Source organism: Eretmochelys imbricata, chromosome 13, assembly GCF_965152235.1.
Source record: "Eretmochelys imbricata isolate rEreImb1 chromosome 13, rEreImb1.hap1, whole genome shotgun sequence".
Lineage (NCBI taxonomy): Eukaryota > Metazoa > Chordata > Testudines > Cheloniidae > Eretmochelys > Eretmochelys imbricata.
This window is the reverse complement of record NC_135584.1, coordinates 16774222-16846146: the sequence shown is the minus strand read 5'-3', so window position 1 is coordinate 16846146 and position 71925 is coordinate 16774222. Positions and strand designations below refer to the sequence as shown.

Here is a 71925-nt window from a genome sequence, read left to right as displayed (position 1 = left end):
CTGCACCCATAACCCCCAAGAAGCCCCTGGGCATCCATACTCCTCCCTACACGCTGATCCCCCCCCCCCCCGAGCAACCTGCACCCAGATTGCCCCACACAGAACTCTCAACCCATACCTGGATCCCCCCCCACACTAAGCCCCTCCATACTTGGATCCTGCTGGGCTGAGCCTGCCTGCCCACACCTGGTGCACCTGGCACAGACTGGCAGGGCCCTGGGGTGTTTCTGGGGCAAGCCTGGTCCTTGCTCTGTGTCAGGGTTGGGTGCAGCCTCACCGCTGAGTCCTGGTCCTGCAGGGGAGTTACAGAGTGATCTCCCACCTCTGTGCAGCCAGGGGCCGGTGCTCCCCAATGCCATGCTGGAGCCTTCACATTTATTTGTCATATAAAATGTGCAGAATTTTGCAGAATTTTAAACTATTATGCGCAGAATTTTTTTTGGCACAGAAATGGTAATGCTTTGGTGCAGAGCGCCCTTAGGAATATGGCGATGTTTAAGAAGTGGGGAGAAGAGGCAGCACTGAGCGAGAGCAGCCTCTGCGGGAGTGAGACCCTCCATCGCTCACCCAGAGGAGGAGATGATAGAGGTGCCCTGCTCACCGGAAGAGCCTCTTCGCTGGTACTGCAGCCGTCGTCGCCTTTTCTCCCCAGCGGGAAGTACAGCAGCAGCAGCTTGGGAGCAGCACAGCCAGGCAGGATGCTGCCGCCATGGCTCCAGTACTACAAGGCCCGTTCGATAGCTGGGTCAGGACAGCAGACACCTGTTCCTCATTGGTGCTGCTGACAGCAGAGCTGGTGCTGCTGTCAAGGAGGAGAGGCCAGCTGTTCACTGGCCTTTTTTTTTTTTTTTGGGGGGGGGGGGGGGGGGAGGGCTTGCTGTCACGGATGCTACTTTTCCAGAGGGGAGTTTCCAGTGAGAAGTGGAGGACTCATTCCACCCTCCCCCTGCTATCGCTGTTTCCAGGTCCCAAGAGACAGGTGCTGTTTCCATGTTAGTTATTCTTCCAGAAGGAAGTGCTGCTGCTGCGGGAAGCTGGGCTCAGGTCTAGAGGACAAACTGGAGGGAGCTGGGCAGAGAGCAGACAAAACCATGCATGAGCTGGAAAGTCAGAGCTCTGGGTATGGGCACTGTGGGGAAGACCTAGGGGAGGCCTGACAGCTGTCTAGAGATATGGTAAGGGCCAGTAGAAAGCAGAGCAGGATCAATGATTAGTCATGAATCTATGGGGCTAGAACAGCGATGGGCGTCACTGCTCCAGGGCAACCCTGGCAGAGCCCTAGGAAGGCGTTCACACTAGGACACGCTGCCAAGGGCACTGGTGGAATCATATGCCCTAGAGAGAGCCAAGGAGAGACTGGACACTCATCTCTCCCCTGTTCTTCCTCAGGACTTGCAGCAAGGCACCACGGGAAAGGGTGGGAGGATGGTCTCAGAAGAGCTAATACCCAGGCGTGTCCATTCCTGCTGCCCCAGGAAGTGGCATGCAGGGAGTGAGCTGGGCACAGCGAGGATGTTGGCTCTGAAACCCATGTCAAAGGGAGCCCACTGGGTTGTGATGCTCATCTCTGATGGCCATTTTCCTGTCCCCCTGCTGTCTTGCACATGGCTGCAGACAGGCCTCGACGTGAAGCTGCAGCATCTTCTGGTTGGCCGGATCATCTCTCTACCCCTTGTCTGCTCCACAGGGTTAAAAAGTCTCAGTCTCTCACTCCCCCCAGCTCCTGCTGGAAACATCCCCCTTGACCTTCACTGTCATTTATTTAAGGCTACAGCTCTTTAAAAATGTATTAATGTGGGGATTGTGGCCCAACACACAGGGGGGAGGGGGTCGTCAAGTTCCTTCCTGGCACAATGCCAGGGAAGTAAGTGGGCGAGACTCCATTGCCTGCAGCCCAACTGGCCCAGCTTTCCAAGGGCACCGCTTACCCTCCCCAGGTCTCCTGCATTAGCATTGTTACTAGAGTCCCAGGCAGGAGATACCACAGAGCCTGTAATCCACACCCATGCCTGGCTGCAGGAGGCTTTCCCTTCTCCCCGAAGCATCTCCTGCGGCTGTGTGTCAAGTCTCATCTCAGATCACCCTAAACACCTTTCAAGCCAGATCAGGAATCATTAGCTGCAACATTCCCCCTCCCCCCCGCGTCAGTGAGAGTGTGAGCTGGACCCAGGGTCGTCATCTGCAAGGCAGATCGGAGGACCAGGCTGGTGGCTGCAGCTTACTTGCAGTGCAAAGAGAAGGAAAGCCAGTCTGTCAGCCAAAAGGGATTTCTGTTCTCGTCAGCAGATATTTAATAAGCAGGTAGAAGCTGTAAAATAGGGAACCGGTGAACTGAGTCTCCCTCAGACTTTTCCACCCTGCAGATTTTTGGGAGGATGTGCAGAAGCCGGTGTTAATCAGCACCACAGCAGTGCTGAGCCCTAGGCAGGCAGCACATGGGCAGTTATGTTAGTTTACGGTAGCACTTAGAGATCCCAGTCAGGATAGAGACCCAATTGTGCTAGGTGCTGTACAAACATAGTGAGACAGTCCCACTCCCAAGAGCCTACAGTCTAAACAGACAAAGGGCAGGAGAAAGGAAACATTATTTCTTTTATATTGATGGGAAAGGAGGTCCAGAACAAATGAGTGACTAGCCCAAGGTCACACACGTTGTCCATGACTGAGCTGGGAATTTAGCTCGGATCTCTTAAGTCCCAGTTCAGTACCTTAAGCACAAGCCCTTATCTCTAGGGAGGAAGAAGGATTCTTCTTTATCCCCTTTTGCTAAAAATAGGTAAATATTGGACATTAGCAAGCTTGTACTTGAAGCCATTTAAGCTGTGTTATACTAGCTCAGTATAGCTCAAGGGCTTGTCTCTCTCGCCAACAAAAGTTGGTCCAATAAAAGATATTACCTCCTCTTTATAATAGCCTGTAATTCTATAGTACCTGTCACCCCAAAGACTAGTACCGCCCAACCCTACATGGGTGTATCACTGTCCCTCAGTTTCTGCTCTGGGAGGATACTCATCTGTCTTTGTAAAGTTCTTTGAGATCCTTGGAGGAGATGTGCTACCTATGTGCAATCTAAGGGCCCCAATCTTGCAAACGCATAGTTTCACTCTTGCTGGTGACCCCATTCAATGGGACAACTCATGTGACTAAGGTTACCCATGTGCCCAAACATTATTACCAAAGACTTTAGAATGGGAAGTGAAATTGACACCCTCGGAATTTTAAAAAAATGCCAGGCTAGTCTAAGACAAGACTAGCAGGACACATAATAAATGTGAAGGCTGGAAACAATAAGGAAGAGGAATTACATGCAGCAGAGGAAGGAGCAATAACTTGGGGCTAAGGGGGGGATGAAAATAAGCAAAGGAAAACCTTCCTGACAGCAACATCTGCCAGCTAAATGAATGGTCTCTTCCAGCAGAAGTGCCATCACATGGGACGTTTTAATTGAATAGGACAGAACCCTGCAAGATGTGCTCTAGGGAAACAGAGCTACACTGACAGGTGGATGGACTAGTCTCCAGCTTCTGTGACTCATCACCACACGTGTACACACAGTACCATAGCTTGATCAGCTGCTGACAGATCTAGCATATGCCAGTAAATGCATCACATTGAATCTTTTCAGCCAGACAAGGGAATGTAAATGTCACATTATAAATGAGTCACTGAACACTGATCCAGAGTCTAATCCTTCACCCAGAGATTTAGATTAGCAAGGGATGGGAATCCCCAAAACTGAGAAGGCTCCAAGGCTGGATCCGTAGCCTTTCAGGTTACAACACTAATGTAAAATTAGCATCTGGGATCAGAAACAGCAGTAAAGTCTGTGGATCCCCCTTAACAGGGTTCATTCACTGTTGGAGCGCTTCCTTGTGGCTGCACCTGGGGATTAGTGCTATTCAGGTCTGATGCCCTCCTTGCAATGGCTGCCCACAAGGTGTCTCTTCTCACTCTCCAGGACTCACAATGCTCCTTTATCATGACTCAGCTCTCCAACCAAGTCACTTCTCCTTCCTGAGTACCAGAGTCCCACTAGATCAGCTGTCCACATACCATTCCAGACAGTCTTCCGCTCCAAGGCCAGGTCCTGGGCCACAGGTCCAGCAGCTGGTAGGGGAACCCAGGCCTACCCACTACTCAATTCCAGACAGGGGCTCTACATCTAACTACTACAGTTTGCTTGCTCCCAGACCCTCTCTTTCTTCCCTTCTACCCACCCCCCATCTCCTTTAGGGTTCTCAGCCCAAACTTCCTCCTCCCAGACAATAACTACAAATTATTTCTTCTCTTTTGCATCTCACTAGGTTCTATAGCCCTAAACAAACCTCTCTTCTCTCAGGAAGTGACAACAGGCTATTTCCCCAGCAACCCCCTTCTGGTCACAGCTTCCTCTCTTTATACAGGCCCAGCCTTCTCCTTCCCAGCTGAACTTCATCTTCCATTAGGCTTTATTGAGTGCTGGCCTCCTGCAGGTGCAGCATATAAAGTTAATTTATCTAAATTAAACTACTTTGCCTTGTGTGGGGGGTGAACACCCTGTCATGCCCCTCAAATGGCCGTGTGGTGCCAGTCCCTCCCCTTCCAGTGCTCTTCTGTAACTGTGTCCGTGTGCCCAATGAATGTTCTTGGGACATAAAGGTCACTCTTGTGCCTTTATGCGACTGTTGATATGAGACAGTAAAGACAAATATGGGCCACTGTTGAAGGGATAGTTTTGTTTCAAGATGAGATTTCTCTCCTGCTCCACTCTGGGATTCCAACCTTCTGAAATCGCAGTCTGTTTTTAGCACTGAGTGGCAGAAGATAAATGACACCGTGTCCCTTGAGAAAGCAGCAGATGGATTAAGATTGTCAATATCGTTGAGAAGTTGAACATAGCTGCGTGCGCTGAGTGTCGTTCCTACATTGGGCATGCACAGCAGCTGGGTTAAATGCACTAAGCAAATAACCAAGAGCTAATCTCACCTAGAGGAGGAAATGAGGGTCTGGCAGATCGGCTTGTCACTGTGTGTGCTTTGGGATCCTTCAGCATGGCATAAGATAGGGGGCAGGAATGTTTGTGGGGGGTGTCAATAGAGGATTCAGACCTCCCTCTGCAAAGATATTTTGCCTTGATTTTTGTAACACTGTCTGGTAGTAGCCATGGCAAGAAAACATAACCAGCTGCAACGGGCCCCAAGCCCAACGAGCAATGAATGAGTGCAGTTGTAATTCAGAAAAACACCGTCACGGTGCCTCTATTTCTAGGCTGAGCAGGTTTCATGGGGAGGCTCACTGGGCTGAGAGGAAAAGTTTAATAATTTTTATTGAGAAACAACATGTGCGGCTACTTATGTCTCCAGGTTTGGGAGGGTTGCAGCCTGCTGGATCTGACAACAAGCCAGTGCCTGTGTTGATCAGTTATTTCAACAGCCTTGTTCTTTGGGGTTATTACAAAACCCCTGTTGGTCTGCCCTGGACATGCTAAGCTCTGAGGTACCTTCCTGCAGGTCAGCGATGGGCAGCTAATAGCTATCCAGTGAGACAAAGTCCTATTCACACAAACAGAAGTAGCAGTTCTTCAGAAGTAACTCAAGGCCACGTCTCTTTTCAAAGGAGAGCTAAACCTAGACCTATAAACCTGAGATGAGATGCGGATGGTCCCTCATGTGCTTCTGACTTGAAGGGTGAACGTGCTGCTGCACTGCTGAGGAGTTCTAACTGATTGCCTTGTCTGCCACGAAATGAGTCTCTTTAGCGTATTCAGGCTGTTTATTCCCTTTCTATCCCCAGGCCGGAAAATAGGACTTCCCATCTTCTAGTCTGCGTGGGTCCGAGACAGCTGGGACCAGTTGTTTCCTTTGGAGTGCAACGCTTGCTCTGTAGATGAATGCAGTGCAAACGGACAGGGCAGCTGTGTGCCATCTGGCCAGAGGAGATTGCACAGGATGGGAATCAGGCAGCAGGGGGAAAGCACCAGAAGAGAAAGAACACCCTGGACCTGTGTAGCATTCTTGTAAGGGAATCCTACCACTGTAATGAGCTGGGAGCACACTCTGACCACGCAGACCCCAGCACGTGGGGGAACACGGCCTATGTCGGCACAGACTGTAAACGCCTCGGAGCAGGGACCATGTCACAGAGAGAGGAATATTCTGCATCTTGCCACATGCTAATAATGATAAAGGGAAGGGCTAAGCAAGTGAGCTGATGCTTTGCACCCAGCAAGGGGCAGCGGGCCATGATCGCATGCATGCCCCATTTCAGAGCCCTCTCCTTGAGGTGCTTCATTCAGAGCCTTCTGCAGCCATGAGCCTGTGCTGAAGCCAGCTCTCACCCCCGGGCTGGGGGTGCTGCAGAAACAAGTGGGGGTGTCTGAAATAGCATTGCCGACAGCTCCAAGGAAGCTTGGCTTTCGAAGGCTGGTGGAATGAGTTAGTGGGCAGTGCTGCAGGGTGGAATTCAGAGAGAGGCAGCAAAGTCTGTTCCTCAATGAATAATGTGAAAATAAGGGTGCAGAAACAAACAAAAGAGCCCAAGAGCAATTCCAGCCAGAATTTCAGCCCAGTCCTACAACGCCGGACAAAATGCCCACCCCACTCCAAGGACAGCCTGCCTGGGCAACCATATGTACAGTGTTTCTGCACTAAGATGGGTGAAGCTCAGCTGAGGTTAACCCCTCGTTCCCTGGGAACCAGGGCCTATAAAACCTAAGCTCACCAGAACAAAAGGCCTGCCCCACCAGATGAGGGAGGGGCTACAGAGCTCTGAATTCAACTAGCACTGGGAAGAATGACTGAGAAAATAGGGGCAAGGGCAGTGCTTACTTTGTGCCAGGGCTTGCCCGTTCATAGCCCCGGCACCGCTGGGGCTATGAACCGTCAGCTATGAAAGTAAAAAAAGTTGCTCGACCCCTAGCACCTCATTGGTTGAGTCCCGGCACCTCTTTCATTACAAATTAAGCATGGGGCAAGAGTGAAGTTCACAGCTGGGAGGGACACGGAGCAGAGGACCTCACGCCAGGGCCCAGGCTGCAGCATGGTGCTCGGAAGGAAAAGGGAGTCTGTTCAGGACACGCAATTCAAGGTCAATTCCCAGAGCTTGGTCTTCGCAGGTAGCTTTCATCACCATCCCCTAGAGAAAGAGCAGCAAGCTGAGGCCAGGTCACAGGCCCTCGGCAGCAGCTGCACCTTGAGGTCAAATGGAGAGTTTAGTTAATTTTCTGCTCAAAGAGAAGAGGTAACAGTAAATCAGAACCTGCCTGTGGGAACTCAAAGCTGTTAAGGTCCATGCAGGCTCAGGAATCCAGCTCCCTTCTCCCTCCTCAGTGTGGTTTGCCAGAGCGTCTTCTGAGAGGTACCTGGTGAGATCTTCCTTCTGGGGCTGCTTTCAGGAGCCTCTGGTTTTTAGATAACCCCGGGTGACCTTTCTGAGAGGGTAATGTTGGCAGGTGCTTGAGTGGGTATGTGAATGGCATTGCATGACTGGGACTGCTTTTGTGAGTAAGGCTGGCAGGGTTGGGCCCACAGCACAGAGGTGCAGGAGTAACGGCTGATTTGTGCTCGTCTCTCCCAAAAGTTTGGGAACCAGAACGTTCCCTGATTCAGGGCGCCCACGGGAGTACTCGCAAACCACAGCTGACCAGGCACCGCAGCGGGCCTGGGGTTGGCAGGAGCAGCTGATCCCCTGTTGTGGTCTGTCAGGCCAGATGGCCTGTTCTGCTCGTTGGTTCTGGAGACGGCAGGAAATGCTTGTGCCTTGCCCAAAAGCAAAAACAAGTTGTCAGCTCAGGAGTTTGTTCCCCTGCCTGAAATCCAAGTGGGTGCCCTTCACTGGCCACGCATCACTGAGCAAGGGCAATTGCACTGACAGCTCCAGAAGGTCCTGCAGAGCCAGACTTGTGGCTGCTAGGAGAGCTGATTAAAACAGAGACAGGCTGGAGAAAGGAGCCCTGTACCTGGCAGTAAAATGTAACCATGCTAAAGCCCAGTGGCACAGGCTGGCACATGGGACACTGGACTGGGAGTTGGGAGGGCAGGATTCTGTTCCCGGCTCTGCACTAACTGGCTCTGTAACCTTGGACCTCACCACTTTGTGCCTCTGTTTCCCCTCCTACCTCTTGTGTGTCTTGCCATTTAGACTGTAAACTCTGGGGGGCAGGGACTGCCTCTCGCTATGTGTATGCACAGCTCCTAGCACAATGGGGCCCTGAGCTCATAAAAATTATAAATAATAATGTGTGCTGCCCACCTATTGGCCCTTCCCCTCCAATTTTAGAGGCCTCCTCTTGCTGATAGTGCTGCAGCCTAAGTGAGGCCGTTTAGCGCAGGCAAGCTAGCTCCTCACATCCAGCCAGAAAGGGGCCCAGACTTGCTTTCCATGTTACTATTTTAGCCTGAACCTGAGGAAATATTTCCTTATGGGGAGATCAAGTGGACTGTGGAGTGGTCTCCCAAGGGAAGTGGTGGCCTCCCAGCTTTTTTGAGGAATTACATATACTGCATTAGACAAAGCTCAGAAGAATAAATGGGAAGGAACAATCCTGAACTGATCTGCCCAGTGGTTTGGACCCGATTGCGCCGATCCCTTGTCTGGAGCGTCTGAGCCTTTGATACTCAATGGTATGTTAATTGGCTTGATTCTCTTCTGGTGTCACCCCACTGTCTCACTGCAGTTACATGGATGTGAGTGAGTCAGAACTGGGCTCAGTGTCTATGGGGAATAGCGCAGGGTGAATGGCTAATTAACTGGCTGAGGATATGTCCCTTCGATAGGGGCTGAAATTTTGGAGAAGAATTTCTCTCCCAGCAAGGCTAGCACTACTAACGAATGAGCCATCCCAACCATCTTCTTGAGATAGTGCTCGTAATCCATGAGATTTCCGTATTCTCATGCCCGGGAGGACTTGCATTAGCAGTTACATTAGTTCAGCAGAAGGTTGAGAGCTGTCTTTTATACAGGAGAATGAATACCAGGCTAACTGAACTGACTTCAATACAAGTTTTGCAGGAGTAAATTTATTTTAAAAACATACAATTTTTGCAAGACAATGAATATTAAACAGAGAAAGAGAGCGTTAGGTATTTCCTCATGGGCAGGGGTGTCACTGTGGGGGAGGCATTCCCAGCAGTAGCCCTACATATTTCTGTAGCAACCACTATTCCCTGTAAGCTGTGCGTGTGTGTGCGCACACAGATCCTAAACCCCGCGCACATGGCAGAACACTGTGTGCACAAAAATTTGCACAGAAGAAATTTTTTGCGCACACGGCCTGTCAAAAATTAGAGGGAACATTGGTAGCAACTACTGACTGATCTTGACCTGGCTCAGGTGGGATTCGCTGTCTGGACTGGCCAAGGTGGCTGTGACACACAGATAGCGGCAAACATTTGAAACTTGGTTTCCCTTTGGCTGTTGTCTTTGTTTGCTGCCTTGATTTTTTCCCCAACTTTTGCAAATATTGTAAGTTTTGCAGAGCATGAATAGAAACCAAAGCCCAGATTTTCAGAACTTGACCTGTTCCATTTGTACAAAGCCAGTTTAATGTCTAACCAGTCACTTGCACATGTACATGAAATCACAGTACCAGGGGGAGGAGTATATGTGCACTAAGTTCTGAAAAGCTGAGCCCCATTCTTGTTCACAAACCCACTCACATCATTGGGAATCACTAGCTAGAAGAGGCTAAGCAGAGACCACTGAAGGACAAAGGCATATGCCACCATTCACATGACTGGCATGCTGTCACATGCTAGTTACATTTATGTAGCAGAAGCTGATAATAATCATACATAGAGAAAGCACCTTTCATCTAGCAGGATCCCAGAGTACTGTTACAAGCCTTGCTGACTGATTTACTGTCAATGTACAGCAATCACTTTCTCCACCATAGGGGTGAAGCCACTTCTGGGTTAAAGTGCAGCAACCGTTCAACAATCCATAGCAACACTACACAATAGTCTAAGGACAGGACATGGAGGATACTATGTGCAATAGAAACTGCTGGAAAAATGTAAGTAGGAAGAATATAATGATCCAAATTTGGAATTTGATCATAGAATCATAGAATATCAGGGTTGGAAGGGACCTCAGGAGGTCATCTAGTCCAACCCCCTGCTCAAAGCAGGACCAATCCCCAACTAAATCATCCCAGTCAGGGCTTTGTCAAGCCTGACCTTAAAAACCTCAAAGGAAGGAGATTCCACCACCCTCCTAGTGAACGCATTCCAGTACTTCACCACCCTCCTAGTGAAAAAGCTTTTCCTAATATCCAACCTAAATCTCCCCCACTGCAACCTGAGACCATTACTCCTTGTTCTGTCATCTGCTACCATTGAGAACAGTCTAGATCCATCCTCTTTGGAACCCCCTTTCAGGTAGTTGAAAGCAGCTATCAAATCCCCCCTCATTCTTCTCTTCTGCAGACTAAATAATCCCAGTTCCCTCAGCCTCTCCTCATAAGTCATGTGTTCGGACAGTATCGGCCCAGTGGAGAGAGACACTTTCTTGAGGCAGATGAGCTTCCTCAGTGGAAATGATACACTCACAAATTTATATCACATGAAGCCCCAATCCATAACCAATATCAAATTACAGAAGAACCTTTTGGACTGTGTGTCATCTTATCAGCTGATGGATGATTTTCCTCCTTCCTGTTTCCTGCACAGAGTGTAACTCCCTCTCCCCGGGAATTTTGAGCTTTGCTTTCCTCTTCTATCCTATGGCTATTCTCAGCCCTAGATGTTTTAGGCACTATTGGATAAACTCTGTGAACTGGGGGAGGAGAAGTATGCACCAGAATTATAGTCCTGGTGAAGGCACAGTACTTGGACCACATGCCTGATCTGTATTCCCTGCTCTGCCATTGATTGATTGGGTGACCTTGGGCAAGTCTCTTAACCTTCCCATGCCTCAATTTCCCTATATGTAAAATGGGGATAATACTTTTCTCTTTTGTAAGATGCTCAAATTAATTAATATTTTGTAAAGTGGTTTGTGCTCTCTGAATAACAGATGCTGCTACACAAGCGTAAAGTATTAGCATTACTGAGAAGTCCACACAGTGCTAAGAAAAGATAGCAATATTCCACTGCTCAGAGAGAATAGCAATATCTGTATCTGCAGAGAATAATTCATGAGAAAAAGGTAAGAATCAGATTACAGAGTATAGAAGACAAGTAATTTATTGTGTGCTGTGGAAAGAATACAGAGCAACATGTTATCACAGTAGCACTGTATATGTGAGGTGGTATTTGCCACTAGTTCACTAGAGAGAAAATAATTTACCATTCCAGTTAAATGCATCAATGGTCTAATGCCACTCCCCTGCAGTGCTGCTGAATGGATTGTGGAGCAGGGTAGTTTTGTTAATTAACTAACGTTACTGAAAAATTGATGTAGAAAATCACCATTAGGATGAGCTCATAAATGTGACCAGGAAGGCAGCTTGCTCTAATCACTACATGAGGGAACTTGGGTTTGTTCCCACCTCCGCTACTGACTCTTTGTGACCTTAACAGTGTCTCTTGACATCTCTACTTCTTGGCTGACCCTTTTGCAGATAGGTATAACGATTCTTACCTACGTCACAGGACTGTGGGAAGGCTAAATTTCTTGCTGACTGCAAAGTAATGTGAGCTCCTGTGGTGAAAGGAGCTATGTGAGGAGCATCACGATTTCAGTGGTAAACAAAATTATGTGAGAACATAGAGGGCTGGATTCTGAGCAGCACAGCTCCCTGACCTTGGGCCGGTTCCATGCTGGCCTCAAACTATTTCAGAGCTGCTCAAAATTATTCTGGGTTCCAGGAGCCCACATCTGTCTGCTAGGGATTACTGGAGCCCAGTGCATTCTGAGCAGACCCCCATCTGCCTCCATCATACTCCCTACACTGGGAGGCGGCATGGGGTGGTATAAGCTGGCTGTATCTGTTCTATGCCAGCTAGAGATTCTCCCAGCAGAGTCCCCAGCTAAGGAGATCTGGTTGCTTTCCAACCCCATTTGCACTACCAGAGAGGTGTGAAGAGGCCTTAATGCAGCTTAGACCCAGAAAGACCATGCCCTTCACTTGAGGGTTTCAAAGTAGATTGTGAAAACAACCTCTTTCCATTTTGAATTCTGCTCTGTCCATGGGCCAATTGTCATGATACGGTCTAATGGGTGTTCAGGGTTTTCAAAATGTTTTCCTTGTTCTACCAGGTGACTCTTCACAGTGTTTCCAACAATTTCACAATATTTGGTGTTTTTCTTAAAGCTCCAGCTCCTAGATTCATGTGATTAGATCAGCATTTCACTTTTCATTTTATTTATTTATTTCATACTTATGGTTACAGAGAAAAGCTTGAAAATCTCATGGAGGCTCAGCAACCAGAGGGAAGTATAAAGTACCCCAAATTTTATTTAAATCTCAGAATGTTTAAGCCAATCTCCTGGATTTCTGGGACCTGACTCAGGATTTTTGAACAGTTAGCACTGGCAATTCTGCTCCTGCATTTTCTTATTAGTAGTTAGTGTCCCATCTACCTTCATGTGAAATTGACTGGAGCAGCTGTTACCCAGTCACTGGCTCTGAGAGTTACTCTGATTTATGACAATCCTACATTTCTTAATATGAAACAGAAGTAGATACTTAAAGATCCTGGAAAATAAGAATCCTATCAACAATGTTTTTGCATTTCAATAGCCCCTTTCATCTGAGGATCTAAAATCACTTTAGAAACCTTAGCGATAATCAGGCTTTCACAGAGGCTAATCTATCTTACAAATGGGGAAACTGAGGCATTGAGCGGTGATGTGAGTTACCCAAGGTGATGCAAGAACTGAATGGCAACCTTGGGAATAGATGCTGTGAATGATGCCTCCCAGCCCTGAATGCTATATTAAAGTAATAAGAGTCAAACGAGGGGGGAGAATTTTGCAGTCTTGTTTTAATTGTGTTTGTTAAATTTAGTCTAGAAGCAGTTTCTGTACTTTTTTTGGCTGGGGGTGGGAGTGGGGTGTTCTTTCGACATCTGGCCAGCTGAATATTAGTGCAGGTACTGTGAGCCATTTTCTTAGTGTCTGAGCTGCTCTGTCTTTCCAGTGGCTGGGAGAATCTGTTTATTTAGGGCCAAATTTTGCCACCCATACTCACACTCAGTAGATCCTTACCCTGCATGTAGCCCCACTGAAATCAATATAGCCAATTGTGTTAGTAAGGTACAATTCAATGTGAGTGTGGGTTACGGGTCATCAAAATCTGATCCTTTGCTGCTAAAAAACGTGTATTATCTTCCCCCTCCCCCACCTTCCCTTGTGATGGAGTGTAAATCCCACACTGGTCCTGAGAGGGTTAACAGGAGCCTGTGAACTCAATTAGCCTGTCTGCTGGCACCTGTAGGGGTGGTAAGTAGATCAATTAGCAGATCCACCTGAAGAAGAGTCAGGTGTTCCTTAAAAGGACATAGAAAGCTCAGTCACAGAGGATCCTGTGTGCTCTTGCTCTCTGAGATTGCTCTGGTAGAAAATAAGGGAGAGGGAATAGGAGGGAGTTAGCACCCATGGTGGATTTCAAAAGGGGGATATGACTCCAAGGAGGCAGCCCTGAGGAGCTGGTGTTCAGCTGAAGAGCAGAGTATCAGGGAGGATTTCTAAAGGACTGAAGCTCAAGTCCAGTGGGGGGCAGAGGTGGTTTAAGTTTATATGGTTGGCTTGGGATCCTTTAGAGAACTCTGAGGGGAATCCTGCAAACCACAGCCCTGAAGGACAGGTGAAGCCTGAGCCCTTGGGGTAGGGTGTGAGCAATGTTGCTACATGATGAGCCTAAGAAGGGGCTATTAGGGGGGCCTGCAGATAGCTGAGGTAGAAAGAAGCAGAGGGCCTGAGTAGACAGACCTTGCCTGCTTAATACAAGGTCCCTGGCTTGGAACCTAGAAGAGAGGGAAAGCCTGGGTTTCCCTACCAGCCACTGGAAAAACTGGTTGAAGGCCCCAGAGACTGGGGGTGATGGTAATACTAATGAGTCCAGACTTGGGTCAAAGACTCATCTTGAGGCCATGAAATTATTTTTTGTTGAATTTTGTTATCCTCGAAGGGGCAGGATGAAAAGTGGTCTGGCTGGAGGGCTGAGTCACAAGATGACTCAGACCACTGCAAGGCTGGAGCAACTGTGGGCAGGCATTTTCTTCCCCCCCACCCTGTATTTAGGGTGGACATTTTTCTTAGCCAGTAACTTCTTCTAAGATGCATTGGTTTCAGTGCATCCAGAATGTGTATGAGTTACCTGGCTGTCTGCTCCATTTCCAGTGTGCGTTTTCTGTCACTCCTCATTTGATTAGTGTTCCTGGTAACCCACAGAGTTTCTACAGGATCTTAGAAATATATTTTGCATATTGTACAACATGGTAGCTAGTGTTCCATGTGCTCGAAGATGTTTTTCCTGAGGGTGTTGTATTTCTTTCATTTCCCCAGTTTGTTTTATGGTTTGGGATATGTAATTCCAATAGCCAACTCTATAGTAAAGATAGTGGGCATCTCTTTGTGTCTTCCATGTATCCACTCTTTCTCCAGTCTGGGTTCTCTTGGGCATGGCATTTCTGGCGTTCGATCCTTTTGTATATATCCAGGACATAGTAGTCTTTTTTTCTATCACAGAAGGATATTCTTGTTTTGGGATTCCCTTATTTATCCAAATGTTCTAGTAAACTGCATTCCTTGCAGTGCTTATGCAGGAGTTCATATATAAATGTGTCGTATTTGTGCCCACTCTCTCAGTTTTGCCATTAGAGGGTGGAGCTCTGGAAACAATGCGAGCTGACCAGATTGGTGCACGGGCTTCTCGCTTCCATCGTTTTCTGCCTTGTAAGCTGCCCTGTGACAGAGTTCAGCACGTAATCATGATTTTTTTCCATCAACTTCAATGGGCTTTGGATCAGACCATTTGATAACTACTCTGCTCTCCTCTACCCCAGTCCCCTCCCCTAGGAATGTTTTGCCTACATGTTGTTTAAAAAGCTAAATGGACAATAAAGCCCAGTCTTGCGTCACTGCAAATCCACCTAAACGGATGTCATGCAGTTGCAGTCTCGCCGCTCACATTTTATATTAATGGTGGTGGTTTGCATTAATGTGAGAGAATTGGGTAATATGACATAAGCACAGAGTGATGTCTCAAGATTTAATATAATACTTAGTGCTTATAGAGGTCTCTTTAGAGTCAAAGCACTTTGCAAACATTAACTACTTAATCTTCACAATCCCCCATGTGGGGTAGATCAGGGGGAATACTGACATGATTAAGTGACTTGGTTGTAAAAGGCTACAGGAATCTGTATCCGAGCTGGGATCAGAACTCAGGACTTTCTAGCTCCCAGCCCTGCATGCTAGACAATACTTCTCAAGAGAATAAAGTTCATGCTTGGCCATTGAAGCACCAGAATATGGAAAACCAAAGATAAAGGGCCCTGAGGCGCATGTTTCAGGGGAAACATCCATAACTGTAATATATAGTCAGATTTTCAGACACCAGTGTCCATTTTTGCAGGGACAAATTGTGGGCCCAAAATTGCAACAGCAAAAATGGAAGGCTCGTGTACAGTTTTCTGTATCGCATAAAGGGTGTCTTGCAGGTTAGGACCCACCAGACATATAAACAGATTTTTTTTTATATGAGGCTAAAATATTCCCTGCTGTCTAGGATGGGGGAGACCTAGCCCTGCTCAGGAGCTCCTGGCCTCTCTGGATGCTCAGATAAGATCTTTCACAAGATCTGAAGGCAGAATGTTTCCTGCCACACTTGTAGTCCCCATTCCCGACTTCTTCCTTGTAACAAGCACCATGACCTGCACGGTCCTTTTTAGAGCCGGCTGGCAAGCAGGCCCGTCTGCCAGTGGATTGGGCCTGGCTGTAGGGTCAGGCTGCTGGGTGAGCTTATAGCACCTGGGATAGTTACTGAAACACTCAAAAGTGTCATTGCAGTTCCTGCAAGCCCCAGGGGACTCAGGGAAGGCTGTGGAGAGCCTCGCAGAGGTTCTGCCCTCTCTGGTCTGGAAAGACTGGAGTGTGACAACACTTTGGTGGCTGCAGCAGATGACAGCACAGATAGCCTGCAGCAGGGACAGGTCTTTGGAGAGGAACTTCTGGAAGTTTGGTTTGAAGAGCAGATAGACCAGAGGGTTGTAGGTCGTCGAGGATTTGGCAAAAACAGCAGAGAGTGCAAAGGCCAGAACTGGTACCTGGTTGGCATCTCCAAAGGCTGCCCACATGGCAACAATTGCATAGGGGGTCCAGGCAGCTAGAAATCCAATGCACACAGCAATGCTTAGCTGGAAGAGAAAAGGAAATGACTATGGTATGAAGCATAGTGCCCCCCGCCCCCGCCACAACCCTCCTGAAGTGCACACAGGCCTATGCCAAAATCCCAAGGCCAAGCATTCCTAAGCTTTGAGAGGATGGGAGGTTACACTTTGAACCTAACCCCAAACCGTTCAGCCATGGCCCCTAATGGCCAGAGTCAGCCATCTGGCTCAACCCTTCCAGATCAAACTTTTCCTCAACAGCTCCTCTGTAGCATACACATGTGTACGAAGAATAGTAATAAAGACAGCTCCTAGCTTTGCAGTGAGCATTTTGGCTGCTATCCTATCTGCAGCAATATGTCTCAGGGGAGAAGTGATGCCACGGACCCCTGGCACAATAGTTAGATGGGTCTCTGTTTTTCAGTATTCCCTCCCAGTTGCCAACAGACCATCTGCACCAGATATGTTTGTGTGGTCAGGAGACCTAACTGCAGGAAATAGCTCCTGAGAGAGACTGTGGTGCTGAAAAGAAACCAGGTGGTGTGTGTGAGAGATCCCCTGTCTGCCTTCTCCTGCTGTGAAGTCTTAACCCTAGCTGTATGTTGGGATGGATGTCAGTTGGAGTGGTATTTTGGACACAGTTTGAGAGCCCTACTCCTCTGTTTATTTAAATAGCCATGATCTAAAACGCTGTGATATGGTTAGATGTGCAGGAAGGTTCATATGTAAATGATTAAATTGCAAGTCAGCATGTTACAGCTCAGATACGTTAGTTGCTTCAACCGTATCATTCTGATCGTTGCACAGGATGCTTGGTGGGGAAAGGTTAAGAACCCTGAGGCTTTCCTTATCATGATGAGAGGTGAAAGCAAAAAGCACAAGTAGGCTGAACATAATAAGCTCTTTGGGATCGAGAAGCATTATTGTATTACAGTCGCACCAAAAAGCCTTAACTGGAACAGGGCCCTGTTGTGCAGAGAGACGGTCCCTATCCCAAAGAATGTATTATCGAGAGACCGCAAACAAATGGGGAGGAGGAAGGGGCATTATTTCCTGCATTTTACAGATGAGAAACAAAGGCCTAAACAAACAAAAGTTAGTGGCAGGGCTAGGAGCTGAGTGTTGGTCCAATGGTTTCACCACAAGTCCATCCTTCCTCCAATGCCACATGCACATTTGAGTCTGTTAGAGAATCAAATTTTCTTCCTTTAAAGAAGGTATCAATTCTTCTGACAGGCGTCTCCCCCACCCCTGGTAAATTACAGCATTAGCTTGTAGACTGGGGAACAGTGAGTCACGAAGGCAGCATTTTTTATTATTTTCAATGTAATTTAATATGAAAACAAATCCATCTGGTGGCTTTAAATAAGGAGGTGGAGGAGGGATGTATTACTAGCAGCACAAATATAAACACCTGGAGAATTAATCTGGCTTGGTAAATACTTCTACTTTTCAGAAGCCTTCAAGGAGTCTCATTATTTTAGGTGCAAAGAAATATGGACTCATGTGGACTCGTTCAAATGCTTGACTCAGAATTCCAAACAAACCAGTGTTGAATTGAGTGAGCAAGACCCTAACATGTTTGTATATTGCCTCCAGGAAGCTGCCTTCATCTGTCACTGGTGAAGGTTGCTTTGCCATCCTGGCTCCAAGCTCCTCTGTAATAAAAGGAGAATGTGTTTGCCAACAAATCAAGGCAGCTCTGGGAACAGTCCATTCTGCTGCTAGATAGTCAGGAGACTCTCAGATTTTGAGATATGGAAGGGAGGTGGGGTCATATTTTCAGCCTGCACTTCCCTTTGTTTTAATGGTTTGTGCCTGGGGAATGTGGGGGAGGGATGGAATAGTTTCAGACAAGATTATTTGTTGCTGATCTGATAAGAATTTTTTCTTCAGTCATGATCCTGTGTGTTTCTTTCATGTGTCACTATGCAGGGAAATGGCAACAGTCATCTTTTCCCTTCCTATTTTCATGTTCTCAGTTAGTTGTTTATTAGCTACGCTTTCCCACCCCTCCATTATGTGTCTTGACTGCCAAAGTGTTAAGGGGTATTTGGATAATAGTGTACATATTTTTTTCCTTTTGGAGAGGAATAGAAATAGGACACAGCTTCAAAATTTGGAGCCAGGGTTCAGATCCAAATTTTACCCAAAATTTGAGGACATAGCATCTGGCTTTTGGTTTGGGCCTATTTCTAGGGAGGAGCAAGTGGCTTCAGAATTCTTAGTCTTCTACTGAGTTTGCCTAGATATGCTTGGGCCAGATCTTCCAGTGACTCAGCAACTGCAAGCCTCAAATGTGTGTGCATTTACTGTAGCTGTGCAATCAAACTGGATAACTGTGGACCTAATGTAACTAATTAGCCATGTGCATGCATATTAGGAATATATGTGCATGCCTAGCTTGTTTGAGAATCTGGCCTTCAAATCCTCGACAGTGTTCAGGGCATCTCAGCTGACAGAGCAATTAATTCCTCAGGAAAGGGTAATGAACCCTCATACTTCTGGCATCAGCTGATCCCTGCTGGTGTTAGGAAAGAAAGGCACATGTGATCAATTGGCCAGCAGCATGGAGGAGAGGAGGGCAGTGGTGCTCAACCTATTTACCATTGTGAGCCACTTCCACACAATATGCATACTACCTGTGTGGCCCTGTGAATGTCACATGGGTTGCAGCTGTGTGCCATAAGCCAGGTTGAGAACCACGGCTCTAAAGCATGAGGTATTGGCCACTGGTAGAGGCAGAATGCTGGACTTGAAGTACTAGTGACCTGATGCAGTAAAGAAAATCCTGTGTAATGCCACACTGTCTTCAGCCAATGAGCTGGACAGGAGTTCCAGCTGCACTAGAAGACTATAAGAGTGAGAGATCATTGAGTCCTTTCCCCTGGAAGATCATCCAGCTACCACAAGACATGTATCAGGCACTACCCTGGTAAGTGGCGAATTGAGAAGAGATACAGACAAAGTGTATGATGTTTTAGCTTGTCTTAGAAGCTAGGCTCAAGCTACTGAATTCTGCAGCAAACTGGCTCAGAGCCTGAACTTTCCTAATAGCTTAGTGGGCTCAAATCAGATTATTTTTTCCAGTTATTTTTTGTTTTCAATAATTGATCATACTTAGCACTTTGCATGCAAGGATCTTAAGGAGCTCCACAAAGGTGGATGAGTATCATTATGCCCATTTTACAGACAGGGAAATTGAGGCACAGAGAGGGGAGTTGGCCTGCCTGAGGTCACGGAGGAAATCTCTGGCTGAGCTGGGAGCAGAGCCCAGGGGTCCTGCATTCCAGTCCATGCTGTATCCTCTTAGTAAGACTTTCCCCGTGTGTGGTGGGAGATCTCCCAGCAAAGCCCCTTTGCTTTCATTGCTGCACACAAGCCCCATTGCCCTACCTTTACAATCAAGCTGTGTACGCTGTTGGCTTTGCTCTGTAGTGACATGTGCTGCTTCACGGCTCTTCGGGACACTTTCACTGTCCAAAGGATGAGCGAGTAGGAGATGAGGATCAGAAGGCAGGGGAAGAGGTAACAGAAGATGAAGAGGGCCACAATATAGATCATTGCCTCCCTGGTTGAAGCTTTCCACTTAAGGCAGCAGGCTGTCCCGTAGGGCTCTGGTCCGTAACTGCCCCAGTTGGCTAGAGGAGCTACGGCAAAGACAAGGGCATATGCCCAGACACACAGTAACAGGACACCAGCGTGTGTGGGAGAGAACTTATTGCCTGCAAAAGAGAGAAATGACAGCTGTTGGTAGGTTTCCAAAGAAAAGGGCTGAGTTCCCTCAGTTCTGAGGGGTTGGCTTTCAGAAAAGGGCCATAATCTGGAGCTATTTATCTGAGCCAACCCCAAATGTAGGGCATTGAGATGAAATAGGACCCACATATAAACCCCGCTCCTTAGTTCTGGTTTTGCAGAGCAAACTTAGAAAGGCAGATCGGTGTTCTTATCCCCCAATTTAAAGATAGTGAAACTGAGGCACCACAGACAGGCTAAGTGACCTGCCCAAGGTCACAGACAAGAAGCAGAGCTAAGAAGAGAACATGTCTCCTGCTCCCCAGCTCTGGGCTTGTCCCCTGATGCAGGGAAAGCAGCATGCAGGTAGCAAATGCTCTTTTGGACTGATGAGATTTTTTTACAAACCCAACTGCCCTTAGCAGAGATCTTCCCCTTCCCCCACCCCACTACTCTTCTCAGCTTCAGTTAGTAGTGTTACTTGAATAACTATTGTCCTCAGTTTTTACTTTCAGAGGAATTGTGTAAGAAAGTGTTGGCAGCTCCTCCAAGGTTTTTGACAAAGCTTTACAATTTACATTACATGGGCTCAGGACTGCATTTTCAAAGGGCTTCTGGAAATGCACTATTTGATGGACAGTAAATAGTCTGCATCTCTGCGCATGAAACTTTGTATTTACACACATGCATGGCTGCACCTGCAAATACTTTCAGAAGCCAATTGAATGTGTCCCTTAATGTCAGTGCTGATGGACAGCTCCAGTCTCAAGGGGTATATCCTTCTTTTGGTATATACCAGTCACTTCCATTTGTTTTGATAGTAGTCACTGTATGGATGCATCAGCAGCAGATGATGTCCCCCACCTTCCAAAGTAATATTCTAGCAATGTTGGCTGTAATCCAAAAGGCAGTGTTTTCCTTGTATCTGCCCTGGGCAATGATCAGAATGGGAATCCAATACACATGTGCACTGAAGGCTGATTTTGCATGTGTCTATACACCTAGAACAGGCTGGATTGGGTATTTTCATACAGTACTGCACGCAGGACAGTATTTAACATTTGACTTGACTTTAATTTGGGTCTGAGTCTCAGGTGACGGGTGTCCTAGCTATCGGAGTTAGTTGTTAAAGGTAGACACTAAAAATATGGAGCTTTGGGGCTCATGTTGCTTAGGCCTGCATTTTCCGTAATCACATGCCTCAACAGGCATAAAGTTACCATGAACATGTGCCCAGTTATGGTCACTGCATGCACAATTGCATCATTCTGTCTCTCTGGGCTCAAAGCATGAGACCTACGGTCTTCCCCAGTAAGGCGTGCCAGAGCCTTGGCCCTGTTGCCGGGAAAGCCCTGCTTCCACAAGCTCCACTGGAGGCTGGCAGCTTCTTTCTTCCTGAGGAAAAGCAGCTGTGAGGGAGGTGTTATTCAGAGGGTGCCTCTCCCTATGACGTCTCAGGACAATCCCCTCAAAGGCCTTGAAAAGCTTAGCTCTGAGACCTTGAATTTGATGCCGTGTTCCACAGGGAGTCAGGGTAGTGAGTAGCGCATCAGGAGTTCGGGAGAATGAAGTGCTCCTGGTGGTTGGAGTTGCTGAGGAGAAGGTTGCTGCATTCTGGAGTTACTGATGCTTTCCTGATGTTGGAATCTTCATATCTAGATCCAGTGAGTGGCAGGAGCCCAGCCTGGAGGGTAAGAGGGCCTTGATCTCTGCAGGCAGGCCTCTTTGCTAAGCTGAGGTGCCATTTTCTGGCTCGTCGCAAACGAAAGAGAACAATGTCTGTGGTCACAGTGTGGCATGTGCTCATCAGCAGCAAGGAGTCCAGGAGGGCTGATGTCACCATCTTCAGCAGAGACCTTTGATGCAGGGCAAGGTGATAATTGGTAGGTCTCCAAAGTGTTTTCGTCTTCTCCCAGCATCAACTGTGTTGTGCTTGGTTTCTTCTTCAGCCAGGCAGAGGGAGATGAGGCTATTTGTGATGATATATAGATGCTGTCCTCTGTGCTGTTGGCATTTGAGGCCATGGCATTTCATAGTTCCCCATAAGTCTCGAAAGAGTTGGAGAAGGAGGACTGAGCTTTATGGGACTCCACAGGTCCTTGGTCTGAAGGAGAGGAGGATTTGCCTATCACCATTGTCTCTGAATATCCTGTAAGGTAGGACAAGAGCTATCCCAGAGCAGTCCTATCAACTTCTGGTACAAATCAGGTGGCTTTTTGGAAATGTAGGCTTGAAGTCCTCTCGGTATGAAGGTACATTATCCTATATCCAGTGGGTTAAAGTCACCCCTGGTGTAACTCCATATCCGATAGAACAATAAGCTGTCAATTAGTTGGTTGCTGGGAAACGAACCTTTTCCACTTCACTGTAGTTCCTTTCAGTGAGAGGAGATGATTTTTACAGGGAGCTCTGCCAGTGTAGCAAACTCTGGGCATGCAGCCTGCCATTCACCAGTCTGACCTGTGTCCAACCAGGAGGATGTCACTGTGAACACTGCACAGCATTGCACCCCTGAGCTGAAGCAATCAGCCTTGGCTTAGCAGAGAAACACTGGAATGGAGAACAACAATCTGCATGGAGCTGAGGACCTTGGAGAACTTAACAAACAGTAACTAATGAAGCCTCACCAAGCCGCTGGGCAGGGCAGTACACCAGGGCTTACTTTGTAATGGAAAAGGTGCTGGGGCTCAAACAATTTTTTTTTTTTTTTACTTTCATAAGTGATGAGCCAAGCCCAGAGGTGCCGTGGCTCACCCCTGGCACAAATTAAGCACAGCAGTGTACATGTACTCTTATCCCCATCAGACAGGCAGGGAAAACGAGGCCCAGAAGGAGGTGGAATGACTTGCCCCAGTGAGTGGTAAAACCCTGACTGACTGTAATAGCTAGAAATCCTGGCCTTCCTCTTCCATGCAGGTGCTCATGGAATTCATGGTGAAATGATCCACGTAACCAGGGGAAATTGAGGTAAAGCCTGTTTCGCCTGAATAACAGGAGAAATACGCAAGAGTGAGATCTACTTCACTGGCAATAGTCTCACATGCAAGATAGAGGGAGCATCAGCATTTGGATAGCTAAAACTGGACCAGGCAATTCTACTTTGTAATATTCCCTTTCCCTCTCTCCTTGCCTTCTAAGGATTGTCTACACAGGGGAAGGAGGTGGGGTTTACTATGCACTAATTTGGGGTTGAGTTAATTGAAATGACCTGCATACACACCACACAAACCCTTCAAGCGTAGTAGCTCTGCAGTTAAAGCATACTCTATGCTACGCTTTGAAAGTGTAGTAAGTTCACTGCATATTGTGTGTACGCTCTTTAGCGCAGGAACTGTGACTAACCATCTGTATAGTGCCCACTAGATATATCTATATCTCTGTATGACAAGTGCCCTACAATATAAAGGCTAGTAATAGGGGCCAGAGTGCTGAAGAATAAGCTGAGGGGCAGTCCTGCAAGTTCTGTCCTGTACTGGTTCCAGGGAAGATGGCTTTGATGGAAATTTTTCAGCTCCAGTTTCTATGATTCCCTAAAATTCTGGAGGTGAAATGCTAAGTAAGCTACAGATGTCCTAAACCTTGATGAAAATAAGAGCTCGGGGGAGGTGCCTGGGGGAGGCGCCTGGGGGGATTTGCATCTGGAAATGAAGAAAGATCAGAGCTTTTATTTTAAGTTTAAATCAGTGTTATCAGAGTTTACTTCAGAAAAGTCAGTTGATGAAACATGAGTTGGGTTTTTCTCTGAGTTTCCTCCCCCTCCCTTAAATCCTAAACTCTCTTATCTTCTAAGGGTTTAATTTAAAAAGCTAAATCTTCAGACATATGTTAGAATAACTTTTCTTTGAAACTAAGCAATTAAAAATATGCTGAGATTAGACATTTCCTAGTGGAAAATGCACAAGTGCATTACAGGAAGATAAGCTTGAGAAGCCACACAACCAAGCGCAGTAATAATCTAGAGAGCAGAAACAGAAATTACAGAGGGAAAAGATGCTGGTACCTGGCTGCCTTTTAATGCCCAAATTTAATCTTTATCTTTTTTCCCCACTTTTTGTGATAATTTCTGCAGTTATTCAAAGTGATCCCATAAGCTTTGAGTTGGCTGCTTTAACTGATGTGACTTCCTTCCAATGCTATCTCTATGAATTGGACTGTTAGCCTGTAGGGACAATCTGCTTTGTGGCTGCCAGTCATGCATCTGCAAAAGCGTGCAAGCAAGTCAATGTGTCCCCGCACAGCTGCGGCAAAGCAGGGGTTTGCATTGTGAAGAATGGAGGCACCACAAATTTGACAGAAGTATTAATGAGAAATCAGCTGAAAGCTTGGCTCTGACTTTCATCTAGTAATATGCTAAGTAACAGTGGCATTTCTCTTGTCCTTCATTTCTTTCAAAGTACTTTACATACAAGCAATTAATTATTGCAAATCCCTAAATGGTAGGTCACTATTTATTATCTGCATTATACAGCTGGCAGAAGCACAAACAATCAAACAACTTCTGCCAATGTAACACAGGGAGTCATTGGCAGAAAGGGGACTAGAACCCAGGCGTCCCTGCTCTAGCTACCACTTTCCTTACCACTAAGGGCTAGGTTCTCCAAAGAGATCGCAGAAGGTGAGACTTCAGAAACATGAGATGTACCTTCCTTGCACGTGAATGGGCATTTTGCACATGGAAATTTGGTAACTCTTCCTGTCAGTATTTGTGTATGTGCAATCACACCACTGGGGTCTGCAAAAGTGTGAATTTGGCAGGTGCCTTGTGCCACTCAAGTCAGAGAATGTGGCCGCTAGTGGCATTTGCCAAGCAAAGTTCTATAGGAGGTTTTGTGGGTTTTTTGTTTGTTTTGTTTTTTTCCTGCAGAATTTAAAATTTGCTTCTCTTCTTTTGGTGCTGCTTCCTCCCACTGTGTGGCTGGGATGAGCGAGTGTAGAAAAGAAAAAGATTGAGAGGGGAAATGCCAAACATGTCTGCTAGAACAGAAGGCACATTTCCAACCTGTCTGGAGGTATGTGCTTCCGAGCGGGGCAAAGGCAGCTGCCACTGGTGGTTTAAGGCTCAGGGGCTGCAGAAGCTTACTACCCCCGTCTGTTCTTCAGGTACTTAGTTGTTACCAAGCAGGACGTCAGTTAGGCACTTAGCTGTATCTGGATACAAGGTACATGGCACGTTCTGCTAAGCATACAGCTCCTCAAAGGGCTCTAGCCTGCTTACTGGAGTCAATGTCAGAACTCCCATTGACTACAATGGTGCAAGATCAGGCCCTAATTACCCAGCATCATGGCCTCCTTTGAGATGCTACGTTGTAGGCTGACCTGGACTTCCCTTCCCCAGGCACACCACTTCAGAAAGACGTTAGTGTGTGTATAAATCACCAATCTACCAAACTCAGCCAGAAGATGGATGCCACTGCAACGAGTGACTGAAATCCAACTACTTGGGTCCTTCCCACTCAGTATCCATCCTGGGCTGCTGCAGGGGGAATTTATTGGAGAACTTGTCTTGGAGAATTTGTCTGCAAATCAAGTTAATATTGTTGGTTTCTATTATATTTATATTTGTTTGTAATCCAAATTCTGTGAAGATACGTTGGTTGGCAAGTTCAGCAGTCTAAATGAGAAAATGCAGGTAATCCCTCCAGGACAATATAAAAACATGGGGTACATTTACAGAGAGGTGTCTGGCCCTCAGCTCTTCTTTTGTGGGTGCAGTTTGTACCCAGACAATGAACAGCAGATGCAAATCTAAGTACATGTCTCTTTAACTGCCTGATTCACACCCAAATTTGGTGTGTTGCAAGCACTCAGATTAGCATCTACAACTAATGTCCAGGCAAAAATAATGCAGGTGAAAATTGTGCTGCAAAAGGGAGTTGCCCCATGGCAAATTTGGCCCCACAGTGTTAATTATTTCCCAGTGTTATATATTGTGATAAAGTTCCTCCTCTACCTTGGTGGGTCTTGCACTTATTGGTGGATTTGCTCGCCTCGGAGCTTCATGGCAGCCCTCAGTTTGGCCGTTTTTGTGAACCCACAGTCCAGGTCAACTCCTCCTGTGTCTGACCAGGAGTTGGGAGGTTTGGGGGGAACCCGGGTCCGCCCTCGGCTCCGGGTTCCAGCCCAGGGCCCTGTGGAATGTAGCTGTCTAGAGTCCTTCCTGGAACAGCTGTGCGACAGCTACAACTCCCTGGGCTACTTCCCCATGGCCTCCTCCCAACACCTTCTTTATCCTCACCACAGGACCTTCCTCCTGGTGTCTGATAATGCTTGTACTCCTCAGTCCTCCAACACTACACGTTCTCACTCTCAGCTCCTAGTGCCTCCTGCTCCTAGCTCCTCACACGCACCACAAACTGAAGTGAGGTCCTTTTTAAACCCAGGTGCCCTGATTAGCCTGCCTTAATTGATTCTAGCAGCTTCTTGATTGGCAGCAGGTGTTCTAATCAGCCTGTCTTAATTGTCTCCAGAACCGTTTAGAGACAGAGTTTCATGCCACACCTGCATGAGTCTGGCATACGCTCACTACTGTGTGCCTATGTATAAAGATATAGGCTCTAGTTTTCTCAGATTATGCTTCATGATGCAATGTACTTAAAATACAACCCTCGGGGAGTAATGTTCCCACTGGGATGAAGCCTGGGCAGGTTATTGTCCTACATTGTGAAACTCACCCCTCCCTGCCCAAAGGCTGAATGGAAGTCAGCCCAACCTGCAGCCTCTGTGCAGCCGCTAACTCTCGTTGGCTGTTCTAGAGCCCATCTCAAACCCTCCCGTTGGGGGTGGGATGTTCCTGGCCCCTGCATTTGTGCAGTTGTGGATCCAGTGGCTCATCCTTCAGCCTTCCTCAACTGCCCACTGCACTGGCCTGTCTGGAGCAGGCAGGGAGCCCCTCTCCATAGCACACAGAGGATTCAAAGGCTCCCATAGGCAGCTGGTCTTCCTGAGGCCCCCATAAGTGACCCCACTGTGGGGTTTAAGTAGTGCAGAGGGTGGATGTTACCCACAATGACTCCATCTCCCATCCAACCTTAATTTGTGGGTGGGAAGTCTCCCAGGCTTCCCACTCATGTGATTATGAAAACAGCTCTGACTCCCTAGTGTTTCCTGGCCCTGACATGGAAGCTGTTTCCTTGGCATTAGCTAAAGCACACCACTTTGCCAGAAAAGATTCAAGTAGTTTTTGCAGCATTCGGCTGTCTTTTTATTGGTGCCCCAGGGCTCGTTGCCCTGGCTGTATGTAGGAGCAGTGCTGGTTCCTGGGCAGATGCTGTAGCATGAGTCTTTCCCTCTGTGGAAAATAGCCTTTCTAACAATCAACTGCAAATGATCAGTTAATGATCCCAGCAGCCCCCCAAACTTCCCACCCTCTCACCCATCTTAGCTCCTAACAAGTCCCTATCTTCTAACATGTTTTGAGGCCTGATTCTGCCAGCCTTACTCACATGGGCTAGTCTCTGACACTGCATGTGCTTCCACTGATTTCTGAGAGACCACTTGGAGTCAGGTACTACTCCATGTAAATAACACATTGGAACTGGGCTCTCGATAAATGCATATGCCCTGTATTGTGCCCTGAAGGTCAATTGACCCGAGCCGTTTCAGACTGAGGGCCCTTCATGGAAAATGTTCTGTTGCTAACTCCCTCTCTTTTAAGTGGAGGCACTCTCCAAAGTAGGAAAGCCCCAAGAAAGCTAACCTCCATGTTTCACATTGGAATACATGAGACAAAAGGTCAATGAGTTCACTCTATTGGGGGTTGGGGGGAGAAAGGAAGGCCCAGACGTTCAGAATTATGAGTGCTCATCTGGGCACCTAATTTGGGTCCACAGCTAATAATCATCCTCCAAAATGGCAATAAGCATTTACATGTCCAGTCACAATAATTGTGTGCACAGATTAGGTGTGCAAATGCATGCAAACTTGTGCAGGTACAGTCCTAAAAATCTGGGCCTAGAATACATTTTTGTTTTGCTATCTCTGCAGTGTAATCTGTTGGAAGTAGGGCCCTACCAAATTCATGGTCCATTTTGGTCAATTTCACGGCCACAAGACTTTTAAAATCTTGAATGTCATGATTTCAGCTATTTAAATCTGAAATGTCAGGGTGTTGTAATTGTAGGAGTCCTGACCCAAAAAGGAGTGTTGTGGGCGGGTGGGGGAGGGGTTCAGTACTGCCACCTTTCCTTCTGTGCTGCTGCTGGCAGCGGTGCTGCCTTCAGAGCTGGGTGGCTGGAGAGCGGTGGCTGCTGGGCCGTCGCTCTCTGACCATCCAGCTCCGAAGCAGCAGCGCAGAAGTAAGGGTGCCATGGGACGGTATCGCAACCCTTACTTCTGCACTGCTGCTGGCAGGGTGCTGCCTTCAAAGCTAAGTGCCCGGCCAACAGCCTCTGCTCTCCGGTCACCCAGCTCTGAAGGCAGCGCAGAAGTAGGGGTGGCAATACCGCGACTCCCCCCCCAAAATAACCTTGCTACCCCCTTGCAACTCCCTTTTGGGTCAGGACCCCCAGTTTCAGAAATGCTGGTCTCCCCTGCGACATCTGTAGAGTACAGGGTAAAAGCACATAAAAGACCAGGTTTCATGGTCCATGACGCATTTTTCATGGCCATGAATTTGGTAGGGCCCTAGTCATTAGGATCAGTTTGGATAAACCCTGCCTTGACTGCAAACAATTATGGGGGCCGGGCTATGGTTTTCTTTTTATTTCTGTCTTGCACAACACCAGCCATATGGCTAACATTCAACTAAAAGATGGTGATTATATCTGAATAACCCTTAGACCAAGAGCCATAAAACAGGGAACTTCCTAAATCAGATGTGCAGCATTTCCACTGTGCAAGAACAGAGTCCGTCATGCCAAATGTATTTAACACTAAGGTAGGAGCTCACACGTGCAGCATAACTGTCTTTATCTGCAGCCCAGCACTCAGACTGGTGTGAAATTGCCAGCCCCTTAGACGATCCATGAAATCCTTAAAACCAAAAGCCACACAGAACAGTATGGGCAAAGGGGCAACAACCACACTGGCACCCCTAGGAAATGGCTTTTGGAAAGTAACTGCTGGTCCATAGATCTCTGGAAGCAGTGATCACTCAACTGACACCCCGTCGTGGGTACAGTTGGTACATGGCAAGGACACTGGAGCTTTAATACATCGCCCTATTTGATTAGGGGCTGTGAAATAATACATTTAACTTGCGCCCACCCACACTTCCAAGGACCTGCTGTATTGATTGTATGGCGCCAAACAGTAAATGGGATGGTGATTAATTTACATATGCAAATTAGAAGAGGAAAAACAAGTAGTTATGGTATTATTGTTTGGGTTAATGAGAGTAATTTAAAATGTTTATGAATATGTTCCGTAATGGAGAGCTTATCAGGGGCTGTTGCCAAGAGATTTATGACTAATCTAAGTTGTGAAAGAATGGGGAAGATGGAGTGGGGTTACTGGAAGTAATAGCCAGGAGGGCAGAAGTGGAGAGAGTAACATGGGTTACACATCCCAGCACCTACCATATGCTGGATAACAGACCTTCAGGCAGCAAACCGTGCTTAGCACTGTCAGGCTGGTAAGACTGCACAGGCCAAAGAACATGCCAGAGAATGCATAGAATGTGCACATCGTGTGGTTAAACAGCCATCTGGAAGGAAAAAGTCATCAGGTAAAATCGAAACCTTCACGTTTACACCAAGTGCTGAGCTCGCAAGGTTTGTGATTCTGTTGAGAGGGAACTTGTCTGAGTTGCTTTATGCAGTTCATGAAGTCACATGGGTATGACCAGACACCAGTCAAACCAGACGCCCTCTTACAGAAGTTTGGTACCACTCCAGCTCATGGTTTGACACAGAAAGCAAAACTACCTAAGCGGTAGAGCTGGGCTCTAGGAGGCTGTGCTGGTGGATGCAACGGAATGGGGAAATAAATATCTAGGGCCTGATTGTCAAAGTAGTTGTGCATGTGGGTGTGCCCCTACGGTACACGTAATTACCGTGGCTGTGAGCACAAATTGAGTCATTGGGAATGCAAATAACCATGATTAGCTAGTCCTGCATGCAGTTGATACACAAGCTGCATGTATTGCTTTTTAAAAATCTGGCTCCAGAGCCTTCTGTATATTTAACTGAAACAGTTTCACTCTTTGCACATTACTGCCTGAGTGTCAGTTTTAAGGAAGTAGTAATAATGTTTAGCACTGACATAGCACTTTTCAGCCACAGACCTCTTTACAGAGGATGGTTAATATCAATAGCCCCATTTTACAGATGGGGAAATTGATGCCCAGAGAGGCAAAGTGACTTGCCCCAGTTCACACAGCAGGTCAGTGGCAGAGCTGGGAATAGCCTCAGGTCTCTTGACTCCCAGTCCCGTGTCCTAACCACTGGTCCATGCTACCTCCCTCAGAACAGAAAGGTGATAAGTCAGTTTTGAAAGGACGCTGCACGTGGCTAAAAGGTTTTATCTTAGCAAAGCCCATTTTTAATATGCTGCAGCACCTGCTGGTACATACTGTACAAGTCCCACCAGCCCCCGGCCATTGTGTGGAGCCAGAGTAGAGGTCTGCTGGGGGCTAATTTTAAAGCCCGACCTGGCCCCAAATCTGACCCGAGCACAGCCGACCCCAACCCAACGGGAGGATGTCAGGTCAGTTCTGGAAATGATTCCGCCTGAATCCAACACTTTGCCCTGAACCTGTGTTGGCATCTGCCACCTGGTCCTTGAGGGGTGGCCTGGGCCTGGTGGGGGCTCCCTGCGCTCTACGCCCCATGGCCACGATCTGTCTCTGGCTGCCTCCTGGCTGTGGGGTCGGGCTGGCGGCTGTGTGTGCTGCTGGTACCACACTGTGCTGTGTGCGCCGCAGAGATGGGCTGCCACTTGTCAGCATGCTCGCTCTGCAGCACACACAGAGAGCAGCGAGGTGGTGACACCCAGCAGGAGTGGGGCATGCAGCCACCTTGCCTACCCCCCGGCCAGCAGAACGGTGAGCAGAGATGACCCAACCCAAGGCTGAGAGGGTCAGGTTGTTTTCATACCTCAACCGAACCTGACACTTACGGTCAGGTCCTGCAGGGTTGCAAGGCTCTAGAGCAGGGGACCTACAGCTGATGAGCCACATGTGGTTTCTTTGGACCACGTTTGTGACTCTCCCTACTGCCCCATGGGGATACATTCCCACAACGCCACATGGATTCAGATAGACTCCAACCTGCAACACCAGGAATTGGTCAGATTCATGGCTGGGCTCGTACCTCTTGCTGAGCTGTGGGGAAGGGAGGTGCACTGTATGGCAAACCAGAGGAGGCTGAACAAGGGAGCAGCATGAGCCAGTGCAGGGGACTAATTGGAGCCACTATCTCTGAGAGGAGCATATGTAGTAGCCATAGAAGGGCCAGCAGCACTAGCCTATGTCTTGGGTGGGGAGGAGTTGCTGAGGGGAGGCGAGGGATGGCTCTTCCTGCTGAGGTGGCTCATATCTGATTATATTTGGCTCACTCCCTTGGGAATGATCCCTGTTCCCAGTGCAGGGTATGAATTTCTATTAGGAGAGATCTGGGGCCCAACTCTGCTCCCAATTACACTGGTGTAAGTCCCTTGCCTTCAATGGGGTTATTTCAAATTTACATCGGTGTGATTGAGCTCAGACTTTGGCCCCTAGTCTTCATTCCTTCTCCAGGTCAAGGCAGGATTTGCAAACTGACACCCGCAGAAGTGCCCGTTAAATGCACTGCTATGCAAATGAGCTACCTGTGTGCAAAGAAGGATGGCGTGGCCAAAGGGAAGAGGGTCACCGTCATGCCCAAGTCACTGATAGCCAGGTTCACAATGAAGAATTCAGCAGGCTTCAACATGGATCTCTTCCGATAGGCCACCAGCAAGAGCAGGGAATTTCCACAGAGAGAGACTATGCCTGAGAAAAGGCAGAGAGAGACAGACCCAGTATAGGATACCCAAGCTCACTAGCAGCAGTGCAGTGCATGACATAGGGACAAGGAGGGCACATGTGCAAGTCTCACTTGCTAGTCACCTACTATTCTCAAACACTGATGGGTTGTGTTTATTTGGCAGTCGTGTATGTGCAGAGATGCCACTCACTGCATGTATGAATGTGTAAAGGGAAGAACAGACAAGGATCTCTCACACACATTTCCCACTTTAGAATCTGTGGGGCCCTATAATGCTGTGGGTCAAATCCCTTCTTAATTGCCAACCAGGACTTTGAAACATCCAAGGAGAAAACTGCTTCTCAGCTTTTACCCAGAGTCCACTGCGTGCTGGTGCAGGAATATGGAGTGTAGTGAGTATGTGGGGAATACTCAGCCAGGACCGACATGATCAATAAAGTACCTGGCTTTGTACCTCTGCTACATCAGCACCTTGTGCAATGGTAGTAAGCGTTTGGCAGGTAGGCTGGCTGGAGACAAGAAGCAGGGTTTTATATGGACTGCTCAAGCACTCGGTCCAATCTGTTTGTTCTGGCTCTTGGAATGATATAGTTCACACTGGGCATGCTCCTTCCACACTAACATTACCTTGTCTCCTCTGCATAGTCATGGCCATTCTAATAACTTGGTAACTGCCCTTTCAGTTTGCTTTAAGGAGCTCTAGGTAACCAGATATAGGGCAAGAGCCAGGCAACTCTCCAAGCTCTCCTGGAAATATCATTGTCCCTCTATACAAAAGGCGGAAGTGTCTTCAGGCCTTTCAAAGCTGGTCACCTCCTGGTATATGATCTGCTTCCAGGACTTGCTGTACTTGGCAAAAAGAGTGTCTTCAGCTGGCACAGTGAATAACAACCATTAGACACCCAAAGGCAGGAGGCTGCCTGAGCACTTTTAGAGCAACTTTAAATGGGACTGTAATTGTTAGATGCTTTTGGGGATGGGGCAGCAGGCAGAATGTCAGTGAAACAGACTCTGGGAACAGAGTCCAGGCAGAGCTGAATTCCTGTGGCTGAAGACAGGGTGCCTCCAACCCCTTCTAGTTGGAGAGAGTGTGAGCTTTGTGACAGTGTTGTTATGATGGTGATGCCAAGAAGCTGAGTGTGTTCCGCTTTTAATTTCTTCCTGGCAATATCTCTAGTGAGTCTGTGCTGTACAATATTGTGTTTGCAACATAAACAAGAAGGACATTATGAAGATTAGGGTAAATCCAGCCTAACCAACAGGAAAAAGCCATTTGTTTTCTTGGGATGTATTTAAAACAACAGTGGTAAATAAATGTTCATACCCAGGGTTTTCTTTGTCTGTTAAGTAACACTAAAATAATTTTCCTGTGTATGTGCAAAGGGGAACCTAGCTACTCAAGGGGCAGGTTATGTGGGACTGGAATTAATTCCCAGTGGATTAGCTTGTAAATGAAATATTATGCTTACAATTACATGCCAAAGCTGTATAATGGCTAATATAAACATGTTCTCCTCAATAAGTAGGACTCCTGCAGGGGAGACTTGCTCTCAGATACATAGTTTTTGAATGCTTTTTATGGGTCACTTAAGGGGAAATAGTTTGCAAATGCATATCCTTGTTTCCAGCACTGCTAAAGGACTCCTCCACAAAGCTATTTTGACTCCTTCCCTCGCCTCTTCATTAGCTGTATTCTACTAGCTTTATTATCTTCTAGGATCTTTCTTAGCTGCATGCAAGAGCTGCTAACTTTCTCAGTCTTACCTCCTCCAGCTAGCTCAGAATGGCATGAAGCAAGCTGGTTTTTTCCATGTCTGCCACTTCATTATGTAAGCGGGTGTGTTTGTTTGTGTGTCTGTTTCCATATGCGTGTGTGTGTGTTTGAGTGCTCTGGGGTGCACACGTCTCCTTGTGTGTGTGTATGGTCATTTTTGTAGTCGTGTGTTTGTGTTTCTGTGTACTCCTGGTGCGGTTGCATGTGTACCTGTGTGTTGTATGTGCACTCTTTTGTGTGCATTACTGTGCATTGTTTGCACACCTCTCATCTTACAGAGGTCGACACATGGGACACAGAGTGGGCCAAAGGCCCCCATGAATGTATGAGCTCAAGCTGTTTAAAATGACATGGGATCCATTTCTTCAGCATACGTTCAGGTAAGATTTCCTATGACTTTACTTTGCGATTGGTTCCTGGTTTCTGAAGTGAGTTTTCTCTGATAGTAAAAGTGGAAGATCACCACATTTGGGTGGAGTGGGATGGAGGAAAATTAGGATGTGAAATGCAGCATCCCAGGCAGGGGTGTGGGCAGACTGGTCCTTCCCTCCCTCGCTTTGACTGGGAATCAGCTACTGCAGTGTTGCTAACCTCAAGCATTCAACGCTCATGAGTTGGGCCCCTAAAAATCAGGAGGTTTAAACAACCCGAACAAGCTAGGTTGTTTTTCTTTTGCCTTATGGCTGTTGAGCCTTCCGGGGGCAGTTGGGTCACATTTTCAAGCTTTTCGTCCACCACAAGAGCCAGAGACTTTGTTGAAAGGGGCGATTTACATGTAATCACATGACTGCACATGGCTGGGCTCTGTGAGAAACACCAGATGTCACAAGACTTGTGATTAAATCTTGAGCGCTGGCAACGCTGCTGTTGGGAATCTTTTGGCTTTAGAATAAACTGCCATCTAAACACACAAGAATGAAAATACAAGGACTTGACCAGCCTGGGTTTAAGCTGTGGGAAGGGTACAGAGGAACGGCACAAGGCAGGCTTGTTGGTCAGGGGACAAAATTCTGACCTAGCAAGTGGTCTTTGAGATGTAGGGCCTGGGTGATCCATGTCTAGGTCGGGAGCCCGTGCCCAATCGGACACCCTGGGTGATCACTTTATGTCACAAACTCTTTTTTCCAGAGGCATCCAAGCCATTAATCCTTCTCTCCCTGACAGCAGAGATCCTTTGTTCGGTGCATCATTAAGCATCTCCTAGCCACAGACAGAAGACACGCTGATTAATTTACCTTGCTAGCTATTGAAACCTGAAATGGTCAAGTCATTGAGAAGGCAGCTGTGTGGGACAGTGTGTGAAATCCTGCTTTCAGTTAAACTGGTAATTCTACTGGCTGCAATGGAGTTATTCCACTTTTTCATAGAATACCAGGGTTGGCAGGGACCTCAGGAGGTCATCAAGTCCAACCCCCTGCTCAAAGTAGGACCAATCCCCAATTTTTGCCCCAGATCCCAAATGGTCCCCTCAAGGATTGAACTCACAACCCTGGGTTTAGCAGACCAATGCTCAAACCACTGAACTATCCCTCCCTGAGAACAGGATCTGGCTCTATGAGTGCTGCTGAGCCCCAGCCTCAGGGTGGTCCACCTGGGTGAGCTGCCCTGCAGTCACAGACCCTGCAAGCCCTGGAGTTCCCATCCCCAAGGCAGTCTGCAGGGGCGGCCTGCCCCAGAGCCACACGCCCTGGAAATTCAGGCTCTCCAATGGTGCACCACATAGCTGCCCAACAACCAGGAGGACAAGCTGGCAGGGAACCAGGCAGGCTTCTTACAGAAACCCCAGCTGAATCCCATTGGCACTTTGGCCAAATCGAACCATCTCCACAGAACATTTTGATTTTGCGGAATTGACAAATTCTGCCAAAACATTGTTTTATTGGAATTTTTCTGGCCAGCTTTTCTCCTTACTTTCCTCACTGTTATTTTTACAGACAAAACACTGCTTGTCTTACTCATGTGAGCAGCAGCAGCCCCATGGGAATCTATGGCATTGCTCACTTTAGCCAAGATTAGGCCTTGTCAAAGCATGTCTTTACACCTCAGTTTTGCTTATTGGCTTTCAGATGTCACCAGTGCCTCCTGCTGATAGTGAAGAGCAGCTCAGAGGTGTGCACACTCCTTGAGCTTAATGCATTTTGCATGCTTGAAGCTAATAATAATGCTAAGTATCTGAGGCCTGATCCTGTTCCCAATGGCTGGCTGCAGTAAGAGTTGTATCAGGGCGTTATATATCACTCTTCAACTTCAAAGCATTTTAAAACATGAATACATCCTCACAAGCCTTTGTGAGGGAGATATGTATTATTAGCCACATTTTGCACATGGAGAAACTGAGGCCCGGAGCACTGATGTGGTTTGCCCAAGGACCCAGAGGAAATTGGTTTCAGGAGTAGAACCCAGAAAGTCCTGTGCTCATGCCACTCGTCTGTGATGGAGGAGAGTGTGAGTGGAGTGAGCGCAGATGGACCCAAGGGATATGGAACACTTTTCTGGAAGTAATAAACTATTAGTGGACGTGAATGCAAGGTGCCTGAATCTCCCTGTGACAGACATGTCAGTAGCTTGTGCCGTGCCATCCTTGATGGAGATGGGTGTGAGATCACCTGCATAAGAAGAAGTCTTTCCTTACCAAAGAGCAAATAGAGTGTGCCGAAAATCAGGTCTTCTCTCTCTGATAAGGTGGACGTGAACGCTGAGGAATCAGAGGCATTTCCCATCTGCAAAACAGAATGCAAATGTAAGGGGAGGTGAATTTTGGTTAATTAAGGAATGTTCAGTTTTCCCTCTTCCTAGGGGAGCATGGCTGTTGGAAAGACACATTTTTGGCATGAGGTCTTCCTCAGGCTGTGGATAGACAAAAGTCAGTGGCTGGAAACTGCATGCACATTGCATGGATGCTGTGAATAAAGGGAGTGGTGCAGTTAATACAGAGTGTGGTGCTCAGCTAACTGGCTGTGCAGTGGGCGGATGATAGGATCAGGCTGGACTGCATAGCTGCTGGTCATCTCACTCAGAGCATGGTATAGTTAATTACAAATTACACTGACTAGCTGCAAGTTAATACTTTTTAAAAGCATCTGACTTGGATATTTCACATGACAAAAAGGCCACTCGCTGATTCAGTTGCCATGTTCCTCCCCCTGGGTGAAACCTGGCCCCATTTAAGTCAATGGGAGTTTTGCCCTATTTTAGCGAAGTGGTTTTATATCAAGCATCTTTCTCATCTGCCAGTGGGATACATTACGGCCTGACATCCATTTGTTGCATGTGTTAAACTCATGAAGATCGCAATAGACTATACATGCAAGGTGACGAGTAGAAATAAAATTGAAGGGCTAGGTTTTCAGCCAAGCCCAAGGCAGCCTCCAAATATGCATGGCCACTTCTTTGCATGTGCAAAACCCTAATTTCCACCTATCTGCCTGGTCTCTGCACGCTGATAGCCATTTGCACATGCAAAACACCCCCAGAATCACTTTTGTTAGGCCAATCAGTTGCTCATACAAAAGTGGTTGTGCTGAAAACATGGCCCTGAGTGGCTGGTTATGACTTTCTGCCCACACAGGCAAGAGGTTGGTTATGGTATACATAAAATACAAATCAATGTCTTTCTGATGGATAGATTTATCTGCCACAGTTGGAGAAATATAGCACCTAAACCCTGGGAAAGAGAAAACTGCTGTTTCCTTTGGCACCTTCTGCTTCTCACTCTCCCTTCCCTGTTTATTTCCTGAAATTCCATAAGCAGAGGAGTTATAATATTGGGGGCCCATTGTGCAGTTTTCAGTACCACTTTTCAGCGATTCGTCCATCTGAGATAAACTGAGAAGCCAGACCTGAAAAGGAGCTTTGTGTAAGCTCTAAAGCTTGTCTCTTGCACCAGCAGAAGTTGGTCCAATAAAAGATATTACCTCACCCATCTTATCTCTATGAAATGAGAAGCCAATAAATTTATTATACACAACTCTTTCAGGGAGAATGTCAAGCCCAAGGTTCTGTCTATTGTGCATGGCCACTAAAGGGCTAAGAGCTACCTGCCTTATCTGTGAATACAACAACCACCTGCAAAAAAGGGTGGGAGTGTAATTCCAGGAGGCATATTTGCGCCCACGCAAATGTAATTGTGCATCTACGGTTAGGTGCAAGTGCAAATATTAGGTCTTGTGGGCATGGAGCAGGTAATTAGTTACCCACACACCAATACTTATGAATTGCTGGTGCAAAATAGCAGACTCAAACATTGTGGGTGCAAATTTTGAGCCCATACTTTTTGCTGGCACAAATCGTATCTGCAAAAGTGAGGCCAGCCAGCTGGAACTGTACTCCCCAGATTCTACTGCACTTACCAACAAAGGTTTGCTCTCGTATCCTTGTCCAAAATTTTCCTGCCCTCACGGTTGTGCACTGTGATAACCTGGCCTATAAGTGGCTGCATTTCACTGGAGCTGTTTCTATAAAATGTGGGGTATTTTGGTATGAAGGCCCCTATGGAAATGTAGGAATGTATGACCCCCTGGTCACATCACCCTATCCTGCCTCCTACTCCACTTCATACCAGATTGCTGCCTCCCAGGGGACTTAGGGGATACCAGGGTAATCAGTGCCCACTGCAATGTTGTGGTATTTGTCGTGTGGACAACGCTGGAGACTGGACTGCAACCACACATGCCACTGAGCAACATTGTTAGTTGTCTGAAAACATAGGCTCACTTTGCAGTGGCAGTCAAAACAGCTAACAAACGTTAGGAACCATTAGGAAAGGGATAGATAATAAGACAGAAAATATAATGCCACTATATAAATCCATGGGTACAGCCACACCTTGAATACTGTGTGCAGATCTGGTTGCCCCATCTCAAAAAAGATATATTAGAATTGGAAAAAGTACACAGAAGGGAAACAAAATAATTAGGGGTATGGAACTGCTTCCGTATGAGGAGTGCTTAATAAGACTGGGACTTTTCAGCTCAGAAAAGAGACCACTAAGGGGGGATATGATAAAGGTCTATAAAACTAGGAATGGTTAGAGAAAGTTAATAAGGAAATGTTATTTACCCCCTTCACATAACACAAGAACCAGGGTTCATCCAATGAAATTAATAGGCTGCTGGTTTAAAACAAACAAAAGGAAGTATTACTTCACACAACACAGTCAACCTGTGGAACTTGTTGCCAGGAGACGTTGTGAAGGCCAAGACTTTAACAGGGTTCAAAAAAAGAATTAGGTAAGTTCGTGGAGGATAGATCCATCAATGGGTATTAGCCAAGATGGTCAGGGACACAATCCCATGCTCTGGGTGTTCCTGAGCCTCTAATTGCCAGAAGCTGGGAGTGGACGACAAGGGATGGATAACGTGATAATTGCCCGGTTTTGTTCATGCTTTCTGAAGCACCTGGCATTGGCTACTGTTGGAAGACGGGATGCTGGGCTAGGTGGATCATTGGTCTGACCCAGTATGGCCATTCTAACATTCTAATCAGGCAGTAACCACTTTCTGTCACTATTGACTTGAGCTGGATTCAAACTGACTCCTCTGTTTCGAAAGGCTCCCCAACCCATTGCCTAGGCCCAGAATCATCCAATTCCCTTCTTTTAAACTTTCCTGTTCCTGAGCTTCCTGGTTTCATCCAAGAACCGAGCAGAAATACAGTTTTCATGATATACAACCCAGACAAACCCAGGTGCACTGTGAAACATGCAAGAAAGCCTGTTCCTGGGAGATTCCCACTGCAAAGACATTCAGGACTATTGGATGCTCCTCTGAGTTGAACCACCAAACCTTTTTCAGATTCACTTACAGCTAGTACATACTAGCCAGTTCTGTCAAAGATGGTGGACCACCCTTGGAGTTAGCATGAGGAAGGTCCTTGTTGAAGGCCAGCTGCTGATCTGGTCTGAGCTCCCCTGGGTAAACGTTATTTGCTAAGGACTGATAATGTACTCAGCCCTGTGCAGGACAAAACCAAAGACAGGCCCTGCCTTCAGCAGTTTACACTCTAAGCATAAAAGAAGGGGTTAACTCCTGCTCCATTTAAGCCAAAGGAGTCAAGATTTCACCCAAGATGCTCAGGAAGACCCACAGGAAGAGGTAGGTTTAAGGTTTGATCCAAACCCCACTGAAACCAGTAGGAGTCGTTCCATTGATTGCACTGGGCTTTGGATCAGGCCCTTACCTGTGAGCAGTTGTCTTACTGTGGGGTTTGGGGTTTGTTTTTATTAAGCTGATGGCATGTTAAAGGTTGTTAGCCTCATGGACTATGTGGGTCTGTAGATACTTCCCCCGAACAACAAGGATTACACAATGTTTGTCCTCCGGTTTCACCCACGTCCTCCCTCCAGCCAAACAATCAACTTTGTATTCAGTTAAAGAGTGTGTCCTGGATTGAAAGGCAAACAGCTAAAGCGCTGAAGGCAATTTAATAATGTGGTCTCTGGTTAAGTCTCCATAAGCATTGTATAAAACTTATTTTGTTGATGTTGCTTGATTACTCTTGTCATAAATATAAAGGGAAGGGTAAACACCTTTAAAATCCCTCCTGGCCAGAGGAAAAACCCTATCACCTGTAAGAAGCTAGGATAACCTCGCTGGCACCTGACCAAAATGACCAATGAGGAGACAAGATATTTTCAAAGCTGGAGGGGGGAGAAACAAAGGCTCTCTCTGTGCGTGTGATGCTTTTGCTGGGAACAGAACAGGAATGGAGTCTTAGAGCTTAGTAAGTAATCTAGCTATATATGCGTTAGATTCTGTTTTGTTTAAATGGCTGATAAAATAGCTGTGCTGAATGGAATGGATATTCCTGTTTTTGTGTCTTTTTGTAACTTAAGGTTTTGCCTAGAGGGATTCTCTGTTTTGAATCTGATTACCCTGTAAGGTATTTACCATCCTGATTTTACAGAGGTGATTCTTTTACTTTTTTTTTCTTCAATTAAAATTCTTCTTTTAAGAACCTGATTGCTTTTTCATTGTTCTTAAGATCCAAGGGTTTGGGTCTGTGTTCACCTATGCAAATTGGTGAGGATTTTTATCAAGCCTTCCCCAGGAAAGGGGGTGTAGGGTTTGGGGAGGATTTTGGGGGGAAAGACGTTTCCAAGCAGGCTCTTTCCTGGTTATATATCTGTTAGACGCTTGGTGGTGGCAGCAATAAAGTCCAAGGGAAAAAGGAAAATAGTTTGTACCTTGGGGAAGTTTTTAACCTAAACTGGTAAAAATAAGCTTAGGGGGTTTTCATGCAGGTCCCCACATCTTCACCCTAGAGTTCAGAGTGGGGAAGGAACCTTGACAACTCTCTTCAAGCACTTTTGTGATGGGTGTAGTACAAGAACCTGTACAAAGTAGAACAGAATGTTCTGCCCATCAAAGCTGCTGTTTGTTCATTAACTCAGTTTACCTAGAAATCCAAGGCCAGATCTCAATGTGACATGAATCATCCTAGCTCTACAGCTATCCACAGCTAGGCCAATTTACCCAGCTGAGGGTGTGGCCCCAAGTTTTAGAAAAGCAAGACTTTTCCCACAGGAAACAAATTATCATAATTCTTCTCTTGCAACAAATGGGCCTTAATTTTTATTTTTCATTTAGGACAATGGGATGCCAATAAAGAACACAATACCTCCCCATCTTTATTCGCTTCTGGCCTGTGCCCGCAGCATCTGCCATGACCCCACGTAGCCTGCAACCTCGCTGCCTCCTTCAAGTCCCTCTTAAAGGTTCACTTGGTGAAGGTACCCTCCAGCACTGACCTGTCTTGCTTTCACCCATCTCTATCACCAGATTACATGCTGCAGTAACAAACAAATGATGCCATTTTATTCTGAAATGATTCACTCCTGTCTTTACCTTTGAAAAAAAGAGACCTGCTTGGCTGAGGCCACCCAGAGAGGGAATGACAGAGCTGGGTAAACAGCATCAGGGCCTGATTTTCACAAGTGTTTTGCACCAACAGTTCCAGTGGATTTCAATAGGAGCAGAGATTGCTCATCACCTCTGAAACCCAGACACCAAGAAGCTCTCATCACTGTGGGCCAGATTTTCAGGCACACAATATGTGGAGCATATACTTGTGTACCCCGATTTACACCTGCGAACGTCAGCACACATGCATGCATCAGTGTAGAAAATCTGAGACTATATATCTAATATATACAGGGCTAAATTGTGCTTGTCCCTTCACACAGATGCACAGTGGTGCAGGAGAAGGATACAAGGAGTCTGTCCCACCTTACAGAGTGCATCTCAGAAGTAGGCACAATTGAAGTTCTGTTGCTTTGAGGAGCTCAGGGACTGCTCCCTCCCTGCTCCCATGGAGAGCACCCTGTGGTGCCTCAAAGGGGCCATGGTCCCATCTTCCTCCATCTTACCAGACCATAAAGTATGACTGGCATGAGGGAGAGGGCATAATTGAGCATACCACAAAGAGATGTAGCTTGTAGGTGCATTCCTAATGCTCACAAAGAAGTTTTATGGGGTGTTGTGCTTTTTAGTGCCCACCCTCTGTTGGTGCGACTCCACCTCACCCCCACTACAGTGATATGCCTTCAAATCCCGAGATCCTGTAATGATTTGTAAAGAAGTAACCAGTGAGCATTCAGTAAAATATGTCCTCATCAGGATAATCGCACACACAGCCATGCTGTTTGATTCTAGCTGCTAAAGGCATTTTCCATATGGCCTCCTATCTTACAGTCCACCGAGGGTTGGGTCACCGTATGTGGACACGCTGCCATTTGCTACCCCTTCCATGAGTTGCAGCACCTCAAGTGCAAAGAGGCTGGATTCCAATAAATGCTTTTTGGAAAGAGATGGTGCTTCATACATTTAAAAAACCTTCTGCAGTCAAGGATGTATGGCTGCATCTTGAAGGTGCACCAAGTGCCAGTATTGATACATCAGCCTTAAGGTGTTTTTTAATGATTATCCTTTCTCATGCAATTCAACTAACGGCTATCCTGTGGGTAACAGCAAATTCCCAGGCCATGGAAGGCTATACGATTTGCTCCTGACAACCCAAATACTAGTTGTGGGGTTTATTTTAAACCATTTCTGTACCCAAATGATTGCACAAACTGCTTCATGGAGATTCCTGCTCCATAACAGGACTTTGATTTTACAGTCAAGAGGAGTTAAATTAAAGGAATTGTCTATTTTATATCCTTGGAGCCCACACTTTTTTTAAAAAAAGTCTTCTTGTTTCTTGCACTATACACCAGGGGCCTGATCCTTAGCAGGTGTAAATCAGCATTGCGCTACTGAAGTCAATAGAGTGACACCAATTTTATACCTGCTGAGGATCTGGCCGCAGTTCTTCATTTGATGATGTGGTGTGAAACTTCCGAAACCATTCACACACCAGCGGGACCTTTTCTAATTTTCCATTGCCACGTGATATCTGAAATGGCACTAGAAAGAAGATGAGGCAGACACATCTGTTTTTGAGGAACTGTTGAATCACCTTCTGTCCCCACATTTCATGGCTGTTTCTGGTTGGTAATTTGTTTGTTTGTTTGTTTATTCCAAGTACTTCCTCATTTAATATCCTGGCAGGATAGACAGTAAGCTTGCTGATATGGGTGTATTTTTAAAAAAAAGTTAAAAAGTTATGTTCACTTTCTTAGGATGCCTAAGTCATCATGTTTTATTGGTCTAATTAGTTTTCCTGTTATTTCATGCAGCTGAGCCAAAGGTTCCAAGGTGCTTAGAAAGTTAATAGGGGGTAGTAAAGTGGAACATTTGACGCTTTTCAGAATATTCACTCCCTCTGCTGATAACAAATAAATGGAAAAATATTTTACTCATTTAAAAAAAAACAGGGGAGGAAGGGGAGAAAATAATGAGATAATTATGTTTTAATGGCTGCTAGCCTGCTTCTGGGATATTTAATACCTGCATTATTTCTGTTCCTTGCTCTCTGCCCTCCACATGTGTACCATATGAGCCCCTAATAAATAGGAGCCATGCCAATGAATAATAGAACCACAGGTGTTCTAAAAGGAATTCAGCTGAAGACAATGTGAAGAGAGGGCTCCCCATGTGCTGGGCAGGCCAAATGACACCAGCACAAACTGTCGGTGGAATGAGGAGCTCCCACCCTGCGATGAAGTATGAAGCCAGAGGTGATATGTGCTGAAGGTGTGTTAGGTGAGTTCTCCTATAAAGGCTGTCCCAGAACTAGTGCATACTGGAGGTAACTGGACAGCCAGCAGTGTGTGTACGAACACCCCCCCCCCCCGTTGTTGTTGTGTTCCCCCCCCACCCCGGCAGAGCAGCTCAGAAGAGCGGGTCCTAAGCAGTGTACTGAGGAAGCACTTATGAGATCCATTTGACAGATAGTGCTATCCTAGATGCATGACTAGTCCATCCCCCAGTGATGTGAGAGAATATTGAATACACAGTAATAGCTAGCTCCAAAGAGAGAGAAAGTGAGAGTGTGCTGGAGAGCTTCATCCTTGCAGCTCATTCAACCTGGCAACAGCTTTTCTGTGTCTCTTCATTGCATTGATTAGCTGGGCCCTATTTTCAGAGATGTGGGATGCAATAGAATATCCAGACACTGGGTTTGAATGCTCTGGTCGAAAGGACATTTAAATGCTGAACTGAGTTTCCACGTGCAGGATTTAAATGTCTCAGTAAGGTGACAGCAGGTGTGAAAATGATAAAAATTTGGCTCCCTGTCTCTTTTTGGATCTTGAATTATTTAGGAGGCCCCATGGGGGTATAACCTGGACTAATGGGCTGGAACTGAGAAAGGAGAAATGTGAACTGAATATCAGGAAAAACTTCTTGACAGTGAGTTGTGTCAAGCATGGTATTGTCTCCAAGGGGAAAGAGTGGAAACCCCAGTGCTTAGAATTTTAAAGCTGGACTAGACAAAGAAATATAAATGTACTGTAGGGAACAATCATGTATTGCTCTCAGGGATATGGATTGGATCTATTCCACCTTCAACTTCTGCAAGCAAGATAAGTAGTATTACCTCCATTTTACAGATGGGGAAACTGAGGCACAGAGCAGTGGCGTGACTTGCCCAAGACTACAAAAGCAGTCAATATCAGACTGGAATTCACGGTTACAAATTCCTGACTGCAGGTCCTGTGCTTAGTCCACTAGACTACACTGCTAACTGGGATGCCATGAAATTGCTAACAGGCTTTTATCTGCAGCATTTCATTTAAGACACAAGACTACCTAGAGGATAACTGTTGGGCTAATAGCTCTGTGGGGTACAGTATTTCTTTTCATGGATTACTGATGACATTAGATCGCACCAATGGAGCAACCACAAATTGTTATTTATACATGGGTAAAAAAGCCAGACTCCCATCCAAAACTGCACTCAGACAGATGAACCTAACTACTTCAAGTAGCAACTAAATTGGCTTTGAGTGTAAATCTATTTTAAGGCACTAATTTGGTGTTAAACTGCCAATAGATCGTCATTCCCTGATTTACTGGTCCCTGTACACCACTTCACTGTGGATTGTAATCAGTTTGGCCTGGTTCATGACTTTCTCAAGACATTGGGTTGGTTTTGCACACAAGTCACAGGGTTTTTATAATTCGGGTAGCTTTCTCCACCAGTCATCACAAAGGGGAGTCAACTGGGAACATTTCAAAGGCTTTTTAGGTTGGACTGGAGATTAGGGTGGAGGTTATGCTTTAGCCAGCCAATAAAAATGCTTTCATGATCAAATTATTCCCATTGGACTAATGTTCAAGTACTATGAAAATGGGGGAGCTGCCTGGAGAAATTAGATCGAATGCTGGCCACGTTAGTTAGGGTGAGTTATGCTGTGACAATTGGGCCTACGAATTTACCCAAATTGTAAGCTCAACTGTCAAAATTATGTAAAAGTTTATAACATTACAATAACCTAGAATAGCAATAACCAGACCTCAGTGGTTCAGGGGCCAAATTAGTGATCAACATTATTCAAAAGAGCCACAGTCGTGTGAAGTCATTGTTTCATTCACTATAGTATGATATAGTCATATTTAATCAGTATGACAGGAAATATTTAGTGTATATGTGTATATATGCTCACAGTAAAATGACTGACCAAGTATTATTTTATCAACTACAATTGGTTTACATAATAAAAGCATCCAGATTGGTTAATAACTTAGATTGGTTAATAATTAAATCACACAGAGTGTTTTAATATCATGTTTTGGAAAGAGCTGCAGGAGACATATTAAAGAGACACTTGTGGCTCATGAGTCTCAATCTGAGAAAAACAAATGGTGATGGGAAAAGGAATGAAAAGAAGACAGAATAATTGAATTAGTCTAAACAAAAAGGCCAAGCTGACTTGATTCAAGGACTATATTGACATTATGCTCGTTAAAAACAGGAGCTGTGGAGCCAGAAGTTAATCAACCAAAATTGGTGTCTTGGATATTAGGCCTAATTGGTGAACAAAATAATGAAGGGATGGGCTATTCCACCCATCGCTCCCTTTTTGGTTCCATAAAAGAAAGAGGTTTTGTAGGGAAAGGACAAAAAGAAGAAGAGCTGGAGGCAACTGGAGCAGGCTTCACCAACCATGGCTGCCACCCGCACCATTTCCTAGCACCACGGGTTGTCTTCATCCTGATCCTGACAGGTGTTCTGACCAGAATGGGCCAGAGACAGCGAGACCCAAATGACATCACCATCCCTACCAGCTACCGCTGAATCCCAAACACCATGTGGGATGACAGTTATTGCTATCTCTGATACCATCTAAGAGACTGTCACACAAGGGGGCTTTTCCTTCTAGGATTGGGCTTTAATGACAACAGCAGCAACATCTCCAGCCCACCTCAACTAACTTCTTCTCTTTTCCCCAGAAGGATAGTTATTACCATCGTGGATACTGTCTAAGAGACTATTAAACACAGCGGGGTTTCCCTTCTAAAGACTCTCTCCCACTGAAGGAAAGGGAACAAGGAACATTGTTAGAATGAAAACTTTATTTAATATTTTACATTTCAAATGCTTTGACTATTTTTCCTTCTTTTCTGTATCTTTAATAAAAGGTTAAAAGGAGTTTTAATGGTGTATCTGCCATGGTGCTAAGCAGGCTGAGGTCTCTGTATACATGGGATTCTCAAACTTGGTTAGTGGCTTGTTCAGGGTAAAGCCCTGGCAGGCCGCAAGACACTTTGTTTACCTGAGCATCCACAGCTCCGGCTGCTCACAGCTCCTAGTGGCCGCGGTTTGCTGATTTTTGCACTGAGAAAGAACCATACAAATATAGAACAGGAAAGGACTTCAAGAGGTCCTCTCCTCCTTCCCCCACTCTCAGGCAGGATTAAATGTAGCCAATCCAGATGACAATTTGGATTTGAACATGGATTAAATTTCACTTGAGGGTAGGTCACCAGCAAATCTGGGTAAAGGGAGGTTTCATCTTCTTTTCTTTGTTTTTTTTCACTAAATATTCATCAGATTGGTTTGAATGCAGCTAAGATTGCCACAGGAGACTGGAATCTCGCTGTCTGGCAAGACACACACAGACACCTAAGGAATAGGGGCCCCAGTTCAGTCAGCAATGGAGAAAGGTGCCTTTGTCCGTTATTGGGAAATGCAAATAAACCTGCATAGTCTGTGTCTGCCTGGGAGCTCTCAGCACCCTGGGGATGATGCAGATGTTTAATCCCTGGATTAAAGCTTTAGCAGACATAAATCGAGAAAAGAACATTAAAGGCAAGCAGGTGCAGGGGAGTTCTTGGGAAGGATCTTTGACTCCCAAAGGATGGCTAGGATTTGGCAAAAGGAGATGTGGAAGGAGGAGTGTGCCCATTGGGATATATTTGGGGAAAGGATGGTTGCTTGCCTAATATCCCATAACACAGGGAGGTCTGCCCAGTGCCCACTGAAAGCAGGGCTCTCATGGCCAGGATAGGGAAAGGTACCTTTCTTTCCACCTGAAAACTGCTCCATTGCAATGGGTGTTTATCTACTCCTTGCTTCAGGTCAAACCCTTTTCCGGTGCCAAGGAAGCAATCATTGACCCCACGCTTCAGGGTAGCAGCTCCTGGGCCCCTGTGGAAGACCACAGCACACAGAGCTGACAAATCCTCTAGTCTTCCTCCAGCCCACCTTGCCCCTATGTGGGCACTCCAGGTTCCATCCTCCTCCCTTTCATGCAGCAGACCCACACCAGCTCCACTGTGTCTGGGAGAACCTCTGCATCCAGGGAGAGGAAGGGGCAGGATTTGTCCCTTGGAAACACCTTCAACAGTGCCAAGGGAACAAAGAGCTCCCCTAACTGGAAAGATAAGGGATGCAGCAGGAAACCCTGGGTGACATTAATAAAACCAGCTCCTTCCAGTTGTTTCCCTGCCCCAAGTTCAGAGGATCTGTGTGACCCAGAGGCACAACAAGGGCACGATTTTAGTTTGCTGTAAATTAGGCTGCAACCGGTCCCCTTCCCCCCCACCTCATCCCCACCAGGGTGGAATAGGGGAGCTGCCTTTCTACCCCACACCAGGTCAGGTGCTGAGCACAGCTCTGCTGAATATAGATATTTGGGTCTCTACTGTAAAGCTCAATAAAAGAAGCAAAAAAAAATGTTAACACATATTTCAGTAAAAGCATTTCCCACTGAAATCCCCTACGGAGCTGCTGTATCTGCACAGAATACTGTTTTAGGTTCTAATGACTGTTAATGAACAAAGCAGGAGAGAGACCAATACAGCAGCTGAGACATGCAAACTTGGCCCCTGCACTTGTTATGTATAACACCTTGTTCTGCAGGACAAACACATGGCATCTTCATCACAGGGAACAACAAGCCAGTTATTAGCTCCTTTGACAACAGCCATAGCCAAACTGTTGTGCTGCTGGCAAACTCTCAGATCCTCAGGAGCCCTTTAGTCCTGATTAGTGGTTAGGCCGCACAAGTGTGAATATGATCTTAAATTAAGCACAACCCCCTGCTAGTCATCCTATTGAGTCTGAAGAGCCTCTTAAAACCTGTCACATTCATTCGCCTTTAGTCTTCTTCCCTGCTCTTTGTTTGATAATGAGAAATAAGAACTGAACATCCTATTTAGAAATGTCCCAGCCTCATGAATGAGGTTGTACAGTATAATGTGTCCAATTATGAGACACAGTGAGGGCATGTGTGAACAGCAGGATGATGACCTGAGCATATTTGTTCAGGTTTTGCACTACAAAAAAGCTATCCAGTCAAATTGTTCTATTCCAGCCAAATTCCAGCTACAGCTGATCATCTCAGACAATGATGTCAAACTTCTGTGAAACAAGGCTTTCATTGTGAAAGAAAAAGAAATATTTACAGGTGATTGGGGCTGTTTTTATGCAGTAATGGAAAGAAAAGGCTAGACCCCAATATAGACACTAGTCTTCTGCTTCCCAGCTCTGTGCTGTATCTGCTGGACTGAGCCACCTCCCTACAGAATAGCAAATCTATTAAGTACAATGATGATGGCTAACTTGAGAGTCAAAGAGATGTTGTGGCTAGTGCACACGTTCTGGTCACGCATTGGAACAAATTTTTGTCCAGCGTCAAGCTGGGTTCTGATTTCATGCACCCAAACCCTACATCTTTTTGTTCTGTGTTTATCCGGCACCTAGCACAATGAGGTTCTGGTCCATGACTGGGGCTCCTAGACACTACTGTACTACTACTAATAAAAATAATAATTAGTTTGTGAATCAAGTAAAACTCTTAGCTGGTTGGCCAGTTTGAAGGCACACATGGCTTCCTGTGTGCACAGAAGAGGTTCATGCTCACCTTTGTAGGTGAAATCAACTGTGTTTACAGAAGAAAGTGTGAAAAATTAAGAGGCCAGGCCAGATCATCTGAATTATAGTAAGATCTTCTGCATTTCACAGGGAAAATTTAAGCCCCTGCTAAAATCCTCCAATGCAGCTTCTACACTTTAGCTGTTGATTTTCAAAACCGTATTGTCACAGGCAGACTGATCCTTTAAGGGGAGTCAGGTTCAGCCTTACCTGTGAAGATCAACTATTCTCCCAGCTGATCCTGATCAGGTAGCCTTGGGTAATGTTGGACCCTGCTGAGAAGGTGAGAGTATTTGCACAAAAGATTGACAAAGCTAATCCTCCTGGGGTTTGGGAGAGAGTTGTAGGAGATGCCTGAAGTAAGACAGAGAGAAGGCTAACCTACAAGCAGATGCTTTGGGCTGCAAACTGGAGTTGATCCCGATTAGGGGAAGAGTCTCCAGGGAAGAAGTCCTTATGGCCAGCAGCTCAGGAAGTGCCAGGCCTCTAGGGAGACAGCCTAGGGAGGCAACGTCCTGAAGGAGGAGGGGGAACTGTAGAGCCTGATGATGGTGGAGAGTTTGCCAAGGATGGGGCAAAGAAAGCATGAAAGAATTTATTTGTTATCCCAGAATGGGGGGATTATAAGTGACCTGCTTGGAGGGCTGAGTCAGGGGAAAAGTCCAACTACTGCAGGGCTGGAGTGGCTATCAGAGGGGTGTGCCAAAGGAGAACATGTTACACCATGCCCAGCAACAAGGCGGTGTGCTGGCTGGTGAGTCTCTCTTTTACATGTGCATGTATACTACAGTTATGCGTGGAAAAAGACATGTGCATGTATAGTCATGTTAATTTGCTCAGTCATGCACATAATTGCTTCTCTGCACATAAAAAAATACCCCAATTTGTGAGGACAATTGCATGTACAAATTAGGTATGCAACCACAAATGGTTTCTGATGTGCACTTACAAGAGTGCACTTTTGACACTGAGGCTTAAAATTTCATTCTGTGTTAATAAACTGGCAGTAAAAATATGAAAGAAGAAAATCAATTAAAATTTGCATCCTGGAGATCTTCTGTTGTGAAGAACATAGAGCTAGTGTCAAAGAGGCAACACCAAATACCATAAGTTCTACTTAAAGAAAAATACTGCCTTATTAGTATGTGCTTTACCCTTACATGGACTAATAGCTAATATCATCCTGCTTCTCTTGTATTGTCTTAATGAGTGTTGCTGTTTGTTCTGCAGTTATTATTTTGGGAATATAATAGTTTCTACTGATAATCCAGTGCATCTTTGTTTGAATATACTCATTTGCATGACTGTTGGTTTTTAAAGCATTTGTAATTCGCAAGTGTTAGATTTATTCTGTTCCCCCTCCCTGTTCTTCTGAAGCTTTCCTAACTACTTGTAATGCAGTGGAAAATGTATCTGTCACAGGTGTTTCCTCAACAGCAGAATACATCCAGGAGAGGGTTATTATAAGTCTGTGAGGCCTCCAACCAGGTTTCAGAGTTGTTCTGGGCAGAGTGGAAACTCCCTGACCCTCCTTAGGTAATTGTTCACTTAGCATAATTACCTATATACACTGAGTACATCCTAAGGAACAGAATGCAAAAAGTCACTATGTGCTGTGTTTTCGGATTAAAAGAAGAATGAGATCTGCACAGGAAATTAACGCAACCAATGTTAACTCCATGAAACTGCCTACTTGTTCTTAGCATGTGCTAAATAACCAAGAGAATCAATCCACTCCTCACTCCTTCCACATGTATATCATGCTAAGTGCCCCTTACCTTTCTCACAGGTTTTTCTGCATTGATTTATAGTGAGAATGACAGTCCCCTCGCTGTGTCCTCTGTAAGACTGATGGAAACTAGAAATCCAGCAAGCTTCCTCTTGTTAATTTCCAGGTCAGATGGTTGTGATCTGCAGATTTACAGCTTGAGAGACTTTTTTTCCTCCTGTAAATTGTGAGTGATAGTGAGATTTGAATAGATGGGGCTATTTAATCCACGTCCACAGCATGAGTTCCAGCCAAGGAGCACCCAGGATAGATCAAGAAATTGAGTGCAAAGGTGGCTTTAAATCACATTTATGCACCCACAATCCTGGGTTGTTCTGTGCTGTACCAGGCTTCCCGCATAACTAAAAGCAGCCTGAAAACTGCTGTAGGGTTTTTTTTTCTGGCTGCCAATTGCCCCAAGGGTCCCACATAAACCTCAGCCACACCCCTTTCCTGGCCACAACCCTCCTGTGTAGTTGCTGCTCTTTTGGCCAGTTACATCCTAGTGCGTTCAAGGACCTGGCTTGCTGTGTCTGTTTTTTGTTTTGTTTAAGGAGAGTAAACAAAAAAACCTTCATAGCTTTCCCCCCACCCCTTTTGCTGGAGCGTGTAAATGTGTTAGTAAATGAAGCTTGTTGGATGACAGAGACAAATAATCTGAGTTATGCCAATGAAACCCCCAGGGAGGTGATTGGGGCTGCACCAGCATAACAGGAGAGAATCTGGCTCATTGTATTTAACCAGGTTTCTGGGTCTCTTTTAAAAATGAAATTTCATTTTTGACATAGACAAGGTATTGACTTTGAGATGTGAGCTACCTGCGAATGCAGCAATTGTTTTTGCACCAAGTTTTCTTCACTCAGAGATTCAACTCCACCTGAATTTTATCCTTTTATTGAGTGTGTGCAGTTGGCTCATTTATCTGAGTTTCCACTGAAGAAGCCAGTCTTGTTGCAATGGAATTGTGGCAATGAACACACAAAATCCTCTCCAATGAGGAAGGGAAATGTTTCCCAAGCCTCTTCCATCTGCCCCATGCAGCCCTCATATGCTGCCCTCAAATCCCTTCCCTCCTGTGCCATGACTGCAAAGAACTGAAACAAATTGGGTTTGTATTTCTTTATGATGGAGAAAGAGAGGCTTTTAAAATACTATTTGTTTTCTTGCCTTAAAAAAATTAGCAGGTCTGGTGTTCCTTTGTTTTGCTGGAGAACCACTGGGAGGTCTCAGTGGTTTATTGCTCTAGTACCTTAATTGAAGGGGTGAGGATTCTGGATCTTTAACAAAGGCTTCCTTTAGCCAAAAATGTTAATTATCAATTAATGATAAGTAGTATTAAAAATGCTATTAAAAAAAACCGCTTTAAGCAGCCTCTTCAAAAGAAACTTAATAGTACAGCTATTACTCTCTTGGATCTTGTGATGTCACCAGTTCACTAGTGCTTGAGTCATTATAGTCCATCAGCCTAGACAGGTGCTTTTTAATGTAAAAAGCAAGCAGAATAAAAAAATGGAAAAACCTCTGGGATTAACCTTTTCTATCACAAAGAAGCAGAGAAGGGCATAAGGCTAAGTTTTCCCACCTCTTCACATCACCTTTAATGAATTTCCAAATTGCAGGAGCTCTCTTACAGCACAATGGCACCCAGCTGGGCTCTCCTTCTGACTTGAATGCACAGAAAGGAGCATGAGAACTGGAATGAAAACACTGCTTTTTAAGGTGTTTTCAGAATTGTCAGAATGAAAAAGCTACTTCACAGTATTTAATTTCACAGCTAATGACAACCCAATCTCACTGTACTTTGTATGATGAATGTCCTTAGGAGCTCACCCCTCACTTCCTTTTGCATCTAAGCATTTTAATTGATGCTAAGGCTAAACTTATTAGACCCCCAAGTTATAAGATCCACAGTCTGACTGTGCTAATGCTGGAAACGTAAGGTAATGGTTTATTTCCCCCCCCCCCCACTATGTATTATTAATCAACTTTAAATTCCTCTTTGGAATTTCATGAGAAAGTGACTCTTCTATTTTCTCAAAAGCATAACAGATAGAAAATGCAAGGAACCTCCCAAAGTCATATATTTAGATGTATGTATTTGCATATGTGACTTGCCTGTGTATGCACTGAAGTAAATACAAACACAATGGGAAAGTTAGATGTCTAATTGGCTGCTTGTTAAGTTACAGCCCTTGTGTAAGCAAATATACATTCAGTTTTGTTTGTGCAATTAAGCATGCACAGTTCTGAACATTTGGGCCTGTCTGTGGCCTTCAACTGGCACAGCTCAATCTAGTTACTTCCTGCCAAAAGCAGCCTTTGAGGACCTAGCAACCTTATGGATCTTACAGCAGCTAGCAGAGAGGCCAAATTGCTTGAAGAACTTCTAGTGGTGAATCCCATGGAAATAATAAGATCTGGGCTGTGTATTGCTATAGGAAAGCAAATTGGACTGGTGTTGTGCTATAAGGGGACTAACGGTGAAGTTCCATGAGAAGAACTGGGGTGCTGTTAACGTATTTCCAAGGCACTGCCTTAGGAGACTGCAGAATGGTGCAGCCATGGGTCATGCTGTGGGAACATGGGCCAAATTCACCCTCAGTGAAATCTGATGTAGGTGAAAGAGAATCCAGTAGGGGAGGAAATTGCAGACGTGCCAGATGCCTGCACTCTCCCTTCTTTTATGATGGGGATAAAGGTATGCATCGGTGTGGAAAGGGGAGTGGGTAGGATATTCAGGGAGTGCACTGATTCAAGGGGTCAACAGGCAGCACTCCTATGCAGCTCTCAGGGGAATGTAAAGCTCCTTCCCACAGTAGGAAACATCACCTGCCTCCCTTAGAGTAAGAGCAAGAACCTTCACTGGAATAGGGTGGTGCATTTATACTTCCCTGAGCCAGCTCCAGTGAATCTGGCTCACAGAATGCAGCCCTTCTGTAGCTTCGTTAACATAATTGGAAACACCTTTTTATTTAGTGCTAGGCAAATCATTTCATAGAATCACAGGATTGGAAGGGATCTAGAGAGGTCTTCTAGTCCAGTCCCATGCACTCGAGCCAGGCTGCAGGACTATTTAGACCATCCCTGACAGGTATTTGTCTAACCTGCTCTTAAAAATCTCCAAGGATAGAGATCCCACAACCTCTCTAGGCAATTTATTCCAGTGCTTAACTATTCTGACAGGAATTTTTTCCCTAATGTCCACCTGAACCACCCTTGCTGCAATTTAAGCCCATTGCTTCTTGTCCTATCCTCAGATGTTAAAGAGAACAATTTTTCTCCTTCCTCCTTGTAACAACCTTTTATGTACTTGAAAACTGTGATCGTGTCCCCCCTCAGTCTTCTTTTCTCCAGACTAAACAAACCCAATTTTTTCCAATCTTTCCTCATAGGTAATGTTTTCTAGACCTTTAATCATTTTTGTTGCTCTTCTCTGGACTTTCTCTAATTTCTCCACATCTTTCCTGAAATGTGGTGCCCAGAACTGGACACAATACTCCAGCTGAGACCTAATCAGCGCAGAGTAGAGCGGAAAAATTACTTCTTGTGTCTTGCTTACAACACTCCTGCTAATACATCCCAGAATGATGTTTGATTTTTTTGCAATAGTTTCACACTGTTGACTCATATTTAGCTTGTGATCCACTAGGACCCCCCCGCCCATTCCTTTCCACAGTACTCCTTCCTAGGCAGCCATTTCCTGTTTTATATGCGTGCAACTGATTGTTCCTTCCTAAGTGGCGTACTCTGCATTTGTCCTTATTGAATTTGATCCTGTTTACTTCAGACCATTTCTCCAGTTTGTCCAGATCATTTTAAATTTAATCCTATCCTCCAAAGCACTTGCAGCCCCCTCCCAGTTTGGTATCATCTGCAAAGTCTATGCCATTATCTAAATCATTAATGAAGATATTGAACAGAACAGAACTATAGTTGAGTAACCCTAAATATTCTTTACCTCCTTTGGGGAGTGGGGAGTAGAGTCCCTTACCCCTTCCTACCTGCCCACAGAACTGCTCCTTTTAGAATAAAACTGCTTAGCCACCTACTCTTTGGCCTTGCAAAGCAGCTGTTGAATTCGATTTACGCTCCATTGCTCAGCCCAGTTCTGGGAAGAGAAGGTCTGTGAAAGCTCCTTTCCCTCGAGTTAAGCAGATTTCAGAGATAGAGTTTTCCAAGCAGCCGTTGCTGCAGGTGCATTTGTAGGAAGCCCAGAGGTTCCGCGCTCCAGACCCTTTTCTTGCGCTCACAGAGGGAACAAAACGCTGGCACATGGGATAAAAGAGAGAGGGCAGCACCCCGTGCCCAGATCCAGCGTCAGGGTGTCGGGTAGGAAACAGACCGTGAGTTGGAATTCACAGCTGATCTGCTGCACCCCTTGGTCTATTTCGAAAGACCCTGCGTTTCGTTGTATACTGTAGGGTCTGATCTCTTCCTCACTAGTCTTAGCCTTTCACAGCTGCTTTCCCCCGCCCTTCCAATCTGCCACAAGTCCAGAGTCTTTCCTACAGGGGCAAGGGGACCTGCTGCAGGTGAGACCCTACTGAGCTCCAGTTTATCTTTCAGTAGTGAACAGGAAGGATTGATTTGCGAGGTTCCTAGTAAACGGGGGAAGCCCAGCCACAGCACCGGGCTGTACAGCTAGGAAGTCCGCCGACATGCTTAACAAACCACAGAACTGCACCCAGATGGGGAAAAATAGCCCCCTGGCTGGAAGGTTATTGGACATTTGGAGCAGTGAACCGGAGTGGTGGAGAGAAGGGATTTCACCCCCCCCCCAACAAATCAATTGTTACATAGCTTAACATCTCCTAAAGTGGGTTACCCCTCTTCCCCACCCCCTAGGGATAAGTCAAGTCTTGTCTCCATCTGGTGCAGTCAGAGCTCTAAGACCCCTGCAGCTCCTGCCCTCGGGGGGGACGCACCCACCCATGTCCCTGCTCGGGCACTCGCTCGCGCTCACTCCCACAACAAAAGATGCTCTGGGGAACATGAGGCCACAGGGGAAGCCCCAGGTTGGCGGGGGGGGGGGGGTTGGGTGCTCGCTTTCTTTCTCTCACACACGCAGCCCCAGCTTGGGGTGGGGAGGTGTCCCTGACACACCCAAACACACCCAGCCGCAGCTGGGGGAAAGGGGTCTTAGGCACAGTCCCAGACGGGGGAATCTATGACACACGCACAGAACCTCTACGGGGGGGGGTCTCTGACACACCACACACAGCCCCAGTTTGGGGGGTCTCTCTCTCTCTCACACACAGCCCCATTCGGGGAAAGGGGTCTCTCGCACAGCCCCAGTCGGGGGAGGGGGGGTCTATGACACACACACAGTCTCTACTTGGCGGGGGGTCCTCTGACACACTCACACCACCCAGCCCCAGTTGGGGGGTCTCTCTCTCTCACACACACACACAGCCCCATCTGGGGGAACGGGGTCTCACGCACAGCCCCAGTCGGGGGAGGGGGGGTCTATGACACACACACAGTCTCTACTTGGCGGGGGGTCCTCTGACACACTCACACCACCCAGCCCCAGTTGGGGGGTCTCTCTCTCTCACACACATACAGCCCCATCCGGGGAAAGGGGTCTCACGCACAGCCCCATTCGGGGAAAGGGGTCTCACGCACAGCCCCAGTCGGGGGAGGGTCTATGACACACACACAGTCTCTACTTGGCGGGGTTTCCTCTGACACACACACACCGCCCAGCCCCAGTTGGGGGGGTCTCTCCCTCACACACACACACAGCCCCAGCTGGGGGAGGGGAATCTCATGCGCACAGTCCCGACTTGGGGGTGTCTCAGACGCGCCCCCCCCCCACCCCCGCAGCCCCGCTGGGGGGAAGGTGTATCCCACAGCCGCCGCGCCAGCCTGGGGCCCCCCCTTACCTTTCCCGCGTGGGCTACTCCGCGCCTCGCCCTGCCCCTCCGCCGGGCAGCCCCGTCCTCCCCAGCGCCAAACTTTTGCCCGCTCCGGCGGCGCCCATGGCAGCGGCTGAATTGGGGCGCGGGGTCCGCGCGGGCTCACGGGGCCCCGCTGAGCCCCTTCCCCGCGGCCAGGGCCATCAGCACCCGCAGCCCGCGGACAGCGCCCGCAGCCGCCGCCGGCTCCCGCGCGGTGTGCGAGCCCAGCCGCTGTCCCTCCGCCGCCCGCCCGGGGAGCCGCAGGCAGGGGCTGGGGAAGGGGGCGCAGCGCGGAGCGGCCCCGGAGCTGGGCAGCGTGGGGCTGAGGGGCTGGACTCTGTCCCTCTGCAGGCAGCGGGGCTTTGTGGGTGGCCCCTCCTCTCGCCGGGAAAGGCAGCTCTCTGCCTGAGCACCCCAGGCACGGAGCCAGGAAGAAGGGTTGGTGCCTCGGGTAGCACCTTCCCGCCCAGGCTCCCGCAGCACTTTACCACCCCCCGCCCCCACCGCAAACGTGCTATTGGAGAGGGGGAAACTGAGGCACGGAGCGCTGACGTGAGCCTTGGCAGAGCTGGCAATAGACCCCTGGAGTCTTGACGCCCAGCCCCCCCTCCCCCGCTCTAACCATTCCAGCCCCCTGCCCTCCAGGTTATTTGGGATTCTGCATTAGTCAAGGATGCAAATTGGGAACTGGATCCCCCCTCCCTCGGGCGCTCCAACCCACCGTTCTGCCTCCCACGGGACTTTCAAAGAATCCTAATGGGGAAACTCTTCAACAGGGTGAATGAAGTGTCCCTCGCTGCTGCGGGCTGAGATTAGGGCCAGTTTCTGGTTTTCGTTCAAAGCAGTTGGCCCATCCCTGCTTGGCACATCCCTAGGCACGACTATCACATACCCGCACGCTACTGGGCCTCCTCTCCACATGAAGATCTTTTCTTTGCTTGCCAATTAGATATGGGAGCCATTTCAAAAATCCTGCTGTTCATTTTCAAAGCTCCAGACAATGTCAGTGTTGCCAGCTAAGTGAGATTTGGGTTCTTAAACGCACTTCCAAAGGTACTCAAAATCCAGTTAACTGCACAGCATGCTAGACATAGGTCAGAAACAGTCCTCTTATGAGAAGATATTTTTATGCCCTAAACAACACGATAAATAGAAACACAGGCTATTATAATCTCATAGATTTTATTAGTTGTACTCCAGAAACACAATGCAGTATCATAGAATCATAGAATATCAGGGTTGGAAGGGACCTCAGGAGGTCATCTAGTCCAACCCCCTGCTCAAAGCAGGACCAATCCCCAACTAAATCATCCCAGCCAGGGCTTTGTCAAGCCTGACCTTAAAAATATCTAAGGAAGGAGATTCTACCACCTCCCTAGGTAAAACATCTGCAGCTGGCCAGGGTCACCAGACTTTGGCTTGTGGGATTAAAGCTATAAAATAGCAGTGTATACCTTCAGCCAGGCTGCAGCCCAGGCTCTGAGACCCCACCATGTGGGAGGGCCCTGGAGTCCGAATGTCTATGATGAAATTTTATAGCCCTGTAGCCCAGCCTAAGTCAGCTGACCCAGGCCGACCGCAGGTATTTTATTGCAGCGCGATGATACCCTTACAGGCCATCGCCAAGTTTGGGACCCCATTGTGCTAGGCATTTCTTCATACCCATTGTATACCCAAAGAGCCTATGATTTAATGTGACAAAAGGTGTGAGAAAGGAAATATTATCCCTATTTTACAGATGGGGAACTGAGGCACAGAGTGATAAAGTGACTTGCCCAAGGTCACTCAGGAAATCTGTGGCAGAGCTGGAAACTGAATACAGATCATCTGAGTCCCAGTCCAATGCCTGACCCACAAGACTATCCTAAAATGCGGAGTCTGAATTACAGAAATTATCTGTTAACAACCTGCTAAGGTATCTTTGTGTGTGTGTCTCTGTGTGTGTGCCCGTGGGTAATTGCATGTATATTTTTTCCTGAAGATTTAGGCCAATAGTTATAGGCAACTTTATCTGAGTATTTTCTAGCTTTTTGTGTTTAAATTGTAGACTATTACATTCTTTTTACATTCTGTTTCCCACCACATAAAAGCAAATAACTGAACTTTTAATTAAGGAATTAACTTTTTTTAAGGAATTCAGCTAATTGGAAAAAAAACAGGAGTACTTGTGGCACCTTAGAGACTAACAAATTTATTTGAGCAGAAGCTTTCATGGGCTACAGCCCACTTCATCAGATGCATAGAATGGAACATATAGTAAGACGATAGATAGATATATACAGAGAAGGTGGAAGTTTCTATAAAAACTGTAAGAGGCTAATTAATTAAGATGAGCTATTAGCAGCAGGAGAAAAAACACTTTTGCAGTGATAATCAAGATGGTCCATTTAGACAGTTGACAAGAAGGTGTGAGGATACTTAATATGGGGAAATAGATTCAATATGTGTAATGACCCAGCCATTCCCAGTCTCTATTCAAACCCAAGTTAATGGTATCTAGTTTGCATATTAATTCAAGCTCAGCAGTTTCTCTTTGGAGTCTGTTTTTGAAGCTTTTCTGTTGCAAAATTGCCACCCTTAAGTCTTTTACTGAGTGGCCAGAGAGGTTGAAGTGTTCTCCTACCGGTTTTTGAATGTTATGATTCCTGATGTCAGATTTGTGTCCATTTATTCTTTTGCATAGAGACTGTCTGGTTTGGCCAATGTACATGGCAGAGGGGCATTGCTGGCACATGATGACATATATCACATCGGTAGATGTGCAGGTGAATGAGCCCCTGACGGCGTGGGTAATGTGATTAGGTCCTCTGATGTGTCACTTGAATAAATATGAGGACAGAGTTGGCATCAGGCTTTGTTGCAAGGATAGGTTCCTGGGTTAGTGTTTTTGTTGTGTGGTATGTGGTTGCTGGAGAGTATTTGCTTCAGGTTGGGGGGCTGTCTGTAAGTGAGGACTGGTCTGTTTCCCAAGATCTGTGAGAGTGAGGACCATTTTTCAGGATAGGTTGTAGATCTTTGATGATGTGCTGGAGAGGTTTTAGTTGGGGGCTGAAGGTGACAGCTAGTGGCGTTCTGTTATTTTCTTTGTTGGGCCTGTCCTGTAGTAGGTGACTTCTGGGTACTCTTCTGGCTCTGTCAATCTGTTTTTTTCACTTCAGCAGCTGGGTATTGTAGTTTAAAGAATGCTTGATAGAGATCTTGTAGGTGTTTGTCTCTGTCTGAGGGATTGGAGCAAATGCGATTGTACTAACTGTGTAGTTCCTAAGTAGGCAAACCCTCCCAAATAGACTTGAGCCATCCTCATTAATACAGTACTGTGTACGTCAGAAACACAGCTATAGCCTTTGTTGGCTTGTGTGCCAAAGGCTTTTTTAAGCTTCTAAGTAAACAAAAGATGAGCTGAGCAATTAACTACAAGTCCCAGGAGGAACAATCCTCCATTGATGGAAAAGTATCCTGGGATGTTGGAAATGTTACAAAGCTAACACTAGATGAGGCCATATTTATTCTAAGATGCAGCAGCATGTCACACATCCACAGTGCAAACTGTCCCAGTATGAGCATCGTTGGGTGCCAACTGGGACAGTGTAAACAAGAAAGCACTCACCAAGCAGGTTACAGTTTGAGACTGGGAACATACAATTTGGAGAACTCCACTCCCATATCAAATCCAGACATTAACCTTATTGTTAAGCCACTTAGTGGCAAAGTTGTAAGTTGCTCCCTTTCAAGTCAACGGCAACACGTATATGAGGTGGGATCAGATTTCAGATCTTTGAGAAAAGGTTAGGCTTGTTTCCTCACTGTCTTTCTGTAGCTGAAGTTTTATATCTCCTCATATGCTACAGACACTTGCAGGCAAAGCCAATGGTTTTATACCCCACTTTGGCCAGATGCTCAATTTTACTATGGGCTAAGTGGCTTTGCACATAGATTTTGTGCCTCCATATTGCTTTAAAATCAGGCTCTAAATTAGTTGTCCAGCAGCTACTTATGAGAGGGTATTTTTGCTCTTGACTAGTTACATGTTTTTAAAAAGTAGTTAAAAGGTTCGAGCAGAGCCTGGAAGTGAGGATTCCTGGAATCCATTCTTGATTCTTCTGCTGAATTTCTCTGAGACATGAACTAGTCTGTGTCTCAGTTTGAAAACAAAAATATGGGGGGGGCGGGGGGCAATTTTGAACTGGATCCTGAAATGAATGGTGAGCCAACAGAACTGTTTCATGAGGGGGATGCTGTGGTCACATGTATAAGAAGTAGGCAGATGCGTGTGCTGGAATCTGGAGAGCTGGAACTTGGGCAAGCCACAGAGAAAGGAGCTGCACAGATATCAGCCTTGTCAACATTAATAGCTGTTCATGCCTGTACAGGGTTGATACTGTGGGTGGCAAATTTGATAATGAAGCTATTATCAAGTAAGTCACACTCACAGAGGCAGCAAGTGGCAACAACAGACAATACTGGGCCTATCTATATGTTTTCCAAGTCTCCTGTGGTTGAAGTGTACTAAACTGATTTAGCTTGAATTGAGTACAAAAGCTGATTGTAAAAAAGGCACTTTCTGTGAAATAACACAAGTTTTCGCTACAGCTGATTGCCTCTGGCCAGCAAAATCCAGGCTAGGGTGGTGGAGGTCACTGAATGAAAAAGATGAGGCTGACAGGAATTAATCAGCCTCTTGGCACTTATGTAGATGTTGGGAGATATTTCTGGGCAGGACTCTCCATTTCTTTCAATACAGCTACCAACCCCAGGAGCTAATGCCAACACTACTCATTTGGAAACAGGTTTAACCAGAAAAAGCAAGTCCCGTGGAGCCAGCGCTTATGCATGGACAGGTAGGAAAGTGGCCTGGTGCTTGGGAGATCAGATATCAATTCCTGGCTCTCATTGCTTCCCTGTGCCAGCTTGGTTTGCCACACACCTGTGCCTCACTTCTTCATGGGGCTAATACATCCCTACCTCATGGGTGTTGTGAAGATAAAATCCATTCATCACTGAGGTCATTACATGGTAAAGAGGGCCATGTCAGCATCCCTAGATACAGAAAAGATTTATGCTGGAAGAGAGATTTACAGGGTCGTTGGGGAGCCCCAGTGGTGCAGAGCTTAGGTTGTTTACTCAAATTGAGCCCATACACAAAATCTTTGCAGACTCACCCATCATGACTGCAGAGTCAGAATTCCTCTTGCTCTGGGCTCAGATGTCTGTGTACTTGATCCAGAAAAAATAGTTGGTCCCAGAAACCATCTTGTCCATGATAGCAAAGAAACCAGTTTCCCCCAGCACAAAGATGTCATTGATGAAGATGACTTCTTCCTGTCACCCTCCTCTCACTTCTGAGAGCCAATGCCACACGGGATAATAATATCTCAGTGCCCCATCTTGGCATTATGGCAAGGGGACACTTGGCTGTAGGCCTATAGAACACTGACAAAGAGAAGTGGCATGGAGAGAGATTGTCTCACCTTGTCCTTATCTTTACATCTACCAGATGTTTCTTTCAAGTGTTCGGTTGGAAAAAGGAGAATTCTGAATGCTGTCACCTTTCACAGCCCCAGAACAACTGTATATTGTTTATTCTCACCTTGTAAATCTCCCAGCTGAAATAACAGCTTTTTGCTTAACCTTTTAATAGAATGGCAGGGCAGTGGGGAAGTCAGTTCCTGAACAAATGGGCTCTGAACATCCCAGATAAGAGGACAATACCTTGGACTTATAGAAGACCCTTAAAGGACACCAATCAAGGGCTGGCCCAGTAAACTTGTAGCAAGGGGTCTACATGGGAGAATTAGGTTTGCTTCCTGGGTCCCATTAATTGCATTTTGATGTGGCAGGCAAAAAAAGTTTTAGAACTATGGGCTTAGTAGCACGTGCTTTAATATGAGGAAGGCAGTGTGATCTAGGACCACATCATCCCCTGATATTCATGTGTGGAAGGCTCCTCCACATGGAGATGTCAACCCTTCCATATGACAGGGTGGTTCAGGTGCCCCTTAGGCACCATTCACTGCCCTCTCCTCAGACCCTACAGAGGGATTTCCATGTGGTCCATTGTCCACATGGGGAAAGGCAGAGGAGCTAGGGTGGGAAGGGGCAGAAGGGAGCTGGCTGAAGGCAGGATTGGGAGAATGCACATAGTCTCCCCGACTCCATCACAATGGAAGATATTTGAAAAAAATTAATACAGCCCAAGAATGTATTATTCCAACTATCCTTTCCTACCCCAGGATTCTAGGGGAAGCTATGGCCATCAGGTGACCCTGGCAGCACAGTTCTGATGGAGCTATGCTAGCAGAGAGCTACTGGGGAGGCTGCCAGGGCTGAGTTCTACAGACATCCCAGAATCCTCCAGGTCTCTTAGTGCTGGTACTGGCCCCACTCTCATGAGCTAGCTTACTTTACTTCTAGATGTGTGGGGTGGGGGGAAGCAAAAATTCAGGTCAACACAAACAAAGCCCCTCCTGGGGCCAATAACAAAAATGTCTGAGGCACCACCTTACTTCAGGTGGGTGGGTAGCTGAGCCAGGCTTACCCTTGGGTTTGCTGGACACCTTGCAGAGTTGGAAGGTTTCTGGCATGAGGGTTGATGTTCTGGGAGTTCCACTCTAGCCACTCTCTTCTCAGGGCTTCCCCCAGTGTGTTCTGCAGCTTACTCCTTTTAGAGCCTCCTCCCTACCATGCATGATAGGCAGGGCCAGAGGGGCATGGATACTTTAGCACACAGAGCCTCCCAAGCCCCTTCTCTGTCAGTATGGGGTTTATACACCCAGTCCCAGTATCATTATCCCTGTTCTAGAAATAGGCAAACTGAGGCACGGCGTAGTGACGTGACTTGCCCAAGGTCGCTCAGTGAGTTAGCAGCAGAGTCATAAATAAACCCAGTTCTCTGTATTCCTAGTCCCCTTTTCTAACCATTAGAAAATCCTGCCAGTGTGAAGTGTTATTTATTAGATCACCACAGCTCAGGTTATTATAAGGACATGGAATGGTCACTGAGATGCTTGAAGGTGTCTATCTACAGCTGCCCACTCACTGAGAGGTGGGAAGCAGGCTGCTGCTGAGTCTCATGGATTCTTAAAGAAGTAACTACATAGGGCTGACAGTTAAGAAACTGTTGAACGTTGATTAGTTGAAGGATGCCCTCTGTCAAACACAGAGAGCTCCCCAATGGCAGGAGCCTAAGAGGATTCAGGTGGAAATGACAGAAGCAAATACCTGATTGGTGTGACAGAGAGTTAATTCACAAAAAGAAAAGGAGTACTTGTGGCACCTTAGAGACTAACCAATTTATTTGAGCATGAGCTTTCGTGAGCTACAGCTCACTTCATCAGATACATACCGTGGAAACTGCAGTTTCCACGGTATGTATCTGATGAAGTGAGCTGTAGCTCACGAAAGCTCATGCTCAAATAAATTGGTTAGTCTCTAAGGTGCCACAAGTACTCCTTTTCTTTTTGTGAATACAGACTAACACGGCTGTTACTCTGAAAAGAGTTAATTCAGTTTTTAGCCCTACTGCGAAGCAGGTGTCTGAGAGACAATTCAACTGCAAAGACTCATTAAAAGAAGACTCAAATGCAATATACAATATCTTCTAATCCTTACATCTAATTATGAAGATGAGTAAATCACGATGAAAATAATTGTGTCAAATATAATGTAAACACATGATTGACAATCATACTGAGAGCTACCATCCACCTTCATAGATTAGTGACGCTGTGTACAACAAAGGAGAGACTATTTGTGTGTGTGTGTGTGTGTGTGTGTATAAAGAGGGGCTTTCAAAGTTGCTGTAAAGTCCTATTAATTTGGTAAACATTAATTTAAAGGGACAGTGCCAACTTAATTTCAATCCAAAATTAACATTTGAATTAAAATGATATTTTATTAAACTGAAAACCAAAAGGAACATTTTTACATTTTTTAAAATTTCCAGTGAAATCAGGGTTTTTTAAGAATAAGCTTGCCCATGGAGAATTGAGACCCAAACACTACAGCACTGAGACCTGAAGGTTAAATTGATTACAAAAAAAGTGAAAGTGACTTTTTTGCTTTTCATTGTCCAAGCTGAGAGAGATGTAAAAACAAAACAAAGAGCACAGATTAGCAACTGGTACCCTGGACTTTTAAACTTCTTGAATGTTTAACAATGTAAAGTGTTATTAGTAATATATCAAGAAATATGTTTGTGTACAACACATGAGACCAAACCCTGGTATAAATTGGCATCACTCCACTAAGTTAATTGGAGATACGCTGATTTACACTAGCTGAAGATCTGGACCAGGGTTTTTAAATTAACAGTGTCCCTTTATGCAAAAATGCATATGGACTTGTTTGTTTTAAAAATAGAATTAACTTTCCAATAATGTTGAAAATTCCTTGCCTGCCCCAGGTATTTAAATGTCAGCTACAAACTTGGAGTCCTAGTCTGCATTATCACACTGGATCATCTTCTGGGAAGTTTCCAGAGGCAGGGTCCACTGAGACAGCAAGAGATCATTCACAGTAATAGAAATACTGAAACAGGAACAGAGGTTCTTTTTTTGATGCAATTGCAAGTTTGGTTAATAAAGGTAATAGTGTTAATGCAGCATACTTAGACTTCTGAAAGGCATTTCACTTGTACTGCATGATGTTTTGATTAAAAAACTAGAACAATATAAAATTAACATGTCACACATTAAATGGATTACAAACTGGCTAACTGATAGGTCTCAAAATGTAACTGTAACAGGGAATCATCATCTAGTAGGTCTGCTTCAGTGGGGTCCCACAGGGATCAGATCTTGGCACTACACATTTTAACATTTTTATCAATGAACTGGTAGAAAACATAAAATCATCACTGATAAAGTTTACAGATGACACACAAATTGCAGGAGTGGCAAATAATGAAGACAGATTCAGAGTGATGTAGAGTGCTTGGTAAACTGGGCACAAGTGAACAATATCTGGTTTAATATGGCAAAATGTAAATATATATATCTGGGAACAAAGAATGTCAGCCATGCTCACAAGTTAGGGGACTCTATCCTGGGAAAAGATTTTGGAATCAGGGTGGGTAATCAGCTAAACATGAGTTCCCAATGTGATGCTGTTGCCAAAACAGCTAATGCAATCCTGGCATAAATAAACAAGGGAAGCTCCAGTAGGTTTAGAGAGGTTATTTTACCTCTGTATTTGGCACTGGTGTGACCACTGCTGGAATACTGTGTCCAGTTATGGTGCCCACATTTCAAGAAGGAAGTTGATAAATTGGAGAGAGTTCATTGAAAAGCCATGAGACTGATTAAAGGATTGGAAAACATGCCTTATAGTGATAGATTCCAGGAGCTCAATCTATTTAACTTAAAAAAGAGAAGGTCAAGGGGTGACTCGATTACTGTATACAAGAACCTAAATGGGGGACAAATATTAAATAATGGGCTCTTCAATCTAGCAGAGAAAGGTATACCATAATCCAATGGCTGGAAGATGAAGCTAGATGAGTTCAGCCTGGAAATAAGGCATACATTTTTAACAGTGCTTAACCATTGGAACAATTGACCAAGGGTCATGGTGAGTCTCCATCACTGACCATTTTAAAATCCAGATTGAATATATTTCTAAAAGATCTACTATAGGAATTATTTTGGGGAAGTTCTCTGGCTTGTGTTATACAAGAAATCAAACTAGATGACCACAATGGTCCCTTCTGGCCTATGAATCTATGAATGAATCTAAGCTTGTTTTGTTTAAAAAAAATGTAAATAGTTAGAATTCCTTAGTAAGAAATAACATGAAGGATAAACTCTGTCCTCAGTGATCCCCATACACTCCCATCTGTGCAATGATCTCTAAGAGAAGGATATGAACAGTTGTCTTCCTTGCTCCTACAGGTCAGATTCTAATCTTATTTCACAAATTCTCCCCTTGAAGTCAGTGGAATCACTGGAGTAGTGTGTGACCCAACATGAATAAGGAAATCAGAATATGACCCCATGTTGTTTTCTTTAGGACACAGCTGTAGAACTGGTTCCTCACAATTTTGCAGTCAAATTGTCACAGGTGTGAACATCTGATCTGCATCTAGATCAGCTGTAACTAGAGTTATGGAACATTTCCACTGAACAGAATGCGAAACAAGAAATTTGCAGTGTAGTGCACTGCAGTGCCCACTATATGTGTTGGGGAGAGATGCCCTGCTGGATACTTTAGTGAAGCAGTGAGTGAAAGTTCCTGTGTGGGGAGCTTGTGTCCAGCATCAAACAAAGGTTCAAATGCTTTACCCTCAGCATCCAGCAATAACAATGGTAAAGTGGGAGAATGATTCTTACCAGTCACACTCCTCTCTTGTCAGAACATGGACACCCTGGGTCAGATCCTTAGCTGGTGTAAATTGGCACCACTCCACTGAATACAATGGAGCTACACTGATTTACACCTGCTGAGGATCTGGTCACCCTGTGTTCTGGTTGAGGTTGGTTACTTGATTAATTCATTTCCATAAATAATTCTCTACAGTCTTCCAGTAAATTCCTAGGGCCAAATTGAGACCTGAGATAAGAGGGCGTATCTTCTTTGATTACAAAAGTGAAGTTGCACCTTAAGCCTGGTCTGACTTTGGCCCAGGGAATTTAATACTGGAGAAAGGTGCTGGAGATCAAAATCAGCCACCTTTGAAAAAAGCTGTTTTGACAGCCCATGCTGGGCTGCAAACCCCCCACTGATACTGAAAGGGTTAACAGGAGCCTGATAATCCCCACCTGAGGGCATCAGGAGTGGTGGTAAGTAGATCCACCTGGCAAGGTGTCAGGTTTTCCTTAAAGGCATGAGAAAGTTCAGTTAGTGAAAAGATACAAGAGAAAGGAGATAGAGGAGAAGCTGCTATTGGCCTTTCTCCCCTAGCTACTCTGAATAGTAGAAATCAGGAAAGAGGATAATTAAGAAGAGCGATGGGATGGGATGGGAGGGAGTTAGTTAGTTAGTTCTGGGGCAGGGGTGTTGAAAGAGGAGCATGACTCCAGGGAGGCAGCCCTGGGGAGCTGGTGTTCAGTTCAGAAGCAGGGTCTCAGGAAGTATTAAAGCTCAAATCCAGTGAGGGCAGAAGTGGTTTAAGTCTATATCTTTAGTTCTGGATTCTTTGGAGCACTTCAGGGGGAATCCTGCAAACCACAGCCCTGAAGGAAGGGTGAAGCTTGACTCCTTGGGGTGGGGGGTGAGGAATGTTGCTATGTGGTGAGCCCAGAAAGGAGCTGTTAGGGAGACCTATTGATGGCTGAGGTAGGAAAAAGCTCCAGAAGGATACAGGGGGGCTGCATAGACAGACCTTACCAGCTTAATAGAGGCTTTCTGGGATGCAATGTAGAAGAGAGGGAGAAGGGGTTCCCCCACCGGTCACACCACCTTTTCCAGTGAGGACTCCAGAGAGCAGAGGTAAAAGGACTACTGAGTCCAGACCTGGGCAAAAGACTTGGCTTGAGGCGATGGGAGTACTGTTTGATGGACTTTGTTACCCTGGAAGGCTAGGATTAAAAGTAAGCTGGCTAGAGAGTTGAGTGATGAGAAGGTGCAAATGACTGCAGGGCCAGAACAGCTGTAGGGGGAGCTCAGGCTATATTATGCTCTGCTTTGCTGCAAGTGGTGGGGGTGCGGGTTTGGGTTGGCAGTGAATAGAGTGTACTATGCAGCCCTAGAGATTAAAGGCCTCTAGTCATTTCCCAGAACAGGTACAGCAGATGTGCAAGGTTCCCTGTCTGGGTTTCCTAGGGAGAAGGTAGCAACTGTCTATAACTTTAATTTTCAGCCTGTCTGCTGCAACTGGAAACTGCCACCTACTATCACTTATGATGGTATTTTTGGTGATGTGTGGATAAAGGTCACCAAACAGTTGCCAGATGGTAACACTTTGGTGCCATACTGACCTGGGCTACAGGTGTCTTGGTGGTCTTAAGATCAGATACTCCACTGGCTGTTACCAATTCCTTGGACCCATCCAGTCCCCTAGATGAAAAAAATCCTTATGGGCAGAGTCCATTTCTGGAGCTGATCCTTTCTCTCAAACTAAGTTTCATTATAAAATCACGTTAGCAGCCTTCTGGCAGAGGATTTTATAATAAACTGTAGCCCTAACTCATACCTTTATGGGTTTTGTCATTCAGAGAGTGAATTAATTAGTCACTTCAATCCGCCTGGGCTGCTTAAATGAGCAAGGCAGAGTTCCCTGCTTCTAGCTCCTGAACTGAGAGATCTGTGCATGGATTGCACACATCTGCAAGCCATTTTAGCTGTATAAAAATGCTATTCGACTTCCATGTGTTACTGACCCCTCTTCCCAGTTTATTATTGGATTTGTTCTTTTTATTTTATTTTATTTTATTTTTAGTGTAAGACAGGAGGAGGTGAGGATCCCAGAATTGCATTAAGGGGTTTTATAGTGTTATGGCTGGGAGGTAATTTGTGAATTTATTGGATTTCAGGGGTTTGGTTGTACACATGTTTTATTTTTAAATTAGATAAGGCTATCTGGTACTCCTTTGCAAGCACTTTAGTCACTGTTAAAAGCATTGATTCACTACAAGTCAGAAAAGGTTGTACATTGTGGCTGATCAGGTTGGCTGAGATTAGCTTGATATCTATAGATTTCCCATGTCTGTGCGGAATTTACGTAATGGTTTATTAGTGATGAGTAACAGTATTTGATTAATCACTAATGATCTCTTTGGTTGCTACAGGCTTGTTCACCCCTACCGGGCTTTAATTTTGAGTGTAACTGGTCTTTCCCAGCATAACACAAATAGCCTGCAGAATTATTGTAGCCTGCACCCGGCCTACTAGGATGGATACACATTGTAATCACGTCTCTGTAGTTTTATGTACTTTTGGCTGGTGGGAATGTATTTGATTGCAGTGTGAAAATGCAGAGTGCATCTTTGTTCATGAAAAGTCTTGAGTCTTCAGTCTCCTTCAAGAACAATTTTTCTCCTAAATTTTACCAGTTTTAAGTTTTATGGTAGCTTCTTTTTTGTTAACCTTAGGCAAACAATGTGGAAAAATTGCAGCCTCCTATTACTTTATTCTGTAAATAGGCCTGTGCATTTATTTATCTGAATGGGCTTTTTCATGCAGTAATGGACAAATGTGTGCAGGACATAAGGTCTTTTGTTGCCTTAATGTATAGCTGTCTGTGACATTCTCCCCAGATAAAGGGTCATGTGGCATAGTGGCCTTATCACAAAACTCAGAGCCAGAAACTCCTGAATTCTGAATCTGTGACCTTGAGCAATCTTGCTCAAGCTCCATTTCCCTGTTACATCCTGAGGATACTACATATGAGAGTAGCTGAAGTATGTTATAGGGGTGCTTGACCTACTCATCTTTAAATATATTAGTGGTATAAGTATTACCTAGCGCTTACACAGAGCTGTACAAGCATTAACTAATTTTCAGCTTTCTCAGTAAGTTAGTATTACCATTCTACAGATGGCGAAATTAATGAACAAAAGGTCAGTGAAGAATAGAGAACAGAACAGGGCCTTGAATCGCAATTTCCTGCCCTAAACATTAGACAATAGCTTTCCTTGGCCTGGGTTTAGAATCATGGACATACTTTGCACAGGTGTATACATACTTTGTGATCTGTGAATGTCAATTGAAATTCTCAATACCCAAAGCAAAAATTAGCTCGAGAATATCAAACCCTGTCTTGTTCCAAGACAATGGTCCTTTCAGACAATTATTATACAGCACAATAGATTTTCTCAGTACTCTGTGGATGAATGAAAGGCATGTTCTAGGCCCCAAACTTGCAACTTAAGTAAAACCATGTGTGTCTGACATGATTTCCTTGTTAAAAAAAAAAAAAAGATTAAAAAAACCACCCAGCCCTCAGTCTTACATTCTGCAAGTACAGCTGGATTTTTCAGAGATCCAGGGATACTTGTACAACCCTCCACATGAAGAATAAATTTGAGTCTACACAGCTTAGTACTTCACATGACTAGAGACTCAGCTGATCAGATGTTTGACTTTAAAAAAGGAAACTCATTTATTTCCATTAGAAAACTGTCAAAATACCAGCACATTTTTTGAGTGGGAGGGCTTGAAATTAACTCTTGCCATTCCTGGTGCCTTCTAGACTAATGGACAAGTGAAAGATTAGGTCACGGTCTTCAAACGTCTAATCAGTAAAATGCTCAGAAGGAAACATTAAGGAACACCTTAGTTCTCCAAGGAAAGCAGCAGCTTAAATAGAGAGCTGGGAACTAGGTACTGCTGAGTTCTAATCCTGTCTATACCACTGACTCATGGCCACTGGTAAAATACTTAACCCCAGAATAAAACTGAGGGCTGAAAATTCTTCATTCTACCCTTAACCTCTAAACAAAGGCTTCATCTTTTAAATACCCTGAATACTGAGGTCCAGATTTTGTAACTGCACAGGTGCATCATTTGTACCCACAATGACTGTGATTGCACAAATTAGAACTTTAACATCTCTTATGGATAATTTTTCAGAAGAGTCTTTAAAACAAATATGCATCTCCAGAGTCACATGTGCTTTTGCTGAAGGGGTGTACACATTTTGTAGCTGCAACTTAAATTTCCCACATTTGGAAATATGGCTACCCCTTAAATCATTGAGCTTCAATCAAATGTGCTGAGGGTTCTTTCCCATCTCACTTCTCAGACACCAGAGAATGAGAAGTGGAAAAGGGGAACCGTTTGCCTGTGAAAATAGTGAGGAAGGGAAGGTACAGTATACTATAAAGCCTGAGTAGAGGAAAAAGTCTACACAATAATTCCCTTCAAGTACCAGCCCCATACAGCACAGAACACTTCTAGA

General features: G+C 45.8%; 1 protein-coding gene across 1 annotated transcript; it reads right to left on the bottom strand.

Annotated features, from left to right (window-relative positions):
- Positions 1-15701: 15701 nt before the first annotated feature.
- Positions 15702-36385, bottom strand: LOC144273797 (opsin-5-like). Its single transcript, XM_077832500.1, has 5 exons — positions 36298-36385; positions 31734-31896; positions 29504-29631; positions 19650-19978; positions 15702-16280 (listed from the first exon to the last, which is right to left on the bottom strand). Exons 1-5 carry the CDS (start codon positions 36383-36385, stop codon positions 15702-15704), a joined length of 1287 nt encoding a protein of 428 aa, XP_077688626.1.
- Between the last annotated feature and the right edge of the window lie 35540 nt (positions 36386-71925).

Bases quoted from the DNA above. Each gene is read 5' to 3' on its own strand.
- LOC144273797 (XM_077832500.1), bottom strand. From the start codon at position 36,385: ATGGGAAATGCCTCTGATTCCTCAGCGTTCACGTCCACCTTATCAGAG. The intron at 31,897-36,297 runs GTAAGGAAAGAC...GCCTTTTCTCAG, and splicing joins CACACTCTATTTGCTCTTTG to GCATAGTCTCTCTCTGTGGA. The intron at 19,979-29,503 runs GTAGGTGCTGGG...TCTCTTTTGCAG, and splicing joins GGTCTGTTATCCAGCATATG to GCAATAAGTTCTCTCCCACA.